The sequence below is a fragment of the Equus asinus genome, chromosome 14, assembly GCF_041296235.1.
Source record: "Equus asinus isolate D_3611 breed Donkey chromosome 14, EquAss-T2T_v2, whole genome shotgun sequence".
NCBI lineage: Eukaryota > Metazoa > Chordata > Mammalia > Perissodactyla > Equidae > Equus > Equus asinus.
This window is the reverse complement of record NC_091803.1, coordinates 7,329,416-7,400,787: the sequence shown is the minus strand read 5'-3', so window position 1 is coordinate 7,400,787 and position 71,372 is coordinate 7,329,416. Positions and strand designations below refer to the sequence as shown.

The 71,372-nt window shown below is 55.9% G+C and overlaps 1 pseudogene; it reads right to left on the bottom strand.

Annotated features, from left to right (window-relative positions):
* Window positions 1–11,918: 11,918 nt before the first annotated feature.
* On the bottom strand, window positions 11,919–65,352 carry LOC106827812 (potassium voltage-gated channel subfamily KQT member 1-like; annotated as a pseudogene).
* Between the last annotated feature and the right edge of the window lie 6,020 nt (window positions 65,353–71,372).

The following is a 71,372-nucleotide window of genomic DNA, read 5'->3' as shown; positions in this document are numbered from 1 at the left end:
TACATTCAATTTAGAGATCCACATCGAGTCTTGTGATGCGCCATGGGCCCCTCTCCGTTTATTTAGACCTTCTCTGATTTCTCTCAGCAATGTTTTGTAGTTTCAGGGTACAACCCACATCTTTTGTCAGATTAATCTCTAAGTATTTCATATTTTTAACGCTACCGTAAGTGGTATTTTTTAAATGCCAATTTCAGATTATTTGCTGCTAGAACATAGAAATAGAATTTACTTTTGCATATTGATCTTGTATCTGCCAATTATATTATCAATAATCATTTAAATCCTTTAAATATATATTATAGGATCCGATATGAAGTGTTTCTGCTATTATTTTTCTAAATATTCTGTAATTTGAGATTTTATTTCCTCTTTGACAGAGGAAGAGTTACGAACCAGGAACATCAACCAAAACAGTAAAGTGCTGACTCCAGTTCCGACAAAACCAGAAACTGTAGTTCCAAAATAGTCCACAGGTCCTTCCTAATGCAGCAAGTCAAGAACACGAAGCCACTGGCATTAATATTTGACTAGACACAACAAAAATCAATTTAAAAAGAATTTCAAATGCTATGTGGTAACAATCACGTAACAAGTGAAAAAGCAGGAATAGTACTGAACGATTGGGGTGGAACCAACCCGGGTGTGTATGTTCATTAAAACTAAGGGGGGGGGACATATGTCAAAACCCTAACAGGTGCTCCCTCTGGGCGGTAAGACAACAGGCAACTGTTCTTTCTTCATTATTCTCTTCTGGATGTTTCATGTGCTCTATGAGAAACATATACAACTTCCCTAATCAGAGAAAAAGTGTCTTTCCAAATTTGAGAGTGGAGAAATTGAAGAGGTGAGCAGTGGTGGAAAGTCCTCTGGGCAAAGGTGACCAGGTGGAAAAGCCACCTGTGGGTGGGGACAGGGCCTGGTTAGTAGGGCAGAGGTGTGAGCTCGAAATGTGAGGCAGGACCAGGTGTCACGAGACTCAGAGAGACTTCCGGACAGTGGCCTGGAGGGGATGGGGAATTCCGGAGGGTCTGAGCAGCGCCACAGCCTGCCTGGACCTCTGTGTGAGGTAGACACGTTTGTTAAGCTGTTCACTGGCCGCACAGAGCAGAATAGGGGGAGGCAGTGAGGAGGGTACAGTGATATCCTCCTGAGTGGAGGCCCGAAGGCTGGAAGAGAACCAAAGCCATGGGGGTGGAAAGGAAGGGACAGGAGTGAGCAGTTGGGGGCGGGGGGCAGCATCGAGAAGGTTCTGATCCAGGAGCTCAGGAAACACCCGAGGAGCCTGGTCCAGCCTGTCCTCCTGCTCCGCCACATCCCTGCACCCACGCAAGGAATCCCAGGCCCTCAGCCTGCAAGACCTTGTGGGGGCCGCTTCCCCAGGACCCTGAGATTGGCATGACTGATGTTTGGCACCCAGGATGGTCACCAGACGTTATAATCAGAAGTCGTCTCCAGAGCCTGGGCCAACCTCACACCCTGAGACCAGAGCAGGGGTAGAGATGCCAGGAGGGCGCCTGGGACCCTGCTCTTGTCCCGAACAAGGAAACTTTGACCCGGGTGAGACTGAGGAAGTCACAGAAGCCCTGCTCTGGCTTCCCTGCGACCCGGTGCTGGACCCCACCCTCTAGGTCCCCAGTGCCAATCCAAGGGCCACCCTGCTTCAGGGTAACCTGGGGGGCTCGTTACAGACGCACATTCATGGGCCTCCCCAAAAGCACTGTGGCTCAAAATCTCGGGTAGGCTTCTGAGTCTGTGTTAAAAGTAAAATTCTCCAGGTGATTCGGGGGACCCCCAGGAAAGTTCCAACCTGCAACACCGCTGCCTGGCCATCTGCCAATGGGGAGCTCGTGGCTGCCCTTGTTTTCCTGCCACTAAGCTGAGGACTTTTGTTTCTGGCAGCAAGTGGACCTGATGCCATGAAAAGCCTCTCCCTACAAGTTCCCTGAGAGGCTTGCTGAGACGAAAGAAACGTCCCTCCATGGCACCAATGCGCTGGTCTGGCAGGGAGGGGTCCCCGCGGGCCAGGGAGGAAGCAACTGCAGCAAACAGACTGTGCTGGTCTTGACACGCAGGCGGTCCTGGGAGTTTGCCCCCCTGAGGAGACGCAGTGTGGACTTTATTGGCCCCCAAGAAGAAGAGGCAGGGCCTGGAACCAGCACGAGGCAAGAATCAGTAACTGAGGCTCCCTTTATAAACCTGGGCCCCTAGAAAGGCTGAGCCAACAGTAGCCCCAAATCAAACAAGGCAAACCCATGCATTGGCTACGGAGGAAAAAAGGAAATTCACTAGTCTTGGCCTATTTTTTTGGAGATAAGTCAAAAGTCTCCTCTTCATATGTGTAGCTTAGGCTCATTCTTACAAGAGGTTGGGTTTGTATTTATGCTAGACAGTTGTCTAGAAAATCCAAAGCTATAAACCAACACCACAGAGGTTCTGGATTGGTTCACTGGGTCACCCTGTACAAGCAAAGGGACAACTTCTCCAGAGAACCTGGTCCCCTCCATCAGGGCACACAGGAACCCCACAGATAACAACCGCCACCACAACCTAAGCTTACAAACCCACAAGAAAACAAGCCACCACGAGCAAGAGTCAGGAGAAGCCACGGTGAGCAGAGTTAGACTCTGAGAACCACAGATGGTGAAGCTATAAGACAGAGGCGATGAAATAAGCATGTTCAAAGGACCTAAAAATTCAAAGTTGTAATGTAAATTATGAGGAAGACACAAGATGCTAAGATTAAGCAGATTAACCCCACATACAAGTACAAACAGAAATGAAAAAAATAGGTGGTAATTGAAATTAAAATCTCAATGGATGGGGCTGGCCCCGTGGCTGAGTGGTTAAGTTCGCGTGCTCTGCTGCAGGCGGCCCAGTGTTTCCTTGGTTCGAATCCTGGGTGCGGACATGGCACTGCTCATCAGACCACGCTGAGGCAGCGTCCCACATGCCACAGCTAGAAGAACCCACAACAAAGAATACACAACTATGTGCTAGGGGGCTTTGGGGAGAAAAAGAAAAAAAAAAAACTCAATGGATGGAGTAACCATTGGATTAGATACATCTGAAGTTAATAAACCAGAAAGAAGCCACCGAGGGTGCAGCACAGGGAGACGGAGATGGAAAATACTGGAGACAGCCAAAGAGGGCAGAACGAGATGGCTAAGTCGAAGCTTCTAGGAGAGACTAGAGCGATTAGGGGAGGCAATATTTTTAACATTCCATGACATGATGGGGTTGATCTTCCACAGGATGAAAGATATAAACCCTCAGATTCAGAAATCACAACAAATTGCAGGCAGAATAAATAAAAATAATTCACCTTGATTCACTGTAGAGAAATGACAGAATATCAAAGTCAAAGAGAAGGTATTCAGAGTCGCCAGAGGGGCGAGGATGCCCTACTTGTCAGTGATCTCCACAGTGCACAGAAGCCAGGAGACCATGCAATATCTCCCGAGTGTTCAGAGAAAATACATATCTCAATCTATAACCTTCTCCCCAACTAAACCATCATCTGAGAGCACAGGCAGAATCCAAACATTCTAGACAAACAAATACTGAGCTGCCTATCGACGAACCTTCACTGAAGAAAGCAAAGGCTTCAGGAAGAAGGAGCTTAAATCCAAACTGTGAGACGGAAAATTGGCAAATCTGTTGGTAAGTATAAGCAAGTCTCAACTGTATACAACAACAAGTGACTAATTCAGAGGATTGCTGGGAAAGGTGAAACCCAAACACAGGACAGCAATGGCCCATGAAATGGGAGAGGCAAGATGCCATGGGGTTTAGAGCACGCCGGGCCCCAGTGAGTTTCAGGGGCCATGGATCAACTGCAGATGGCAGTCAGCGGAGCATTCAGGAGAGAATCCTGTGGGACCCACCAAAAATGCAGAATCAGCACGCACAGCCTTGAAAGGGGGAAGAGGCGAAAGGCAAGGCCGGGTGGGGTGGGCAGCACAGAGAGTGAGCTGCAGGTGGCCGCTGCAGAGCACCCCGTGAGTGGGCTCACAAGAGCTCACCGACGTGAGTGGTGAGTGGGAGCAACAGACCCCCAGTGCAGGCTGGGGCCTTTGTGCATTGGATGCGTGTTGCCCCAGCACTTGGGCTTTTGGCACGTCATTCTCTGAACTTCATTGTTTCCCTGAAATGTTTTGTGATGACAGTAAATGGCCTCTCTCTTTCCCCAGTAGCCTATCTTAAACTCCGCTTTGCCCTCCGTTGTTGCACCCGGGGTCTCCGAGTCCCCAGATTCCACCTCCCGCTGGTTTCTAGCTCCTCTTCCTCCCCAGGGTCCCAATGTGACAATATCACTTCAGGTCCTGGACTGGCCTGCCACCATGTCCTGCCCATGGTCCCTGACCTCCCCCATCTCTGCTCCCCCAGGGGAGCAGTGTAGCTCACCCACAGCCACTCCTGCTCCGTGGACTTCTGAGATCTGGCCCATTCAACGCCTGTGGGCTCCTGGTCACTCCACACACCCGAGACCTCGAGTCAGGAGCCAGGATGACCCAGACAGCACGGAGTGTGCCAGGAGCCCACATGGGCCTCTCCGTGAGGCAGCAAGGTCAGCACCCACTTTACAGATGAGGTTGCCTGGCCACCGTGTGGAGATGCGTAGAGAGCAGCTGGCCCCCTCCGCGCCTCTGTCCAAGCTGCTCTGCTGCTCATGCCCTTCCTTTCCCTCCCCAGCACTGGTACTCAGCCCTAATGTCACCTCCTCCAAGAAGCCTTCCTAGGCCTGACGAGGCCAAGCCAGGTGCCCATCCCTCAGAGGCCCACACTCCCTGCCACACTGCTGCTTCGCCCATCTTCCTCCTGGGATGGCAAGGACACCCTGCCACCCCACAGGACCTCACTCAGGCCCTGCACAGAGCAGGCCCTCATGAACAGTCACTGGTGAGCCAAGACAGGGTGAGCAATTGAAGGACTAGGACTTGCAAGAGGATAGAAACTGTGAAGGGGGCGCTCCTGCTGCCTATGCCATCCATCCCCGTGAGCAAGTCCTCCAGCTGCCAGTTACATTTTCCTGGAACATGGGGATCCATCCAGGAATTACAGTGGCTCAGACAGGCTCTGGAACCCGTCAGGAATGAGAGTGGGCAGCTCTGCCTCAGACACTGGGCCTGAGGGTCACAAGACAGAAGCCCAGAGACACCGTGAGCTTGAGACACAGAGAGAAACCACCAAGGTTGGCGAGAGGCGGGCAGCGGGCGTTGTGCATAGGATGCGTTGCTGTGGGCACTGTGGACAAGCACTGTGCTGGGATGGGGATGACTCCTGCCTAACAGGCCCCTTCACGCACCCAGAAAGTGCACCCTGGCGAGGTTCAGCTTCGAGGCCTGGGTCTGGCCTGATGGTGGAATTCAGCATGGCTGTCGTGCCCCACCACATGGGAACTGGGGCTGCAGGCCTTTCCCAGTGATGGCATCTGCCCTGGGATTAGCACCCTGTCTCCCCACACCAGGGCTCTCAAGGGCCTCTGGGCGAGGAGGACTCAGGAGTATCAGGTAACCCACGGGGCGGGGGCCACTCTGAATCCCCGGGGGCCAGGGCGACAGCTCAGGCTCCAGAAAGCCAGTGGCTCTGGGCTGGGCTGACTTATCGAGTTGGCAGGAAAGGAAAAACTCCTCCATGTGGGAGCATTCCACAAAAGGCGCCTGACTCTCCCTGCACTTGCGCCTCATTAACATTCCGCAGACGTCACTAAGGACTCAACACCAACAGGCTGAATGGACAGCATCATTTAGGGCTGCTCCGTATTCAGCAAACAGCAAATGATGCTTCTCCCCACGCCCGACCTGCCCATTAGCATTTGCAGAAAGCCCCCATTTGCATCGCGACAATGGTCTGCCCCTGAATCTGGAGTTGTGGGGGCACTGGGCATTTGTTGGCACAATTGTCCTTTGTGCCCACTCTAGTGGCCAGGCGGGGAGCACGTCCCAGGGGCTCACCAGTGATGTGGCCGGGCCAGAGCCAAATCTCAATGGCATGTGATGAGGCCACGGGTAGCCCAGCACCCAGTGGGGTGGGTGCTCAGGCTCGATCTTGCCCAGCCAACTCCCAAGGAGGATGTCCACCAGTAGCCCCAAGAAGCAGGGAGTGGCTGCAACCCCTCTCCAGAATGCTTTCTGCCCTTCTGCCAGGGCACAGTGACCAGACGCAGGACCCATCATGGGTCAGCCGCCTGCAAACCAAGAGCTTGGCGGGCCAGGCGCCAGCTGCCCATAAGCACAAAGGGTCAGGAACAACATGAACTTGTCATCCTCTGCTGTGCTTGAGACAGTGACATTATCCTCACAACTACGAATAAGCTGGAATGTTCTGGTGGGTGCTGGAACATTCTGCTGGGTGCTGGGAAGAGGTCCAAGAGAGGAGGGATGGACACAGAAATGACAGAAGAGCAAATGCACAGAGCACTGAGGAAGGGGACAGCTGCGGGCACACACAGTGCTGGTTCTGGACCCCTGGTCCCCACTCCACCAGGAATGGGGGGTCAGCATGTATGTGCTGCTTCCTCTCTGCCAGACTTGGGGCACCAGACACAGAGTATGACCAAGGCAGGGCCTGGCTCTCAGCAGCCCAGAGTCTGGAACAGAACAGGAAGAGGGGTCCCTCCAGGGTGGGGGCAGGCCTCCTGGAGGGACATGCCATGGGTGGAAGGAGCCCTAGGACTTTGACAGGCAGATGCTGGGCCAGCAGGAGCCAATGCAAGGCTTGGAACACCTGACGTCCATGGGACCATAGCAAGTGGTCTGGGAGAGCAGTGGGCATCCTTGAAACCCCAGTGGCCCTGGCCAGCCCTGGTGGGTTGGAGCTGAGGGTCCAGGCCCTGTCCCCACTCCTCATCCTATATGAAGGCTTCTTACCAGAATTGTCACAGCTCTCCACCAAGAAATGGTCTGGCCTCCGCTCCTCCGAGACGAGGTCACACGTGATGTGAGGGACCGTGAGAGTCCTCTCTCCGGGACTCACTCCATTGTCCTTGTCCAGTTTGAACTTTTTTTTCTTTACCTAAAAAAAAGACAATGAATTGGCGGTTCCTGGGCATCCTGTGCCAGGCCCTCCGCCGGCCCCAGAACACCCACCCAGGGGCAGCACCAGCTGGGCCCCTGCTCCAGCACCCTCACACACAGACGAGGTGGGCAGTGGCTTATGGTGCTGCCAGGGTTCCTGTGGGGCTCAGCCCAGTTGCTGCCCTGGGAGTTCATGGCCAACATGGGCAGGTGGCAGGAAACTGGCAAACATAAATATATAAGAACACACCAGGGCAGGTGGTGACAAAGGCTGTGGCCAGCAGGGGGTCAGAGCCTGTGATGAGAGGATCAATGGGGGCCAGCAAAGACTTCTTCGAGGAGAAGACTTGAAGGAGGTGAGGGAGCAGGCCATGTGGGAATCTGGGAGAATGTTCGAGCATAGGGAACAGTGGGTTCAAAGCCTACAGAGGCAGCCAGAAACGGGCAGAAGCTGCCAGCCGACCTCATCCTTCATTCACTACTCCAGTCAAATCCAGAGACTCTCGCCTCAAGCCTGCTGGAACTCCCCTGCACTGTGACCTCAACACCCTCTTCCTCGAGCTGGGATGCCACCTCCGTCCCCTGCCGCCCGCCATACCCAGCACGGAAAGCCCAACATCAAGGCCCTCTCAAGAGCCTTCTCTCCAGCAGCTGGCCAGAATCCAGCCTGTCCCATTCCTGGGGGCTTCCTCTGGACCTCCCAAAGCCCTGGCCTTGGAGGAGCCAGTCCCACATGCTCCAGAGCCTGGGGACACTGGCATGGCGGGGGCCCAGCACAGGGTGTACACCCTCAGTGACTGGAATGGTGCTGACGTCCACTGTGGGCTACACTGAGCTGAAACACCAGGGTCAAGTCCTAGCCAGGAGCTGTGGCTCCCACGGCCTCCCCACCCACTAGTGAGTGCCCCCGTTCTGGTGGCAGGTGGGGGCTGCTTACCATGGCAGACTTCTTGGGCTTGGGGCTGGGGGAGAGCAGAGCGTGGCTCCGGGAGGGCTTCCGCACGTAGATCTTCCAGGTGGAGGAGTCGGGATTCTCAGCTGCGTAGCACCTCCACGCCGTCTGAAACCAGCAGAAGGGAGAGGCTGTCCCCTGCTGAGCACCGGACGGGGCCTCAGGCAGAGAAGCTGCAGCCCACCCCGAATCCTGCCTGTGCATCCCTCCTGGCAGGACAGCCAGGCATCCTGTGTGCCTCTCCCCAGGCTCAGGGCATGCCCCTCACCTCCCAGAGCCTATTCATGCCCTAGACAGCCTGGCTTGGCCCCTTCCTATGTCAGGCAGCTCATGGCCTGACACACTGACTGTTACTTGCAGCTCAGACACCACAGAGGCCTTCCCCTGTGAACCGCAGTCCATCTGCCACCACCTCCACCCACCAGGCCCTCCTGCAGTCAGGCCCCGCATCAGGCCCTGGAGATGCCTAGCTGTCTGCCTCCTCTCCAGGCATGCACGGCAAGTGCACAGGCAGGCGCAGAACTGGACAGCGGGGGTCCATCCAGTGAGGACGGGCTGCAGCAAAGAGGTTGGGGGGGCGCGACCAGGCGGAGTGTGAGGAGCAGGGCCCCTGGGGCTGCTGGGAGGAGAGACTGAATGGCCAGGAAGCAAGGTCCCTCTCAGAGACACAAGGCAGGGCCCACGGGTCCCAGCACCATCCTGCAGTTGGGAGGAGCCTCCGGATGGCACATGGGTCCATTCTAGAGGCGACTACCATGCAGGGGATGACCCAGAGGAGGAGATGCCATAGGCAGGGGACCTGAGGGGAGGCCGTGCCACATCTAGGTGGGCAGAGATGGGACAGTAGGGGGTGCCAGGAGCTTCGTATGAGGATACATCCTGGGGGTCTTGTCACTGCTGGCGGCCATGGGAGTCTGAGAAGGACGAGGTAGAGACTGTGCTGGCACGCTGGCAGGGTTCCTGGGGTCAGTCATCTCACCCTTGTGATGGGACCCCAGGCAGACATGGCAGCCAGTGGGGGGCATGTGTAGCCCTCACATGCACCCAGGACAATCAGGAAAGGGCCACAGGCCCACTGCCACATCCATGCCAAGCTGCCTCCACATCCCACAGTCCCAAACAGCCTGTGCATGTCCTGCCCGCAAACACGACATCGCCTGGCTGCCTCGTGCTTCCTGCCTTGGTTCACACCATGTGCGCTGCCCTAGGCCCCAGCTCCAGTCTTTCTGCCGTGGGTGCATCTGCACCCCCTGAACTCACCGGTAAACCTGCCTTCTAAGAGATGCTCATTCCCGAGGTGTGCGATTCCTGGGAGCAGCCCAGGGCTCCTCAGGACAGCCACCCGTGTTCCCGTCCTGCAGGCGGTCTGCCCACGGCAGGCTGGGCCGGTTTTACGGGCCTGATTTATGGTCTCCCCGAAAGGAGAAACTGTGGGGTCATAAAACTGGGCCTGAGAGGGGCCCGGCCCCTCAGCTTTATAGCCACTTTTATTTCCTTCCCGTCCAGGTATAATGTCCAGGCCCCAGACGGTGGGTTCCGGATGGGCTTCAGAGGAGCGAGCAGAGACCCGGGCTGAGCCACAGCTCTTAGGTTGAACAACGGACAGCTGCCCACCCCTCAATGGGGCCCTGCCGGAGGCCCCCGGGGGGCATTCAGCTCTGGGTGCGCGGGGCGGGGGCCACATGTGCGCTGCTGCTGCCCCGCTAGGCAGAGGGCCCCACATCCACGGCCAGATACATGACGACGCCCATGCTCCAGAAGCCCCTGCCCGGCTGCTCCTCAGGCAGGCCCTGGGCCCACTTAGCCCCTGCAGGGGCCAGTGACTAAGACTCTCAGAGACAAGATTTTCAAATGGGTCTTGTGCGTTAGTCTTCGTTTGCATTAAAAGGGCTGCCCAGTTCTCTGGTGAGTTTTAGGAGCCTGGGGTCACAGACCAGAGCTGAGTGTCTGGGGGCTCAGGGCCACCTGCCTCCTCGCCCATCTCCAGAACCTTCCTTTCCCCACTGCTCTCAGGCTTTGCCTCCTCAGGTCCCCCAGCCCGGGAGCCTCTGGGAAGGTCTCCTTACAGCAACCTTGGGGTGAGGGGAGTGAGAAGCTGACTTGCCTGGCTCCTCACCAGGCAATGAGAGGCTTCAGGGTAAATGGAGCCCCTTGCCCACCACCAAAGGCCTGGCACACTGAGCCACGGGCCCTGTGGGGGCAGCTGCTGGGTCTTCTGCAAGCTAAGCGGGCACTGTGAATGCAGAGTGCGGCCCGTGCTGTCAGATCGCTGGTCCTCACCTCCCGTCACCCAAGAGCATTGAGCCCCGTGGGTGCTGGGAGGGGCCCAGAAGGCACTGAGGCTGCACAGGCAGGGCCCTGACCCCTGTGGGGGAGGGCCACAGGGGGACCCATTACTCCTCCCTTCCAGACTTGCCCCCATGCAGAGCAGGGGCGGCCATAGAAAGAGGAAGAAGATAAGGGAGAGAAATGACACCAAGGCTGGCCTCTGCAGCCAGGAGGTGAGGGGCCCAAAGAACCAGCCACACCAAATCCAGGACCGGCCAGGCCACCTCCTTGTCCCCCAGCCCAGCCTGCAGAATGTGACCCTCAGTGGGAGCTGCAGTGGATGGCGGCGGACTCCCCCGACTTCTGGGCCCACCCTACCAGCATTGCTGGATGGTTCCCGGCAGCAGAAGTTACGACAGGTGAGCACGTCTGTGCTGCGAATGTGGCTCTTCCATGTTCTGGAGAGATCTGAGCACACGGTCTCGGGAGCTTCATGGGTCGGTCACTTCAGGGCGGAGAGGGGTTCCTGACTGCCAGAATGGACGTTGGCTTGTATTTGCCCAGACGGACACAAGGCAACACGATGGCGATGAGGGAGGACAACAACAAGGCCGCCGCGGTGGGTCACCTGAATGAGCGAGGCTGCCGCCGGAATCTGCCAGTGGAAGTGTTTCTGCCTCTGCTTCTGCTGCACCTTCAGGGCAAAGCCCGAGCCGAGGATCCCCCAGGAAGGGACAGAAACCAGGGCTCGGGTCACACAGGTGACCACTGGTCGGGCCTGGCCTGTAGAACGCAGGAGCTGGGGAGACAGGGTGGACACTGGGTCACTGGCTTGGGGAGGCCCGTCCCGCTTGGCACCGCAGGCCCCACAAACGAGGCTGGCACCTCTGGCTCAGTCAGTCTGCCTGGGCAGAAGGCAGCCCCATCCAAGGGGGCTGCTGCTGCCACCTCAGGATTGCCCCTGCGATAAAGAGGACTAGCTCACTGGGGAGGGAGCTCCCCACCTGCAGAGGAGATCAAGTCATATACCTACGCTTGCACATGCGTGTGCATATACACAAACATACCATCCTACGTGATGCATTTCCACATGCACATACACTACACACATACACTGGACAGCACACACATGCCTAGACACACACAACACACACACACACATACGCCATGCATGTACCGCACAGACAGCACATATACACATCCATGATCTACAGACACACATACATATGCAAATACACGCCCCATGTATACCTATGTGACACATGCACACACACATGCACACACACACTATGTGGTCTATAACACGCATGCACATGCCACACATATACACGCATAACACACATGCCGACATACATACATAGTGAACTAGAAGATTCTAACGCTCACAGTCTATGATTTCTGGAAAGGACATGGATCGAAGCCCCTCCCAGGCAACAGCACAGGACCGCTCCCTCCCTCACCAGGCACACGGACCCCACCTCTGCGGTCATGTTGAAGCCACATTGGCACCTCCTCCCTACCCTCAGGGACCAAATAAGCTAGGCTGCACCCCACCATCTGCCACGAAAGGCCCAGCGATCACCATCAAACCATGCTAGGCTGCCTCCTATACTTGCTACAAAGGACCCCACTGGGGGTTGGGAACAGGAGGGCAGGTGGCTTCCACAGGCCCTGTGGCAGGTGAGCTGGGTTCTGAATGTGCCGCGCCATGAGTGAGTCTGCTCACTGGGGGACCCCCAGCCAGCCCCAGAGTGTAGAGGAAAGCCAGAGAGCGGTGGAGACGCCACGCAACATGGAGCACCTACCGCCGGGAGTGTGAAGAAGGAGATAGCGAAGACGGAGAAGCAGGAGGCAATGGTCTTCCCGACCCACGTCTGGGGCACTTTGTCTCCATAGCCAATGGTGGTGACAGTGACCTGCAAGGAAGAGGGGCAGCAGTCAGCAGTCAAGGCCCCAGAAACTCAGCATGAGCATCTGTCCAGCCCGAACCCACCTCCACTCAAGACCTGCCACCTTGTGAACGGAGGCCAGGGAGACATCTCATCACCAGATGGCCAAGTGGCTTTGCCAGAGGACCAGTGCCAGAGCAGCAGACAGTTGTGTCTCCCAAACCTAACACTGCAAAGGAAGCACGTCCACCGGGCTGTGCACAGGAGCTCAGCACCAATGGAGGACCAGGGCCCGCCAGCCGGACAAGCAGGCCAGGAGGCCCATCCCATGGGAAGGCCAGGCGTGGCCTCCCTGCTCCACCCGCCTGCCCCATCCCCGAGGAGGTCCACCACCCAGGCCACCGACGTCGCTCTGCACCAGCCCTCAGAAGGCCGGAAGCTCCCACTGAGGCTGGTCCTCAACAAAATGCCAGGATGGGGATGACATGCCACTTCCTGGAGCCACCCCGGGCACCAGATGTTTCGTTTGTCCTTTTTTTTCTGAGAGAACCAGACGCAGTTCGATCCTTCTTCTCGGTGGGGGAGGTGTCCATCCAGGGTGTGGTGGGACAATGGGAGTGAGGGGCTGCTCCCACCCCGCCCCCACGCCCACCCCAGGCTCGCTTCCTACTGGCATCTGAGGTTTGCTCTCTGGGGCCTCTGCCGGCTGCAAATGCCCCAGAGTCTGGGCTGTGGGGCTGCCTGCAGGGTGTTCAAGGTGCCAGCTCCGAGCCTGGCAAGGGGACCTGGGGTGGCCCAGAGTCACAGCTTATCCTGTCACACACTCACATCCACACACCAAGGCAGCAGTCACAGTGGTCCTGTGAGCAGGCAGCCTGGCTGGCACCCGCCTGCCCCATGGGCTTGCCAGCCTGGCTTCTCCTCTCCAGGGCCTCCAGTCCTGGCTAAGAACTGCCTCTGGCAGGCCCAGGAAGGTCTGTACGGTGCCCCCATTCCATCCCCTGCCCCATGAGGCTGGCACAGGGCGTGGGGAGGCCATTTGACAGACTCTGACGGAAGACAAGTCCCAGAGAGGAAACAGCGAGTTCTACAGTGGTGACCACCCGCTCACCCCAGCCCCCCAGAGCCCTGGGTCCTCGGGCCTCCCTGAGCTCTCCACCAGCCACTGAAGGCGGAGGGAGGGAGCAGAGAAGCCCAGTGGCCACAGCTGGGCAGGGACACACACATGTGCACATGGACAGAGACAGACAGGCACACACGAATCAGAATCACTTGAGCCACCCAGGAAAGGCCCGCGGGAAATGGGAGCCACGGAGGAGCCGGGCAGCAGGAAGGGGCGTGGCGCAGAAGACTGATTTACACCAAGGGCAAGTCACTTCCTGGGGAGGTACGGCCACGTGGTGAGCTCCCATGAGCGGGGATATTACAGGCTGGCCGCTGCTGAGCCCCCCAGCCCGACCGTGCATCTGTTTATGGTCCCCCTGCTTCTGAGAGCCATCTCCCACAAGTGCCCCCATGGAGCATTTCCCTGCCATGTCAGTGTCCCTCAAACACACATCCCACAGACAGACGCTGAGGGCACCGGGCCTCCTACTACTGGGCCCTTTAAAGGGATCCCCGAGCCTGTGCACGTGGGTGCACACTCACAAATGTGCTTCACACACGTGCCCTAAGACATGCAACAGCCTGATGTGCTCAGGCAGCAGCGTGGCACACACAATCACATGCATCTCAAACACACACAGCACAACAAGGTCACATGAAGGGGGGCTGGCACACTTGTCAAGCCCAACTCTCTGGGCACGCTTAGGCCCAACAGCTTACACGCACACACAGGCATGCACCCCGGACCATGGCCTAGGCACCTGCAGGGTGCAGCAGGGGCCACGGGCAAGGCCACTGGCAGGCTGGCAGACAAAGGGGCCTGGGGAGCCCAGAGCCCCCAGAGGGCCTGCACCCCACACGTGAGGCCCGGGAGCATGGAACCAAGGCAGAGGGAGCTGCCAGCTGGGAGGGGCATCCGAGACACCACACCCAGCCTGCTCGTGGAAAGCACAGTCGTCTTTCATAAAATTATTTTATTTACATAATCATATGATGGGTTTCCTATTATTTTAATGAATGAATATAGAAACCTTTTTAAAATTTCTCAGTTTTATTTTCTAATGTGGTATCAATAGTTATAACCCACATAAACAAAAGCTCTCTGGGGTCTTCAATAATTGTTAAGAGTGCAAAGGGGTCCCGAGACCCACAAGTTCAAGGATGGCGCCACGCGGGGAGTGAGAGGCAGGGTGGCCTCCGAGACGTGCAACCAGGGAGGCGCAGGAGGCGCTCCCACGGGGGGAGAGTTTAAGGGGCGCCTGAAACTCAGGCCTCAAGACAAATAACATGTAGCGTAACATTTTAAATTACCAAAATTAATGCAAAAAAACCCCCACGATGACTGGGAACCGGATGTAGGTGGGGGAGGGAAGGGGCTCGCATGGAAGGCCCCAAGGGCAGAATGGAGCCTGCACCCATCTCCCCCAGCAGACTAGAGCCCTGGGGGGGGGACCCCCATCCGCATCCCCTGGCCCCCATGCCTGGTCCCAAGCTGCCCAGGAGGTGCTGGCACTCCCTGCTGGCGGGGCGGTGGGCAGAAGTGGGAGAGCCCCGGGCCAGGTGTCCCCCACCCCCTCGGTGGAGGGCTAAAGCCCAGAGCTGGGGACCTCAGCCTCCCCTCTCAGACCTTGTCACAGACCCTCTTTGTCAAGTTAATGACATCCTTTCAGCTCTTTGAGGAAACGGCCCATCCCCGCAGAGCTGTTTGTTTTTCCTGAATTCACAGACACAAGCAGCTCAGGAATGGGCCGTTTTATAGCTGCTGTGCTCGGAACTTGCCCTCGATGGCGGGCCATCCAGAATGCAGATCTGCACATCCGTCCCCCAGGCCCACAAACTCGGGGAGACACAACCCAGCTGCTGCAGCACACACTCCCCATGCCCGGTGCCGCCCGGGCCATGGCGCACACCGGCTGGCTCACATGAACCCATGGATGGCATCCTGACCATGACAGGACCATGGAGGCAGGCGGGGGGGTGGGGGCAGCCAGGCCATCCTTGTCCTCCCAGGAGTGGGAGCTGGAGTATGTCCTGCACCGTTTGTGTCTCTCCTTTGTGTCTTCACTCACATTTTGAGGACAGGAGGCAGGAGAGAACCTTCCAGTTCCCCCACACACACGTTCTGTCCTGAAAAGCTGGCACTGGCACCATTTTATTCTCTCGTTTGTAAACAGCCTTCCCTTCAAGGGAGATGAGGGCCTGCCCGGAAACCCCACCTCCACTGTGGAGGCCATCAGCCTGCGGCCACCCCAGACCAGGCCCACCTGGAGATGTCATGGTTGTCCATCCAGAGGGAAAGGGCAAGAGGACGATGCCAACGCAGACACTTAGGGGCTCACATCACAGGTGGCACCTCTGATGGGCAAACTTGAGATGATGCTATGCGTTAGGCACCATCTTACAGAGGGGAAAACTGAGGTGGGGGTCAGTCATTGTGCCTGAGATCTCCCCACTGGTAAGTGACCGAGCTGGCACTGAACCAAGGCCCTCATGACCCCACAGGCCATGCCATGCCATGACGTCAGGAGGCCTGCAGAAGAAGCCTGAGGCTGGAGGCTGCTGCCCTGTCACAGGCCCAGGCCTTGCGCAGCCTCCGGCCACCGACCTGCCCGGACGAGGCTGCAAAGACAGAGCCAGGGAGAGGGCAGCCTTGGGGAGGAGAAGCGTGGACAGAGGGGCAGGCTGGTGAGAGGCAGGGCTGTCTCAGGGCAGCGAAGGAGGAGCAGCGGTCCTGGGCTCTTGTGCCCAGGGGACACCCAGCCCCGGCTTGTCGTGGGGCTGCCCCAGGAGACCCCAGCCCAGCTGGTGGAAATTGGCCGTGAAGGGGGCAGACACCGGTCCGCAGGGGCCGAGGGAGCAGCCCAGGCCAGCTTGCAAACTACGAGCAAAAACAAAAGCCACCCCAGACCCCAAAATAAACCCACTTCCTTTCAGCAGGAAAAAGGAAATAGATGAACACAGATCCGCGCTGGCCTGGGGCTTATCGTCCCTTGAGTTTATCTTCTCCCTCACAGCAACCTTGGATCCTGGGCCCGGTTGAGTACCGTGGCCCTGCTCAGCGTGGCTCACAGGCCCCAGCACCCCTACACGGGGATACGGACTACAAGGACTGATGAGAAGGGCCGTGCCCAGGGTCGTCCTGCAGAACCACTGGGTGGGGTCAGGACCTCCCTCACTCCTCCTCCTGAGCGGGAGCTCCAGACAGAGGCTGACATGACACCGCGGACACCCTGGGTGCCGGCCAGGCCACGTCTACCCCGCAGAATGGCCAGGCTCAAGGTCCCACATGTTGGATGCCCAGGCGACTCTGCCTTGAGAGCTCAGTTCAGATATCACCTCCTCAGGAGGCCCTCCTGGATTCCCAGAGCGGGCAGAGGAGGTCCTCCACGGACCCAGCAAATCTCTGTATGCAGACCCCGTCTGTGACTCCGAGAGCACAAGACCAGGACTGCCCAACCCCTGCTGTACCCTAGTGCCATGCAGAGCAGCCTGCAGCGACATGCCTGACATCACATCCAAAAGTAAAGAAATGTGCCCTCGTACCAAGAGCCAGCCTCGCCAAGAGGCCCGCGGCGTCCAAGGAACGTCTTCACGGCAACAGAAACAGCCGCTGCCTTCCCGGGATCACGGCCCACTCAGTGAGCCCCACAGTGGCCCTAGGAGGTTGACCTGTTGTCTCTCCCATTGTACAGATGGGGAAACTGAGGCACAGAGCAGTCATACGCTCTGCCCTGGCCCCAGAGCCAGTGTGGTGGTGCAGCTGTCTTTGCACCCCAGGAAGCTGACTCCGTGGTCTGCCCTCCCCATCTCTGCCTCACTGACCTGCTCTGTCATTCATTCATGAGCCCCTGCCCTGCTGCCAGCCTTGCCCAGGCCCTGGGAAAGGGAATCAGACACACAAGGTCCCTGGGACGCTGGAGGGGCCGCTCTGTGAGGATAGTGCTGCAGGTAGGTGGGGGTGGGGAGGCAGGGGCAGAACAGGACCCTCAAGACTAGCAGGCCTAACGAGTGTGATTGGATCATGGCAGCCATAAACACTTGAGTGTGAATTAGCTTGCTGTAGGGTCATCACCTGGTGTCTAGCTTTGGGGAGCACCAAGAGAACCACGGCTGGTAGCGGCCCTCTAAAATTTACTACAGCCTTTACTTTGTCCTCGTCCTCTCTGGGTGCCTGGCACCCAAGGCTTTCTGTGTTCTCACGGACAACTCTCTAACAATCATGGAAGTAGGTACTCACACCCATTTTACAGATGAGCCCAGAGATGTTGGGTAACCTGCCCAGGGCCACATAGCTAGCTGGTCGGTGGTGAAGCTGGGATGCAGTACCACGTCTGACTCCAACCCCCAGTTCCTGACCACTACATTACCCCACTGCCTCCTGTTTCACTGTTTCCTGATGCTGACCATGTTTCTTCCCCTCAGGATGAAGCTGGAAAGTTCTTACCCTTGCTGACATGAGCTGAACCCCACCCCAGAGGAAACCAATTCTGTACACCACCCTCACAGGGCCTGCCTTGGCCATGTAAGAAATCCCCCCAGGTGTCGGTCAGTGGGCAGTAAGTACAGAGAGATGGACCTGCTTTGTGGACTCCTACTCATCCTGCAAAACCCAGCTGTAAAGGCCTTTCTCTGGCTGGGCTCCCAGAGCCTGCATTTCTCACGCCATACACTATAGTCTACAGAGGAAGGATCATACTGGGGTGGGCAGTGGCCTGGGGACAAGCAGACCCTCTGTTCTCTGCTGCCCAGCACTCCCAGGCCTTGTACGGAGCTCCCGGCAGAGAAAGAGCCCTGGAACGGGTAGGGTCTGGGTGCTGGGGGGCTGGCCCACCATGCCCAGGCCCACACAGCCTCAGTTTCCCCAGCTTCAGACGAGGTCCTGACACTGGCCCTACCCACTTGGTGGTGCTACCAGGGCTTACATAGGAATGCCTGGGAGGCCCTGTCCTCACCCAGGCCCCACTCAGCCCCTAGACCCCTCTGGCCTCCTCCAGCCTGGGAAGCCAGGACCCTCTGGAGTCGACGGCTAGGGAGAGAGGGGACAGGAGTCAGACTCTATTTTAGATGGTGGCTGAGACGCAGAGCTGGCTCCCAGCCTTTCACTCTCAATTCTAAATTTAGATGCAGGGGTAAACAGAGCCGGGCAGGCTTCTGATTGGAGAGACCCCCGGGCGCTAAACAGAGGAGCCCGTGTGTGCAAAACTGCCTTTCCCTCCACTCCGACTTTCATACAAACAAACGCAGTTTGTTCCAAGGGCAAAGAAAAAAGTCTTAAATCCTCCCCGAACACCTCAGCAGCCAGGTGTGGGGCGCCATATGTAGGGGAGCAGGGAGCCCTCACACCCGAATCAGGCGTCCCCACCCAGGGTGGGGGGACATCAGCCGCTGACCTGGCACCTTTGCTGGACAGAGTGGAAACTGAGGCTGTGAGAGGAGGGACCTTCTCATGAAGTCCACCTGGGCCCCCCACCGTCCTGGGCTGAATGGCATCCCCCCGAAATTCTTGTCCACCTGGACCCTCAGAATACAAGCTTGTTTGGAAATAGGGCCTCTGTGGAGGTGATTAAGTTAAGGAACTCGAGTTGAGATCATCCGGGGTTACCCAGCTGGGCCCTAAATCCAACGAGAAATGCCCTTATAAGAGACAGAAGATGTGGCCACAAGCCCAGGAACGCCTGGAGCCCCCAGAAGCCGGAAGAGGCAGGAAGTATGATCCCCTGGAGCCTCCAGAGGGAGTGTGGGCCTGCGACACCTCGATTTCAGGCTGTCCTCCAGAACTGGCAGAGAATACGTTTCTGTTGTTTAAAGCCCCCTAGTCTGTGAGACTTCATTGCATCAGCCCCAGGAGACCGCAATACCCACTGTCCCGGGTGCCATGGACAGAACCGTTCTACGCACATCAACTCACTCATTCATTCACACAACAGACACCCACTGGCTGAGCCCAGATGCTGAGGACACCTGGGGCCACCCCTATGGCACCCACAGCCCAAGGGGCTTGAGAGCGTCTCCACATGGTGGCTCCCCAGCAGGATTCGCCACCGCTCTCCAAAGGAAACGCAGTGGACGGCACTTCCCACACCCCAGCCGCCCAGATGCTCTATTTTAGGGTCCATCCCACGCATCTCTGAGAAGCTGGGCTGGCTCCTGGCCGGCCCCTAGCCCAGGCCTGGGGAGGCGTGCAGACCCAGCAGAGATCAGATATGGCCCAGCTTCCAGCCCTCGCTCCCGTTAGGTGCCCTCTGGCAGCACCCCCCATTGAGCAGACCTCCTCCTCGGCCTGCCGAGGCCGGGGAGCCGTGGACAGTGTCGGGTAGGGGGGTGGTGTCACTCCCCTTTGGGGTGAAGGAAGCCAGGACAGAGGAGACAGAACAACTGCCGGGGCGCAGTTGCAATTGGCAAACTGGCCCGAAGCCCTGATCGGGGCCGCCCCGGCTTGCGTTTCTTGGGCTCTGTTTGTCCGAGACGCGCCAGGAATACAGCCCATAACTCAAGGCTCGGGCTGCTCCCGCCCGGACAGCTGCAGGGGCAGCCGCTGCTACGAATGGGAGCCGTTTGCCCCGGAGCCCCGGCAGCGGGGGCCCAGGCGGCCCAGGGGCGCAGGGCCTGGCAGAACAATGGCCAGGCCAGGGCCGGTGGTGGCCTAGGCTGGGGCTGCAGCTGACGGCGCGGGCCGGGGCACCCGTGTCAAGCTGGGCAGAAAGGGGCCGTTTTCCCGGCTGCGGGCGGATGTTTGCACAGGTGTGGGAGTGGGAGCGCCCCACCCGCAGCCGGGGGTGGGGAGCAGCCCGCGCCCGCAGCCCCAGGCGCCCGAGGCAGGGAGGGCAGCGCCGGCCGAGCCTGCTTATCAGCGCCGTGGCGGGCAGTGCCCCACGCGCCTCCTGCGGCGCGGCGGGACCCTGGGAACCCTCCGGACTCTGGGTAGCCTGTTCCTACATGGGCCCTGCCTGTCGCTAGGACGGGACCCCTCCGCCAACCACGGGCAAGCTCCCTGCTGGGGACTGAGCCCGCCCACCCAAACCTGCTGGGGCCTGCCACGCCTGGGCTGCGGGGCACAAGCCTGCAGGAGGGCAGGCGGGCAGACAGAGCTGGAACCTGGGCCTTCCCCAACCCAGGAGCTTAGTCTTTGCCTTCCCTGAGCAGCCTGGCATGTTGGAAGCTTCCAGAAAACACGCTGACTCAGCCAACATCAAGAACCCCCCTGCGTGCCTGGCCTCACAGGGGTGGGGATGCAGAAACGGCAGGGGCATGTGCCTGCCCAGGGAGCCACAGAGTGGCATCCCGCCCCGCCGAAAAAGGTGGGGATGGGCCTCCCTCCTGGAGGAGGGTGGGGAGCCCCAGGAGAGAGCCTGGCCTGCCCCTTCTGGAAGGGAACGCATTGGGGACAGATACAGCTAGGGCCTGGCACAGCCGTTGTCCCCCACCCAGTGCCCCTTCCACCCTGTGCTGCCCCCAAGGCCTCGGTGCTACCTCATGCAGGCTGCAACCCTCTCCTGCCCCAGCCGGAGTGAGCCTAGACATCAGCCAGCCTGCCCCCAGCTCAAAGGGACTCCCCCTCGGCCTTGCGCAGCTTGTAACCAGGGCCAGCGTCCCCCTGTTGTCACCCACGCCACCACTCCAGGCTCAGTTCTAGAGCGTCCTGGGGCACTAGCTCCTTGCACCCCGAGAGGATGTTGAAGGAGGTAGTGTTGTGTGTGCCCCACGGGACAGCCGGGGAGTTCCGGGGCCTGGCTGTACCCCAGAGACAGCCCACACCCCTGCCTTCCCCTACAGCGAGCAGCCGTCCCAGGCTGCCTCAGGGCCCTGCACTTGCTGTTCCCCATCCCTGTGGGTGGTAAGCTGCCGGCCACCCTGCAGATAATTCCCAGGATCTGCCTCCTCTCCGTGAGGTCGGAGATGTGAGTGGCGGGTTTGGTGCCCTGAAAACTTGCTCCGCGGGCCCACAGTCCAGTGACGCCGGGTTCCCACCAGCAGCGGCACCCACGTAGCACGCAGTCAGACGTCCTGCAGCTGGCTGAGGCCCCCGGACCATCCACGGCAAACCCGAGTGGTGTTCACCTTCTGCGGGATCATCTGCTTCTGCTTTCCATCCACCTCTCCTGCACAGTGGCAGCTCAGGGGAGCTAAGAGCCACCCAGCCTGGGTCCCAGCCACTTCCAAGCAAAAGCTGGGTGCTTGGTGGAGGGGGAGGGAGCACACCAGCCAGGCTCTGCCCTCAGCTCGCCCAAGGAGTCCCATCTTCGCAGCCAGGGGAGCCCCTGTGCCCTGGGGCAGAACCCACACTTTTCTGGACTACTTTGCCTCTCAGGGCACAGCCTGCTCTGGCATTACTGCTGCCCAGGGCCAGCTACCAAATTCACAGGCCTGGTGCATGTCACCACGTGGGAGACCTCCTCCGTTGGAGGTCCTCCCACCTGTCCTGGGTGCCTTGTTTGAGACATAATGTCAAGCTCCTCGACACAGGGGCAGCTGTGGGGCCAGCACAGGCCCTCAGAGATGCAGGGCACACATCTGACCCCACCGCCCCACACCTGCACCCAGGGCGAAGGGCGGCCGGGGCCTCAGGGCCGGAGTGCAGGCGAGGGGACAGGTAGCGGAGGACTCGGGCCCCGGTGGGGCAGGCAGAGCTGGGACCCAGCGTGAGCTGAGGCTCCAAGTGCCCCGCACCCACTCCAGCACCTCTGACTTCCCTCACAAACACAGGTTCAAAGACAAAAAGGTTAGGACGTCAAGTGCGCAGCCACCGAGGGTGCGGCCTTCTGAGTGCTGCCACTGTGCTTAGCCGCTGGCCCACCACACCTGGCCACAGCCAGCTTCAACCTCAAGCCTGCAGGAGGGGTTTTGAGCATTCGGGCAAGGAGTGCCCCTGTTGAGGCACAAAATCTTCGGAACCCAGAGCCCCCCAGCCCATGGGCAACAGCCTGCCCTCTGCTGTCTGTGGCCCTGCAGCCCCTACACTGGACAGCCCTGCCCTAAGTCCCAACTTACTACCCCCCACCAAAGGGCATCTGCATAGCTGCCAAACTCGACACGGCCCGACCTGTTCACGGCATCCTTCTCGGCCAGGTACACGAAGTAAGAGGAGAAGATGAGGCCCAGGAAGCCGATGTACAAGGTGGTTATCAGCTCCTGGAAACAGAGCGAGCAGAGAAGGCGCCCGTCATCTGGGCTCCCGGGCATCCAGGGGCCTCTGCGAAAATGCCTGGCCAACATCACAGGCAGCAGGGGCCTGCCCAGCAGCAAGTTCCAACATTTACCAGAAAGTTCTACATAAATTCCAGCATGTTTTACATGCAGACATCAGACTTCAAAATAACCTATTTCTCACAACTCTTGTAAAAGGCCAGTGCTGGGTCCTGCCCCCCAGGAGTGAGGCGGGCCCCCAGCCCTGGCCTGGACAGACGGTCTGGGCTTCACAGGCTCTGCTGCTGTGGCTCTCTGTCCTGCAAAGCCGTGGTGGGAGGAACGGCTAGGCCCTCTTGGAGGGGAGCAGGTGGGCCACCTCCACCCCCCCGGGGCTATTCTTGATCTGCCCAGTTCTAGATTTCTGAGCCTCCTGGACCTTTTTCCACCTTGCATTTCTGTCTTTTCATTTGCCCCATAGTCTCTTGTCCCCAGCTTGAAGGAACATCATTAGCCTGGCAGGCCAGGGATGCTGGCACCATTGGTACAGGCAGAACGGCCCGCCTGGCTTGGACTAGGCTCGGCTGAGCCCCTGCACTGCACCTGTCTGTCCCTATTCCAGGCCCCTGCACCTCCCCCGGACCACCCACCTGATGGTGGATGAAGAGCACGGAGCCCAGCAGCCTCCAGGTGCCTCCCTGGCGGTCGACATGCAGCATTCTCAGGATCTGAAGGAATCGGATGCCCCTGCGAAAGAGAAGTCTCCATGCCCCGTCCAGACCACTCCACCCAGGCACCTCAAAGCCTGGCTCCGAACCTACCCACTCACCATTGTGCAACCCCCAACGCCCCTCACCCCCTTCCTCAAGCACAGGCTGAGGGCTAGGGGCAGACTGCTTCTGGGGGAGGCCCCGGGATCACCCCAGTTTACAGAAGAGCAGACTGAATCCTGGAAATGAACTAGTGCTCGTGCTGGGTCTGGAAGCCAGGCAGCCTAACTCAGCAGGGGCCCCAAGCCGGCCGCCCACCCCAGCACACCAGCCCGAAGCTCTCTCCCCTCCCAGCCAGGAGAGCTGCAGCCCAGCTGTACCTGATGACTGAGGTGGCAAACACCTGCCCTTTGGAGCCCACGTAGAGGACAACCATGGAGGCCACAACCACAATGAGGTCTACGGGGGACAGTGTGACACCACCATCACCAGCCAGGCAGCTGGCTCAGGGTAAGGAGCCTGGCAGTTGGGCGGGACAGGGCCTGACAAAGGGGAGACAGAGATACCTCGGATGGGGAGACTCAGCCCTCTGTCTCGGGCACATGCAGAGCCCACTTGGCCCCAACCCCCTGGCCCCGGCTCACAGGCCACTGAGGGCAGCAGACACCAACGCCGTACTAAAGCACAGTCAAGACCCCCGCCCGTGATCAGCATCTGAGGACAGGGGACCCTGGTGTGGAGGCTGGCTCCCATGCTGGGACTTGGGATGTCACCTTGCTGGCCTTGGGGTCCTGCCCCATTATAGGCAGGGTAGCCTGGGGGTCTCTCCCTCCTCACGGGTACCCTGCTTGCTGGTGCTCATGATAGGCGCCCGCCCCACAGAGCCCCCTTCCTGGGGATGGGGCCAGCCCTTGCCTGGGAATCTCGGGGTGAAGTTTCTGTGGGGGCAGGCATGACTCACCAATGATGGAAATGCGCTTCCAGGCAAAGCGCAGCCGCCCCCAGATGCCCATGTACTTGCTGCGGCAGCCTGCTGACCAGAGGCGGACGGCGTACTCTGTCCCAAAGAACAACACCAGGACGATCTCCTGCAGGGCAAAGGGGCACGAGCTCACCACGCGGCCAGCCATGACACCTGTTCAGGCGGGGCTACTCCAATGGGCAGGCCCCCAATGTGGGAGCCTCTGCTGAGAGACGTCGCAAGAGCAGCCGGTCAGGGTCCTGGTCTGCATCGCCCCTCCGGAGAGGCCAGCGACCCAAGCCCAGGTCCCCTGCTGGTGGACACCAGTGAGGCCTGCTTCTCTTCAGACCAGGGCTTGACCATGCCCAAGGGGACATCCATGCCAGAGCTCAGGAGCAGCTCTGGGTCTTGTGCTCTCGTCTGGCCCCAAGAAATACGACATCTGAAGCCCACGTTCTCCAGCCAGCACTCATTTAAACCACTGAGTCCCCAGAGTGCAGGCCATACATCCCAATTAGGGGGTTGGAGAACATCTGTCCTCATGGACAATCCCTCTGTCACCTCACATGGCCACCATGCCACCAGGGACACAGTGTCCACCACTTGGCAGCCTTCACTGGGGTGCAGGTGCAAGAGCTCCCTGGGGCAGGGGAGCTGGGTCACAGGAGAAAGCAGGGTCTCAGAGGGCATCACAGTCCTAAAGGGAAGGGCAGGTACAATGTCACCTATGAAGTAATGCCCCCTAGAGGGACTTCCCATGGCCCAGGCCTCCAGCAGAGACTGTTCCACAGATGAGCCTATAGTCACGGCGCTCTGGGGAGGTGAGGGGAAGCCAGAGAGCAAGGACCAACACCTGGCTTACGATGGACAGGCAGGTGGGTGGAAGGAGAGATGGAGGGATGGAGGAAGAAAGGGATGGGTAGATGGGTCAATGAGGATGGATAGCGTAAGAATTAATTCAAAAGGAAAGTGCTGTACACCAACCAATTGGATACCCGAGACGAAATGGACAAAATCTTAGAAACACAAAACCTACCAAGACTAAATCATAAAGGAATAGACAATCTGGGGGCTGGCCCCATGGCACAGTGGTTAGGCAGCCCGAGTACGTGGGTTCAGATCCCAGGTGTGGACCTACACTACTCGTCAGCTATGCTGTGGCAGCATCCCACATATGAAGTGGAGGAAATTGGCACAGATGTTAGCTCAGGCTAATCCTCCTCAAGCAAAAAAAACAAAAAAACAATCTGAATGGACCCATAACTAATAAAGAGAATGAATCAGTAATCAAAAATCTCCCAGCAAAGAAAAGCCCAGGACCTAATGGCCTCACCGGTGAATTCTATCAAACATTTAAAGAAGAACCAATACCAATCATTCTTAAACCTTTCCCAAAAAATTGAAAAGGAGGGAACATTTCCTAACTCGTTCTATGGGGCCAGCATGACCCTGATACCAAAGCCAGACAAAGACATTACAAGAAAAGAAAACTACAGACCAATATCCATTATGAATATTGATGCAAAAATCCTTGGAGCCGGCCCCATGGCCGAGTGGTTGCGTTCGCACGCTTCACTTCGGTGGCCCAGGGTTTCGCTGGTTCGGATCCTAGGCGCGGACATGGCACCACTCATCAGGCCACGCTGAGACAGTGTCCCACATGCCACGACTACTAGTACCCACAACTAAAAAAATATACAACTATGTACTGGGGGGATTTGGGGAGAAAAAGCAGAAAAAAAAAAAAGATTGGCAACAGTTGTGAGCTTAGGTGCCAATCTTTAAAAAATAAAAAAGTCCTCAACAAGATACTAGCAAACTCAATTCAGGACCATTTTAAAAGGAGTATACACCATGACCAAGTGAGATTTATTCCCAGAACGCAAAGAGGGTTCAACATACGAAAATCAATCAGTATAATATACCACATTAACAGAATGAAGGAAAAAAACCACATGATCTCAATTGATGCAGAAAAAGCATTTGACATAATTCAATACCCTTTCATGATAAAAAAAAAAAGACCAGTAAACAAATTAGGAATAGAAAGAAATTACCTCCACATAATAAAAGCCATATATGAAAAACCCACAGTGAACATCATATCAATGGTGAAAGGCTGAAAGCTTCTCCTCTGAGGAACAAGGCTCTCACCACTTCTATCTGACATAGGACTGGAGGTTCTAGCCAGAGCAATTAGGCGAGAAAGAGAAATAAAGGCACCCAAATCGCAAAGGAAGACGTAAAATGATCTCTGTTTACAGATGATATGACCTTATGTGTAGAAAACCCTAAAGATGCCACAAAAAACCGTTCAATCTAACAAATGAATTCAGCAAAGCAGGATACAATGCCAATGCACAAAAATAAGTTGCATTTCTATATCAGTCACATTGTTTCTACAAACAATAAACAATCTGAAAAAGAAATCACAAAAACCGGGCGGCCCCATGGTGCAGCAATTAAGTTCTCACGTTCCGCTTCTGCGGCCCAGGGTCCGCTGGTTCAGATCCCGGGTGCGGACATGGCACTGCTCATCAAGCCATGCTGTGGCAGGCGTCCCACATATAAAGTAGAGGAAGATGGGCACAGATGTTGGCTCAGGGCCAGTCTTCCTCGGGGGGGGGGGAGAAATTACAAAAACAATTCTGTTTACACTAGCAACAAAAAGAATAAAATATTTATAAATTAACTAAGAAGGTGAAAGACTTGTACAATGAAAACTGAAAAATGTTGCTTAAAGACATGAAAGAAGACAAATCAGTGGAAACATATCCCATATTCATGGATTGGAAGACAGCGTTGTTCGGATGTCAACACTACCCAAAGTGATCTCAGACTCAAAGCAATTCCTCTTAAACTCAGGATGACGTGTTTTGCAGAAAAAGGAAAAAAGCCATCTTAAATTCATATGGAATTTAAGGGACTTTGAATAGCCAAAACAGAATGTGGTCCATCCACTCAGCGGCATATTACAGAGTCTTGTAAAGGAAGGTGATTCTGCCACAAGCTATGCTGTGGACGAACCTCGAGGACGTTACACTGAGTGAAATAAGCCAATCAGGCCTGCTTCCAGCTCCCTGCCCTGTCCTCCCCCCGGGAGCCTGGCCCTGGCAGGGGACTTCTGCTTCCACTGGGTGACAGTGGCAGGCCCTGCTCCCACACCTGAACTCTGCCCTCCAGAGAGCCCACCATGAAGGGGTGGCCAGACACTGCTCGCTGGCTCCCAAGTGTCCTTAATTAGGATGAAATACTACTTATATCATCCAGCTTGTGTTTGGGGCAAGCTCAGCGGATAATGGGAGAAAATGTGGGAGAGTTCACCTCTTTCCTTTGCAAAAAAGCTCTCAGTTCATAATACTGAATCCATGCGGGGGGTGTGCACGGTTGGGGACACATGGGAGACGGCAGGAGAGCAAGGGAGTGTGGACACCTCAGGCTCTGTGGCCTCATGGGGAGGGGGAGCACAGGGTCCTGATCCTACCTCTGTCCTCAGCTCCGAGGGCAGCGGCCTTGGCTGGGGGCTGGCTGAGCCCACCAGAGCAGAGGCCACATTCATCTGCCGAGACCCCTCGCCCTGGGCCCAGAACTGTGCCTGCCCTGGTTGGTACTCGATATGGATCTACCGAATGAATGAAGGAATGAATGAACAGATCACCAAGCAGGCTGAGAGCTCCCTGGTAACAAAGACTTTGTCCTGTTCATTTGTTTTCCCGAGAATTGGGCCCTGACACGTCTCAGCAGGTGTGACGAGCAGATGAGCGCGGAGGTCCCAGCAGTGACAGGATGAGGATGGGGAGGGGCTGGCTTCCAGGGTTTGGCAATCATGAGAAGGGCCACAGAGCCACCAACCTCCGGGTCCCCGAAGCTGAGACATGGGCGCTGGTGTCCTTACGGAGGAGGGGTCATCTGACCACTAGTGGCCCCGAAGGGGACGAATAGCAGCCCCCGCAGAGCGGTCCCTGGAGCCTCCATCCCAGCTCTGGAGACCCAGGCGCCATGGGGCTGACAGATCACTGAGCAGCTGTTTTCTGCCTTCGGTGCCTTTGTTTATCACTTAAATACCTTCTTCAACTGCGTCCTAAGCAGGTTTGAAGCTACTTCTAACAGACCTTAGAAGAAATAATAACTCGTAGGGACCGCTGTTGACGGCTGCATGTCCCCCCAAATTATCCTGGCCTCGCACTTCAGGAGAACCAGGCTGGGAGCTGAGAGCAACCCCTGCCCTCCCGGGTCCGGCACTTTGAGACCGCGGACGCCCCTTCTGGACAGCTGAAGTGTAGGAAGAATTTAAAACAACGCAAATCCCCAAATATTGTTTGGGTCTGGAAAGCAGCTCGAGGCCCCGCCGGCCACGCGGGTGCTCCCGCATCTGAGCCCTGGGCCCAGGCCGGGCTGTGTTCATTGGGGTGGCACTGCGGGCACACTGGGAAGGGCAAGAAAACGCCCTGTTAGCATCTCGAGGCCTGAGATGGGCAAATGAATGTTTGCTCGGAGACAAGATGATCTCTTCACCGTCAGCCTGGAGCACTAGGCGGGATGGCAGTTGAGTCAAGGCCACAGCGAGGACTTTGGGACTGGGCCCCGCTCGTTGGGACCCTATAGCCCAGGCACTGCGAGGGGGCAGATGTCCCAGGCAGCCTGGCCTGTCTCCATCTCTTGGAGCCATCTGTCCACTGACCTGGGCCCCGGGAGGGCTGGCAGACTGGCCTGAGGCTCTGAATCGGCAGAATTCGTTCACAAGAGGGGCCTTGGCCACCCCAGGCTGAGGGCTGCCGCGGGGGCATTGACTGGGCTTGACCATCCGTTTGTGGAGGCTGGGAGAGGAGCCGGGATAGGGCCTCAGCCAGCCTGTGGCGCCACCCCCGATTCAGGAGACAACATCCACAGTCCAAAGTGGGCTCGTGGAACGGCAGGGCCAGCCTCCAGCCTCAGTGGTCCAGACCCAGGAAGAGGGACCCCCGGCCGCCCTCCACGCCCTGGGCTTTCTCTGCCCCGCAGGGACAGGTCTGAGGCTCACCTGCCTTTGCAAACCAGGCCCTGAGCAAGCCCTGAAATGAACTAAAGGGGCATCACAGCCCCCCAGAGACTGCCAACCACCGCCACCTCCCCCACGCTCCTGCTCAAGCCACCCCATGGCTCCCCACTGTCCACACAGTAGGGTCACGGTCTGAGGCCCTTTCCCATGGACTCAACCCAGCCCACCCTGAGAGTTTCCTACTGGCCCAAGGCACCAGCCCCCGATGCTCCTTCCCTGCCGCCCCCCAGTGTTCTGTGTCTGGGATATTCTTCTTCCGGTCCCTCCCCTCTACTTGCCCCCTCGAGGGCCTCACGCCCTTCTCAGCCCAGTTCAGGCACCCCCACCCTGTCTGCGGAACCACCACCCACCACACCTGTGGAGGCCAAGGACCTTCCTTGGCTCCCCCACTGATAACGGAGACAGCCCAGAGGCCCCTCTCGGTGAGCAGCACGTGGTGCCTGCACCGCAGCTGGTATGTGCATGGGTCAAGGATGCAGGCCGGGAGGCTGGAACATGGACGGCGCATGGCCCTGAGTCTGCCCCGCAGAGGCAAGAAGAGGGGCCGTCAGGGATCTCTGCTGAGACCACAGTCAACCAGATGGACAAAGGGACCCCTCCCGCCCTGGCCACTGTCCCTCAGACAAAGCAACGCCGCCTCCTGGCTGCAGCCAGCTTCACGGATGAGGGACTTCTGAGCCGGGCTGGGCACTGAGACTGGGGTACAAACTCAAGCATTTACCGCCTGCCAGACGCTGGTCAGACACACAGAGACAGGGACATCCAGGGTCCAAGCAGCCAACTAGCCCTCCACCCAAAGGCCTGAGTCCTTCCATGAGCTTTAGTCCAGGCTGATGCTGGGCTCCTCCTGTGTGTCCTACAACTTGTAGGCGCTCGGGTGGCTCTCAGCAGTGTTTTTGCATGATTTAGAATTATTTTTAAAGACAGAGTTCCTAACAAACAACCCATTAAAAAATGGGTAAAGAACTTGAACAGGTGTTTTTCCAGAGAAGACATACAAAGGGTCAACAAGCCCATGAAAAGATGCCCAACATCCTCAATGTCATGAGGAAAACGCAGATCAGCCCCAGAGAAACACTGCCTCACACCCATCAGGGCGGCTCCTATCAAAAGACAAAGTAAGTGTTGGCGAGGCTGGGAGAAACTGCACCGTTGGCGGGAACGTCAAATGGTGCAGCTGCTGTGGAAAACAGTATGGAAGTTCCTCGACAAAGTAAACGTGGAACTGCCAGCTGATGCAGCAGTCCCACCTCTGGGTCTGTCCTCAAAGGAACTGAAAGATGCGTGCCCACCCATGTTCACAACAGCTCGATTCACAACAGCCACAAGGTGGAAGCAACTCAAGTGTCCATCAACAGACGGATGTGGTCCATCCACACAGCAGAATATTACACAGCCTTAAAAAGGAAGGAAATCCTGACACCTGCTACAGCACAGATGCCCCTCGAGGACACCATGCTCAGTGAAAGAAGCCAGACAGACACAAAAGAATAAATACTGTAGGATTCCATTTCTATCAGGACCCAGAGGAGTCAAATTCATAGAGACAGAAAGGAGCGTGGTGGTTTCCCAGGGCTGGGGGAGGAGAGGGGGTTTAGTTAATGGGGACAGAGTTTCAGTTTGGGAAGATGGAAAGTTCTGAAAATGGATGGTGGTGATGGTTGCACAATAATGTGAACGTGTTTAATGCCACCAAACTGTACACCTAAAAATGGTTAAGATGGTAAGTTTTACGTTCTGTGTATTTTACCACAATTTTAACAAAAAGAAAGCAGATTAGTGGTTGCCAGGGGCTGTGGGCGGGAGGAATGGGGAGTGACTGCTGACGGGTATGGTACTTCCTTTTCGGGTGATGACAAAGTTCTGGAAGGAGATAGAGGTGACGGCTGCACCACAATGTGAATTACTAATTGTCACTGAATTGTCCACCTGAAAATGGTGAATTTTATGTTACGTGTCTTTTACCACGATACAAACAAGTGCCGTGGGGCACGTGGCAGAAGCGCCAGGGCGCTCTCCGCCCGGGCCTCTGTCCTGGACCTTCAGGGCCAGCCCCGCCCCGCCTGTGGTGGGAGAGTCACCCCCAGCTGTCCTTGAGCATCTCCTTCCTAACCCTCCCCCACCAGTGTTAGCTCAGCATTGAGCGACCTAACTAAGCACAGGTAGTGGCCGCAAAGGCCACGTGGGCCCCAGCCAGCTCTCCTGAAGGGACGGCGTGGGGTGGAGTGCACGGGGATGGGGGGAAGGCAAGGGCCAGGCTCTGAATTCCCTGTCGCCTGGGTCCACGGCCAGCCTGACAGAGTGCACGTAGCGCTGCACAGAGCTCGGTGGCCCCTCCACGGAAGGCTCTGGATGCTGACGCAGAGACACTGTGGCACCATCACGCCCCATGCTCAAATCCTGCTGTTCGGCAGACACACACTAGGACCCTCCTCGAACTCGACCCAGAGAAAGCTCAGGGCCACAAACAAGGGGCACCAGTCCCACAGGCACGGCGTCCTGCGCCTGCACTCGGTGTTCTGGGGTAACGGTGGGGCAAGAGCAGATCTGCAAACCCCAAGAGTCAAGGCAAAGGTTTGCAAAAGCGGGGGCTTATCTGGGGAGCTTTCTACCCTGAGCGCACAGGGGGAAAGGTTGGCGATTACTCAAACATTTCGTAACTCTCTGTGGAAAGATCGCTCACAGGGATGGGTGAAGGTCGACAAGGCTGTCTTATCTGCGGTTGTGTTTTTATCAGCCAGCGAATCCTCATCCTGGGAAGACCGTCTAAAGCCCAATGTGTTTGGAGGGCCAGCGCTGGCGGCATCGCATGATTTAGAAGCGCTAGGCACGGCCCTGCCGTGAATTGCTCCCATGTGACAGATAGCAAGATGGCCTGAAGGCTAACGTGCTGTGCTCAGCCTGACGTTGGGTGGAAGAAATTTTTTCTGTTTTTTTTCCTAAACAACAAATAAGTCTCTTAGATCCTTATCGTTATTATTCCAGTGGTCTCTGATGTTACTGCTCCACTATCTTTATGATAAAAAATTAATTCTAAAGAGGGTGGAAGATTAACTGCAGAGGAGTAAGCACTGAGGTTTGCGGGGTGGCGGGGCTGACTGAAAGCAGGAATCAGGGTCAAGGAAAAAAGGCATGGCAGCCTCCCTGGTGGCCCTGTGGATGCCAGACATGGCAGACTTGGGACACAGCCTGGGGGACCCTTTTTAGGAGCTCCTGGTGGCCTCGAAGGCCTCCTGGGCAAGAAGGTGCCCCTGCCTTCCCCGGTGAATGGAACTTCACCAGGCGAGAGGGGGGCCCGGAGACCTGGAGGGGTGGACGTGGGGGCCACACCAGGTTACCCATCAGGGCCAGGGGTTCGGGTGACCAGGGGCAGGGGTTTGCCCTCCTGCCATAAGCCTGGCAACCCTGTGGGCCCACCATGCTCTGGGCCAGGAGGCGTCCCCAAGGGGGCTGTGGCCTCACAGCACAGAACTTGGCTGGGGGCTCCAGAGCCAGCTGTCCCCCTCCACGTGGGACCCGAGAAGCCGCAGAAGGAGCGGGTCTGGGCATTCCCGGGAGGGTCAGCTGGCCAGAGAGCATGAAGCAGGCACGGGCCCCTCAAAGCACCCTTTGTTCAGGGGCCTGCCTGGGGCCAGCTGCTCCCAGCCGTGCACCCGTGGTGAGGGCTCATGGGCCTCCTGGTGACATGTGCTGGGCACAGCTGGGGCCCTCAGTGCAGGCTTGCTGCCTGGCCTACACAACACCAGCCCCCACCCCAGCAGAGCTGCCCCAGCCCGGGGGAGGCGCCACAGTGTTGCGCTGCGGAGGGGCGGGAGGAGGACAGAGGCTAGGAGGAGGCAGAGAGGCCTGAGCAGGGGCGGGTCCTGTCTGCTGGGGACCCGCTGGGGAGCTGATCCCCACCTGCCTTCCCTTAGCCGTGGGGAGCCCTCCTGCTCAGCTGCTCCCCCTTGGCCCCGAGCCCTGCTGAATGTGCAGCCCATGACACTGAAAGGGCCTGCCCCCTGCTCCCTGTGGCCCGTGGGCCAGGCCCTGCATCAGGCACCAGGAGAACAGGGAGGGGTGGCCCTACTGCCCGGGGAAGCCCCACTCCCCAACAGGACAGCGAGATACAAGATCACCAAGCCCCCAGGGTGGTGACCAGGGTCGGCCGTGCAACCCTCCAGGCCTCAGTGTCTTTGTGTGTAAAATGGGGGTGCTGGCAGCACCCACCTCCTAGGGCAGTGAGAAGGATGGAATGAGTAGAGCTCCCTCAGGCCTGTGGAAACGCCAGTGGAAGGGTCTAAAGGACAGGGTGGTATGGGATGGCCCTAAGAGAGAAGTGGGAAGGTGGGAAGGTGGGAAGGTGGGCAGGCCTGGAGGAAGGCGCCAGGCAGAGGGGTGGGGAATACCAACCCTGTTGGGGCCTGCATGCCACCCTCCCACCCCTGCAGGGGCCTAGGTCCTGCCCTGCCCAGACCTGTCTCAGGAACCCCACGCTGCCCTCCTGACCCCATATGATACACCCTAAGCCCTTCACCCCGCCATGCTTGACCCAAGCTGTGTCTTCCTGGCCTCCCCTCCCTCCTGCAGAGGCGGTGGGACTCATCCGAGCCCAGGGGACCTGCCCCCCACCCTTGGCTGTCTCCCTGAGGCCAGGGTCTGCCTATCCCACCTCAGAAGCCCAGCCCAGTGCTGAGGCCCAGCATGGCACCCGCCTGGCACTCAAAGTGCCACAGGGGAAACTCCAGGTGGACGAGACTCTAGCTCCTTCCACAGCTGCTGGAGGGGTACTAAGTTCCAGGGGGCTGAAGGGGCCCAGGAAGACCCACAGTGCCCCTAGGCTGGAGACTTCTTCCTGTATGGGTCTGGGGTCACCTGCCTGAAGTCACTGGGGCTTTGGGGTCCCCACTCCAAAGCCTCTCCCAACAGGCCAGCACCCTGAACTCCCATGAGGCCCCGTGAGTCGTAAGACCCCGAGGGACGCAGAAGCCCCCAGCCCCGAGACGAGAGCCGGGAAGGGCCAGCAGCTCAGCGTGCCAGCCCCACCTATCAAAGGCAGTCACGGGTTTCAGGGTGACCCTGGAGGCACTGGGTCCCTTGTACCCGAGAACCAGTCCCACTGGCCAGCTGTCTGGGCAGCCATTCTGCAGACCGAGCAGGAGAGGCCGGGAGGCTTGCTCCCTTGCCCTCAGGCAGCTCGAGGCCTGGCTGTAGGGCTGCCCGCTTCCCCCACCCTGGGTTTCACACTCAAGCGGCTGCCTGGGGGTGCCAGGGACGTGGGGGGGGGTGCGCTTCAGGGGCTCCTTTTTCCTTGATGGGCCGGTGCCACCTCCTGGCTGGGGTGGGGTCCCCTGTGCCACCCCTAGCCTCACAGGAGCCACGTTCAAACGTTTTGTTACAACTCTACAGGCTTAGTGGCCAACAAGGCAGGGCCATGGGCCACCCAACTAGCAGAGAAGGCACCTTCTCCATGCACGGCTTCCCAGGGCACTCCTCCGGAGGTGCGGATGGCCTTTCAGGGAGCAAGAAAAACGCAAAGACGCCCCTTGAGCAAACCCTCCCTGCAGCTGAAACTCAGGCCACCCCGCTCCCTGGAGCCTCTGGAGCTCCCCTCAGGCCTCCCGCCCCCCCCAACACCCCCAGGCCCCTCCATCCGCAGTTCTGCAAGTAACTGCAAACTCCTAACACCTGTCACCCGCCTGTCCCCCCCAGCACTGCAAAAGGGCCTGAGCCCCATGGGAATGTGTTTTGTGGGGAGACAGGGAGGGGATAAGCCAAGACAAGAGACTCGGACCACACGGCAGCTCGAGCACATTCTCCAGCCCCTTATCATCAAGGCCAAATCCTTCCCAGGATCGCAGGCTTCTGGCCCCAGCCTCGGCATAAAGGCTGCCCACCCACGGTGGGGAGGAGAGCTGGGCCCCTCGGTAATTTTAATTTCATATGGACTGCCGGTGCTGTACCAAGGCCGACTAGAGTTACATGAGATGCGGGGTTTAATGAGGTGCCTCCAGCCCTGGGACCCAGCTTGCTGCAGCAGACGGCGAGCCAACGCCTTGGGGGTGCAAGCGCTACCCACTTCCTCCCCACCTGGGGGTTCCCAAGGTCAGGAGGTGGACACGGGCTTGGCAGCCACCGACACCTGGCCGGGGAGGAGGAGGCAGATGCGGCCAGGGAGAGGGCCCACGGGCCGACAGCTCCCTCCCAGGCCGGGGCTTATCAGCAGATGCTGACGAGGCAAAGACTACATGGGCCCCAGATACCGCCAGAGCACCTGGCAAAGGGCTGGCGTCCAGGAGGCATTTGACAGATATATGCCTGTGTGTGTTTATGCAACAGATAATGTATATATTTTATCTCACTATTCGCTTTTAACAAGCAAATTTCAGCCTATGTGGGAGACAACACGTGCAAACACAAGGAAGTTGCTAGCAAGCAACAAGGTCAAAAAGCAGCAGGGAAATTACAAGTGTCCAGGCGGGGTGGGGGCGGGGACAGGTCCCAAGACCACTTTCCCACCACGCAGAGGGGTCCACTTTCCATAACTCTCTGTGTAGCCTGCACACTCCGTGGTCATCTCCTCTTCCTGAGGGCGATTTACAAGAGCATTGTTTAATTTCCGAATAGTTATTAAGCCTTTTTTGTAACCTCATAATTATTTATTTCTGATTGTATTAGGTTTTGATCATGGCCAGCTACATCTCAATTTTTCGAAGTGTGCTGGGTTTTTTTACAGCCACATAAAACAATTGGTTTTATAAACGTTCCATGGGCATAGGAGATAAAACATCTTTGTTATCACAATCCTTAGTTACAGTGCTGGTTTTAAAATGTGGTCCTGAGATTCCTTACCACTCCCCACACTGCATCTCGGCTCCAGGAATGCTAGACCAAAAGACAACGGCAAAATGACGCTGCCCAGTCTCCAGGCCTGTCCACTGCCTGTCTCCTGAAACCAGATGTGAGGAGGCCATGTGGCCCTGGAGAGACCTTAGGGAAGAGTACTTTGCCACTAGGTGGGTCCGCCATCCTGGAAGTGGAGCCTGCAGCCCCAGCTGACACTAGGCAGAGCAGAGATGAACGGTCCGTCAAGAGCCTGCCCACAGTGCCGGTCAGTGAGCCCCTTGTGATGGTGTCTGAAGGTGCCAGATTAGAGAATGCTTATTATGAGGCTTTAGATAATAGAGACAGTTCAGATTACTGTTAGGATCTGGAATTGCTCACAATTACAATATGTAACTATCCGTGTCCTCATTCAGATTGTGTCTGCTACAATTGTCCTAATCTGAGGGAGGTGCATTCACATCTCCAGAGATGATTACATTTAACCCATTTTTTCTTGAATTTCCAATAACTTTCACTTTACATTTTTTGTTATGTTGTTTGATGCATAAAAGTTTACAATTACGTCTCCTCTAGAAATGGGATTGTCTCAGTGCCAACAAGAACACTGTCCATCCCACTTTTGTTTTTCCTTTTGTCTGCACTTGCTTCACAATTCTTTGGCTAACCTTTTATTTTTCAGCTGTCCAGTATCAGTCTGATTGACCAAATTCCTCTGATCAATGTATTTGTTAAAAATAAAAATCCTCCTAACTGTCTTCTGCCTTTTAATAGAGGAATTCAGGCCATTCACATTTAGTGTAAAATTGGATAAGTCTGATTTGATTATTTTCATCTTCCTTGGTATTTGCTATTTTACTTGGTTGTTTCTTTCATTTTCCTTATAGTTGCAAAGTTGATTGACGTATTATCCATTCCCTTCTTATTCATAAATTTGGAAGTTTCACTGAATTCTTCCATGCCACCACTGTGATCCTTCAGATCTTTAAACTTCAGTTCCTTCAAACCTGCTCTGATCTAAAAATGGTTTTCACTGCAGAGTTTCCCCTACAGTTTTCTCCCCAGTATGACAGGAATTTGTGTACGACTTCATTTGCTCCCTCTCCCTTCACCCGCATCAATGGCTCTGTGGGTGAATAAAGCAATCTCCAACATCGCCTTTACAGACTTCATGAAACACTGCACCTTTTGCAAGAATGCTAAGGTCACTTTGCAATCAACCAGCATCCCATGGTGAGACACAGCCGGAGGGGATGGAGCAGGGAGCAGGGAGCAGCAGGCCAGGTCTTTGGGACAAGACCGATGATAGGAGATGACGTCATTAGGGGATGTTTGCACGCCCTGATGGTTCTGCTGTCCCTGCTGCCTGTAACCACAGGCATGTGACAATCACGAGAGCTGGATGGATCTGCCAGGCTTCAGAATCTCAAAAACTCTGGAAACTCAAGGTCAAGTTATTTGATTTTGCTTCCACATTTCAAGAGATGAAACTCTTCACTCACCTGCACTTAGGCGTGTGGAAACATCTTTCTTCCAAACAAATAAAAACAAGGAAAAATACCCATCCTTTCTTCCTTCATTTATTCATCCTGTACCCTGCATGGTGACCCCTCGTCCCCCAAAACTTCTGGGCCAGCTTCCAATGCTGGGAACACCAGAGCCCAATCATTTGTCCATCTAGCCGCACCTACCAGGTGCCAGGCCTCCTGCATGCCAGGCCCTCCTGTGTGGGGTGCATACTTAATGCTAACTCCAGGGCCTGTGACAGACAGCATCCCGGACCCAGGCCCACGGCCACTTCTGCGAGCCAGGGGTAAGAGTGCCCTACTCAGCACAGCCCTGCCAGGAACCTGGACCTCCAGCCACTCCCAAGGCCACCTTCCTCCTGAGGACCCTGCATCGCAGGTCCTGCCCTCAGGGAAAGAGCAGACGAGGCCGTAGCAGCAACTCTGTCCACATAGCCTCCTTTCTGTCCCCCACTGACCACCCCTTTCCTGCCTCGGGCCTTCATTTTTGCAGTTCTCTCTGCCCCTCAGACCCCTTCTCTCCCCTCGGGGCCAGCTCCACCACCACCTCACAGGGTCTGCTGGTCCATCCCCAGCCACCAGCATTCTCTACCACCGAGTTCCCTTATTTTCTTTGTGGTGCTCATCAGTATTGGAAGCTACCTCGTTTTCCAGCTCACAGGACCACCATCCCCACATCCAATGTAATGCAAGTCCTGAGCCCAGGGACTTCTCCTGTCTTGCTCCAGCTGAGTCCCTGGCTCCGAGCACAGCGCCAAACCCGGGGCCTTGGGCCATTAGTACAATAGGTAACAAGAGTCACCAAGGGCCACTCACCTCTCACTATAGAACAGGGCAGATCAGAATGATCCCCATATCGCTTGCTCCACAAGCCTGCCCCCCTCCCCACACCTCGGGCACCGTTCAGGGTCCATGTGTGTCGTCCGCCCGCCAAATTCATATCTTCAAGTCCTGACCCCCAGCACCTCAGAATGTGGCCTTATTTGGAAATAGGGTCACTGCAGATGGCATTAGTTAAGATGCGGTCACTAGAGTGGGCCCCTAATCCACTATGACTGCTGTCCTTATAAACAGGGGACATTTGAATAGACACAAACCCAGGGAGAATGCCATGTTTGGATGGAGCACTGGGGTGATGATGCCACAAGCCAAGGCATGCCACTGATCAGCAGAGAACCCCAGAAGCTGGGGAAGACGCCTGGGCCAAATGTTCCCCCATGGCCCCCAGAGGGGCCAGACCTACCTACACCTTGACCTCAGACTTCTGGCCTGAAGGGTTGCACTGGTGCTCGGGGGCTCCAGGTTGTCACCAAGCTGAAGCCAAGGGCTGGACAAGGGTACCTGGGGATGTCCAGACCACAGGCCCCAAAGGTTTCTCCTGGGAAGGCGTCCCACAAGCCTTGGAGAGACAGGGCCCTCCTTTTTCCTTGCAGGGGAACATCGGCCTGCCCCTTCCCCACTCCATGGAAAAATCTGGACTCTGAAGATAGAACTCAAAATGCTGGAGGCAGCATTCCAGGCTGATGGCCAATAGAAGCCAAGGCCCAGGGACAGAAGGTGGGTGTCGGGGGAGGGGCATCCAGGGCTCTGAACCCGTTGAAAAGGCAGGTGGGGGCTTTCCAGAAAGCAGGTCCTGACACCCCCGAGCCACACTGTGTGGCCTCAGAGCCTCACGCACACAGGAGTGGCCCGGACTGGCCACCCTGCAATTAGTGGTGGAGGAGCGGGAGGCCCAGAGAGCACCCGTGCCCGCTGCAGACACCAGGAGCCGCCCAGCAGCCAGCTTTACACGTATTTAAAGCAAATCCTCCGTCTTCCCCAGGCAGGGCTATTTCCATCTATAGGCTGGTAAATGGGGTTTATTTTCAGCGCAGGAACCCCACTGCTGAGGGCTGTTAACCTCAAGGAAGTGCCAGCCCTATGATCGCCACCCCACGGCCAGGATGGGGAAAGGAGGGCGGAAGGGAGACGGTATTTTTATCTGCCGAGAGCCCAAGCTTCCAAAAATGACTTATTTAAGAATTTACCCAGAACTAGAAGTTAACCAAACCAAAAGAGACTTGGGGATGAAAACCCCTTCTAAGGACCTGGCTGACACGCCGAGAGGGCTCTGCCCACCGGTGGCTGGAGCGGCATTGGCTGTGGCAGGGGCTCGAGGGCGGGAGGCGGCCGCGTGCGCGGGGCGCGTGTGTGCGGGGCGTGCGGCCCGCTCTTGCGTGCTCACTGCCAGCCACCTCGCTCCTGCTCTACACAGCTAGAGATCTTCATGACAGGTGGTGAATTTAAACAGCTTTTTTTCTTTTCTTTCAGGAATGTTTTAAGGGATTGAGAGGACATTGTGCACAGATTTTGCTGTTTTAAGAGCTAATATGTGAACAGCTTCAGAAGGATGTATGTTGTTTTAGGGCTGAAGTTTACAGAGGAAAAGTGTGGGACAAAAGCAGACCTGCCGTGGGCCAGAGGGCCACCTACTTGAATTTCATCCCTTGGAGAGGGGCTGCCTTCCCGGGGGGCGAAGCTGGAAGGAAACAACGATAGCCTGATCTTTGGCCCCCCAGGCCCCCCGACGGTGTCTTGTCACCAGAGTGCTGTGGAGGGGATGTCAGCTGCACAGTGAGCAGCAGAGGGGCCTGGGAAGGGCCTGAGCAGTTCTGGGGCCAAAGGCTGCCAGCCCGTGTCCCCTGTGAGGAGGGTTCCCTGCATTTGGAGGGCTGGGTGCAGATGCTGCAAACCCCACAGTCCCCAAACTGTCCGGGAACGACGTCCCAGCACAAGACGGTCTTGTTTCCACCTCAGGGCTGGGGCCGTGCCTCCTCGGGAACAAACACCTTCCAAGACACAGACACGCGGAAGTGATCTGAGAAGGAAGATAACCCGACTAATGAGAGAAATTGAATTTCCAATGAAAAACTTTCCCACAGAGAAAACTCCAAGCTTGATAGCTTCACATCCTATCAAACACTGAAGGAAGAAATCGGCAATTCCACACTGACTCGTCCTGAACCAGGAAGAAGGGACGCTCCCCCACACAGTCTACCTAATGCCTAAAGAAAAGATGCCGTGAGCAGACAAACCACAGACAATGTCCCCTGTGAACACAGATGCAAAAATTCTATACTAAATTTTAGCAAATCAAATCCAACAATATGTATTTTTTTAAATGCATCATGACCGAGTGGGCTTTATATTAAGAATGTAGGGTTCGTTTACTATTTGAAAGTCAATGAGTGTAGTTCACCATATTAACAAAGTAAGAAAGGAAAACACACATAATTATCTCAATAGATGCAGCACAAGCGACAGAGTCCCACAGCCTTGCTCGATACACACTCTATTCCCAGCAAACTAGGAAGAGAACTTCCTCAGGAGATAAAGGGTGCTCCTAAAACATCACACATTGATGAGACCCCAAATGTCTCCCCTAAGATCAGAAATGAGAGGAGCACGAACGCTCACTCCTCGCTGCTAACTGTCAGCGTGGACGTCCCAGCCAGCGAGGCGGGCAAGAACCGGAGATCAAAAGCACAGAGATTGAGAAGGAAAAGATAAAACTGGCTGTGTTTGGGACAACATAATCATCTCCACAGAAAATCCCAAAGAATCTCCTCAACATCCAGAACGAATGTTAGCAAAGCCACAGGATACAAGGTCGACATACCAGCAACAAATAATCCAAAAGCAAAAATAAGGAAACTATACCATTTCCACAGCGTCAAACCCACGAAATATTTAGTAACGACTCTCACAAATTACGTGCTCTGAGAACCACAAAACACTGCTGAGTGAGATTTTAAAATATCTGAATAAGCACAGAGATATACGGTGTCCCTGGACCAGAAAACTCTATTAGTACGACGTGTGTGATGTCTAAATTCACCTACCCTTTCACCACAGTGCTAGTCAAAATTCCAGCAGGATTTTTTGGTAGAAATTAACAAATTGATTCTAAGATTTACATGGAAATGCAAAGGACCTAGGATTGCCAACATACTTTTGAAAATGAGCAAAATTGAGGGATTAACACAGCCTGATTTCAAGGCTTACTATAAAAGCCACATTAATCAAGACAGTGTGGAATTGGCAGAACAGATTACAAAGCCTAGAAATAGAGCCACGCACATGGTCAACTGATTTTCATCAAAGGTGTCAAACTAATTCAATGGAAAAAAGGTGCTGGAACAATTGGATAACCACATGCAAAAAAGATTTAACCTCGATCCATACCTGTCACCATATATAAAATTAAACCTGAAATGGATCACAGATCTAAACACAAAATGTAAAATGATGAAATTTCTACAGAAAACATAGAAGGAAAATCTTTGCAACCTCGGATTAGGCAAATATTTCTTAGACAGAACACAAAAAGCATGAACCTTAAAGAAAAAAAAACTCCGAAAAACTGGACTTCATCAAAGTTAAAAACTTCTGCTCTCTTGAAAGATACTGTTAAGAAAAAGCAAAGAGAAGCCACGGCTTGGGAAAAAAATATTTGCAAAACATAAATCTGATCATCGAAATCTATTATCTAGACATATCTAGAATACATAAACTACTCTCACAACTCAGTAATAAGACAAACGACAATTACTAAGATGGGCAAAAAGTGAACAGACGCTTCGTCAAAGATGTACAAATGGCAAACAAGCACAGGAAAAGATGCGCAACGTCATTAGTCACTAGGGAAACGCAATTAAAACCACAGAGAGACGCGGCCACACGCCTCTGGACTGGCTAAAATGTACAAGTCAGGCAAGATTAAGTGGTGGTGAGAATGTGGAACAACCAAAACCATCCTCCAGAGATGGGAGGAATGGACGGAACCGTGGAAAACAGTTTGCAGGTTCTTAGAAAGGTCAACACGCATCGACCACATCATCCAGCTGTCCCACTCCTGGGGACTTACCCAAGAGAAATGAAGACACATGACTACTCAAAAACCTGTATGCAATAATCAGAGCAGCTTTAATCATAACAGCTGAACACTGAAAACAGCTCAAATGTCCATCAGCCTGTGACTAGATAAACAAACTGTGGTACATTTTATCCTTTCCAATTAAAAAGAAACAAAGTACTGAACGCAAGCCACAACATGGATGAAGCTCAAATGCATTCTGCTAAGTGAAAGAAGCCAGACACAGAGGCTACATAGTGCAGGATGCCTTTCCTATGATGTTCTGGAAAAGGCAAAACTACGGGGACAGGAAACATCCGTGATTACCAGGTGCTGGGGACGCGGGGGCTGGGGGAGCTGCCAAGGGGCACTGAGGCATTTCTGGGGGTGACGGGAGTGCTCCAGGTCTTGATCGCAGTGGTGGCTATACAACTGCAAACATTCGCCGGGACTCACGGAACGGCACACCTAAAGAGGGGCGATTCCCCTGGGCGAGATTCAGACTGCCGTAAAACCAGATCGAAAATAAGAAGTCAGAAAAACCATGAAACCAACCTAAGAGATGGATGAGCATATGGATCATTTTTTTTTTTAAAGTTAACATATGAAAAGGAAAGATAAGCTAAATCAAAGAGCTGGTTTGGGGAGATTTTATATAAAAAATCCCTGAGTCAGAAATCAGCCCCTGTCTGCCCAGAGTGGACGCCTGGCCCTCCCAGACCCCGAGCTCTGCACGGCCTGCCTCTCCCTGCTGACTGCAGTCCTGGGCCTCCAGGTGTCAAACGCTCCCTGTCATTGGGGACGTACGCTGCTGCACCCTGCTCATCCCCCAAGAGGTCTCCCCCACCAGCTGTTGTCTTCAGTGTTCCCCCTCCGGGAATGAGGGCAGCATGCTGTCCCTCGAGTCTTCTTGGCCACCTCGCTGTCCAGTCCCCCTCTCACATCGTGGCGCACACGGGAGATGCTCAGGAAATTGGTGCTGACGAAGCCTGAAGTCTGGCTAAAGTCTGAATCTCACGCCTGGGACCCCAACTCTATTTGCAGCCTGGTTCTGGGCTGAGTCCAGGGATGCCCGCCACCCACCCTGCAGCCAAGGGAGCCCGTCAAGGCCAGCTCCCCCTTTAAGGCTCCTTCCAGAAGCCCTGACCACCCCTACCCAGAAAGCTGTCTCCATCAGCCTCAGACTCGCTGCCCAAGCTCCATCTGCCCTGGGGGGACCTGGGCTCATGTGTTGGTTTGGGTCCCCTGGCACTCTGACCTGGGGAAGTGTATCCCAGGCCCCTGTGCACCAGGCACCCAGCTCACATCAGGGTCCTTCCAGCGCCTCTGCCCCCACGCATGCTGCGAGCTGCTCAGTGGGGAATGTGCAGAGCGCTGGGCCTCCTGTGGCCTTCAGAGTATGTAGGCTTCTTCCGCCTTCTGCCCACACCACTTAATCCCCAGAGCAACCTAATGAGGGGCAGGGGGTGACAGTGAGGGTACCCCAGATAGAAGAAGTCCAACTGTGGCATCATGAGCTCTTCCCCTGTGAAGACCCCCAACACCATGACCGAAAAGGTCCCCTCTGGGTGGGCCCCAACTGCCTGAAAGTTAGCAAGGGCAACAGGCCGAGGGGGAAGAGTGGGCCTCCCGGGATGGGAGAGGCCAGCTGTAGCCAGAGGGAAAAGGAGGAACGCGAGGTGAAGGCCAGATCGCAGGGAGGCCACATCTGGGAGGCGGGACTGGTGGAGCCGAGCAGGGACCCTGCCTCGAGAGCCTTTGTGGGTCACAGGGAGGGGTACGGGGGTCCTTCACAGCCGTGGGAAGCTTCCAGGGGGTTCTAAACAAGGCAGGGACCGAATCTGATTCGTCTTTTGAAGAGGCCTGTCCTGGTCGCCACGTCATGGGTGTTGGTGCAGCTGGGCCAAAGGAGGGAACAAGGTGGGCGGCCAGCATGCTCTGGACAAGGGGGAGCAGAGCCCAGAGCAGGGACAGAGTGAAGCGCAGGTCAGAGGGTCTGATCTCTGACCCCTACACAGCCAAGCCCAGACCTGTTCCCAGGAGGACTCAGGGGACACCCTCATCATAGGGATGCTCAGTGCAAGCACAGCCCAGTTCACAGTCAAGGAGCGTGAGCACTCACGGGAAAGAGCAAGAAAAGTCACAGCTTCGGGCCACATAACCACAGACAGGTAGGGCCCAATCTGCCTCTGAGACGGGGACCTGGGCCCAGGGCCCCCAGCTTTTAGATGGCTCCCGGGGACATCAGCTGGCAGCCCAGGCCTTTGGCCCAGGGAATCCCCACAGGCCAGGCCTGAGCCTGCAGTGAGGGCCATGTGATGGGACAGCATGGCGCCCCTCAAGCTGTGCGCGGGGACCCCAGGGAGGAGCACTTGGCTCCTGGCTCCTCCCCACGCTAAGGTCTGAGCCAGGAGCCTCATTTCGCCAAGGCTGAAGCCAGCAGCTGTCTGCTTTTGCTGATTCTAGAGATAGTAAAAAGAGCAGTGTGGGGCCGACCCAGTGGCATAGTGGTTAAGCTCGTGCACTCCACTTCGGCAGCCTGGAGTTCACAGTTTCAGATCCCGGGCGTGGACCTACACACCACTTGTCAGCCCATGCTGGGGCAGGCGTCCCATATAAAACAGAGGAAGATCGGCACAGATGTTAGCTCAGGGCCAATCTTCCTCACTGAAAAAAAAGAGCGGTGGTGGTTGGGGCTCAGAGAGGGAGGGATGAGTAGAGAATATTGAGGAGGGGCACAGAGGATCCTCAGGGCGTTGAAACTGCTTTGTGTGATCCTGTACACACCATTCCATATTTGTCAAAACCCACCGAGTATATAATCCCACTAGTGACCCCCAAGGCGAGCCTTGGACTTGAGTTCTTAGCACTGCCTCAGGTTAGTTCGTCAACTGTAACAGACGCCAGCACTAACGCAAGAGGTTAATAACGGGGGACCCTGAGCAGATTGGGGAGCTATATGAGAACTCTGTGTACTTTCTACTCAATTTTCCTGCAAACCTAAAAATGCTATAAAAAGTAATCTATTCATTTAAAAATTTTGACTTAAAAATGGAGTTCTATTGGCACAGACCACGCCCACTTGCGTCCACACAGTGTCTGGCCCTCTCGCTCTACACCAGTGGAGCTGGGAGCCGTGTGTGGCCTGAGAGCCTGAGACAGTGACCTTGGGCCCCCAACAGAGATGCTTGCCGACCCCAGTCTGTGCCACCGCTGGGACGCACGGCGAGTGACACCACGCTCACATTCCGGTTCCAGTCTGTCCCTCCCCAGGCCTGAGGGAAGTCAGCCCCCTGCATCCTAACCAGAAAGTGGCACCAGGTTCCCCCCCTGACACCCCATAGAGTGGAGACAGAGGCACATGTGGGTGGCACAGCAGGCAGCGGGCCAAGGCCCCTCGATTCCATCGCACAGAAGGCACAGCCAGGCCCGCAGAGGGGCCTTGCTACCGCCTAGAGCTGGCCATCTGCTGTCACTCATGTCTGTTGCCTGCCAGGTGTCCCAGACCAGCCTGTGGGAGCCTGGCCACCACACAGATCACCTCTTGTTCTCATCCTGGGCACTCAGGGGGCAAGAGAGCCCACTCTTGGGGCCATGTGGACAGACGACAGGCCCCCAGGAGCAGTTCCTGGAAAAGCAGACAGCCCAGAGCCCTCCAGAAATGGGACCCACTGTGGCCAGGTCAGTGGGCACCACTTGGTCTCCATCAGGGTCCACCACACCCAGCCCAGCATCACGGATGGGGGACAGGGTGGTGCCTGCCCACCCTGAAGCCTCTCACAGCCTCTTGGGAACCAGCTGCCCCATCCTGGAACTGGCAACTGAGATGTCCCCTCGCCCAGGGTACAAGGGGTCAGGACATGGGTCGGACCCTGGGAGCCTCACACCAGCATCTGAGCAAACTGGTGAGCGGTGATAGAAGAGGGCACCCACGGAAGAGAGCAAGGTGTGGGTGGGGAGGGGGCAGAAAGATGGGGTGAGGGTGAGAGAACCAGCAGCTTCCGGCCAGTTCAGGCTTCACCTGCACCCAGGGCTGTTGCGACCCGGCCAAAGGGCAGAGGAGGGGCAGAGGGTCCTTGTGCCTGCCATTTCAGGGACTGGCCACCACACACACACATATCGCTGAACATACAGACAAATGTGTGTGTGTGCACACAGACAAGCTCTCACGTACATGCCGGCACGGGCCAAGCTGCCTGTGATGCAGCTGGATGACCTCACCTTGAAGTGGGTCATCGTGCTCCTCCTCCCCACACAGCTGCAAACCCTTCTTTAGAAATGTTGTCCCCAAGGGATTTGTAAACTCCAGAAACGTCTTCGCAGAATTCAGCCATTTGCAGACACGTACCCGTGACCCCCCAGGACGTCAGGGTGCCCCACTGCACCCACAAGGCTGAGAAAGGGCATGTGAACTGCCACTGAAAATTCTCAGCTATACAGAGATTTTCCTTTGTTTGTTCAATATGAAGTCTTTTAAAGAGACCTAAGAATACAGCAAATGACACGACAAAAAAAATGTGTGTTCCAACCCCACCCCTGCTTTATTTTTCTCCATTTCGCTACACTCGGTGCAGACATTTTTGGAGAAATAAAATGCATCAGAATCAGTAAGAGCCTTCTCTGACCCATCTCCCCAGAAGGAGCCATTATTTGGGGGTGTAAATGCTTTCTACCCATGTTTCTACGCTTGCAAGATGTGCCATCAAATAAAAACACGTGTCCACGGGACATCCAGGGCCGAGCCACCGTCCTCCATCACCAGTCGACAGCACAGCTGCCTCCCCGCTGCTGCCCACCCCTCCTCGGCCTGTCCCCCACCCATCAGAGGAGAGGCACTGCCTGAGCCCCCGCATCATCACAGAGTCAAAGCCGTGTCCATAGCAGCCCCGAGGCCCCGCGCACCAGGCCCTGCCCTCACCCTCCCACCCTGCTCTGGGCCCCTCTTGACCCCTTCCACACACGCCATGCACACACTTGCTCAGGGTCTTGATGCGTGCTATCCCCTCTGCGCCGAAGTATCTGCAAGACTCGGTCCTTCACCTTCACACTGACACCACAGTCACCTGCTCAGCGAGGCCAACTACGACCCCTAGCCTGAGGACGCCCCTCCACCACCCACATCACTTAGCACTTGTCACCCTCTGAGTACTCAGCTGTGCATCCTGGGTTTGTGCCGCCTGAAACTCATAGAAGAGGAAAGTGGAATAAGCTCGTTGTTTGCAGCACAGGACAAGGTGGGACTTGGGGCATATTGATACAAACCAATAAGCCAGGCAGTGAAGGGTTAAGTGAGAAGATAGGCATTACAGGAATCTTAAAAGGTGTAAGTACAAAGTAACTATTAGAACAAAAGGACAAGACTTCCTCAATATCAACACATTTTTAAAGAGCAAAGAATACATATCCTGTAGCGAAAACTCCCACAGCAAGGATGACAAATTACACAATTATAAAAGACCATGACAGAGGCGAGACCAAGAACACTGGTCAGGTTAATAAACGCAAAGGAGCTTAACTTATCTTTTAAGAGAAAAATATTTTAATTTGACTCACAAAATAAGACAACGATATGCTCCACAGAGAAACAAAGTTTAAATAGAAAGACACAAATAAGTTAAAAGTAAAATGAATGAAAAAGATATACCATACTAACACTAAGGAAAGGAATTTGAAGTGGCTATATTAACATCAGACAAAGCAGATTTCAGAGCAAAGAATATTACCGGAGATAAAGAAGGCCATTTCATAATGATAACTGGGTCAATTCATCCAGAAGACATTAACAATCCTAAATATTAATGCACCGAATAACAAAGCTTCAAAATACATCGAGCAAAGACTACAAGAACTGGAAGAACAAAAAGACAGATCCACAATTACGACTGGAGATTTTGATGCTCCTCTCTCAATAATCGACAGAACAAGTAGAAAACCAGCAAGGGGACAAGAGCCTGGACGACACCATCAACCACAGTGACCTAACTGGCATTTACAGAACAGTCCTACCAACAACAACAGACTACACACTCTTTTCAACTGGAAAATGGAATATTTACAAAGAGAAACCATATGCTGGGCCATAAAACAAGTGTCAATAAATTTTAAAAGATGCAAATCATATTAAGCATTATCTCTGACCACCTGGGAATTAAGGTAGAAATCAATAACAGGAAGGTATCTTGAAGATCTCCAAATGTTTAGAAAGTAATACACAACTAAATAACTCCTGCATCAAAGGAGAAATCAAAAAGGAAATTAGAAAACATTTTGAATGGAATGAAAATCTCATGAAACACTAAAATCTGTGGGATGTGACTAACGTGGTCTTTAGAAACAAAGGTATGCCACCAAACACCGAGAGCAGAAGAGAAGAGGGCTTGCCAATCAATGACCTCAGCTTCCACCTTAAATAAACTAGAAATGAGAGCACAAACTAAGTAAGCAGAAGAAAAGAAATAATAAAAATCAGAGCAGAAATCAACGAAATAAAAAAAGAAAGAAAAATTTCAGCAAAATCCCAAATCAAAAGGTGATTTTTTGAGATCAGTTAAGTCGCTAAAACTCCAGCCACATTGATCATATATATGTACATATATATATATTAAAAAAGAAGCACAAATTACCAATATGAGGAACAAGAGAAGAGACATTACATATTCCACAAATGTTAAAAGAATAATAATGGAATATTATGAACAACTTTATCCCAATAAATTTAACAACTTAAGTGACGTGAACAAATTTCATCAAACACACAAAATACCAAAGCTCACTCAAGAAGAAATAGATAACCTGACTATATCTCCTAAATATGTTCAAAATCTAGTTAACAACTTCTCATGAAGAGAAGTCCAGGCCGAGACAACTTTACTGGTAAATTCCACCATACACATAGGGAAGAAAGCAGACTGGTTCTACACAAACTCTCTTCCTGAGGGGAGAGAGAGGACCCCCCAGCTCAGTCATGCCAGCCTTACTTTCACACCAGGAGCAAAAACATAAGAACACTGTGGACAATATCTCTCATGAACTTAGATGCTAACGTTCTTAGCAAAATTTTAGCTATCTTTAGTCCAATTTAGTCCAAAATTTAGTCCAATAATATATATATATATATATATATATATATATATATATATATATATATAAAAGGTGAAACAACAGACCATGTAGGGTTTATCCAGGAGAATGCAAGTTTAGTTTAACATTTGAAAATCAATCAATAGAATTCACCATAGGAAGAGAGTAAAGAAGAAAATAAGTATAATCATCTCAAGAGATATAGAAAAAGCATTTGACAAAATTCAACATCCATTCATGTTAAAAAAAAAACACTCTCAGCATTAGTTTTGGAAGGGAATTTCCTCAACCTGATAAAAGATATTTACAGAAACCTACTAACATCACACTTGATGGTGAAAGACTAAATGAGTTTCCTTCCAAGACTGGGAACAAGGCAAGGATGTTCACTTGTTCCACCGCTATTAAACAACGTACTGGAGAGGCTGGCTGGCGCAATAAGGTAAGAAGAACAGTAGGCATCCAGATTGGAGAGAAAGAGGTAAGACTGCCTTTATTTGCAGACACGATCACCAATGTAAAAAAAAATCAATGGAATCCACAGAAAAAGCTACTAGAGCTAAGAAGCGACTTAGAAAAGTCTCAAGATGTAAGAAAAATATATCAAAATTAATCACAGTTTAAATGCTAGCAATGAAGAATCAAAATGAACAAAGAAATTTTTAAAAAATGAAATACTTAGGTTTCTGACCACTGATGTGCAAGACGTCTACACTGAAAACTACAAAACGTCTCTGACCAAAACTAAAGATCTAAATAAATGGAAAGATATACAATGTTCATAGTTCAGAAGATTCAATATTGTAAGAGATCAACTCTCTCCCAGTTGATCTCTGGGTTCGATGCTGTCCCAAACAGAATCCCACCACGCTTCTTTACAAAAATTGTCAAGCAGCTTCTGAAGTTTATACAGAAATGGGAAGGATCTGGAATAATGAAAACAACTTGAAAGAGAAGAATAAAGTTGGAGGATTTACCTTATTTTGAGACTTCTAAAGGTACAGTGATCAAGGCAATGTGGTATTGACATAAAGACAGATTTTGGCATAAAGAGATCAATGTATCAGAATAGAGCATCCAAAAATACATCCACATTTTTATGACAGAGTTTTTAAAAAGCCGTCAAGGTGATTCAATGGGTAAAAGATATTCTTTTCAACATACAGTCCTAGAATAATTGGACATTCATATAAGAAATTATAAACCTCAACCCAAAATTCACACAGTATACAAAAATTAACTTATGGACCTAAATGTAAACACTAAAATGAAACTACCAGAAGAAAGTCTTACTAATCATGTGTTTGGTAAAGATTTCTTAAAGATACCACAAAAAGCATGAGCAGCACAAAAAAGGAAAAAGCAGTAAATTTGACTTCATTAAAATTGAGAACTTCTAGTCTTTAAAAGACATTATTAAATAAATGAGAAGGAAAGCAACAGACTGTGGGAAAATATTTGTAAAACATGGATCCATGTACCTAGACTATACAAAGAACATTCGCAACTCAGTAATAAGACGACAACCAGCTCAATTTTTAAACAGGCAAAAGATTTGAAAAGATACTTCACCAAAGAAGTTACACGGAAGCCGCTTAAATTGCACATGAAAAGATCCTCAACCTCATTAGTCATTAGGAAATGAAAATTAAAACACAACGAGATACCGCTACCCACTTTTTAGAGGGGTGGGGAAATGAAAAAGACCGGCCATACCAAGTGTCAGTGAGGATGCTACGCAAGATGGTGCAGCCACTTCGGAAAACAGTTCGTCAGTTTCTTAACTAGTTAAATAAACACCTACCATATTCTCCAGCCACCGTATTCCTAGGCATTTACCCAAGAAAAAAGGAAACACAAGTCCACCCAAAGACTTGGACACAAACATATTTATAAATAGCTCAGAACTGGAAACGGCCCAAATGCCCATCAACGTATGAATGAATAAACCCACAGTGACTCATCATACCGTGGAATACAACTCAGGAATTAAAAAGCATGGACTCTAACACACGCAGCAACCTAGACGAACCTCAGAATAATGATGCTGAGGGACGGGAGCCAGACAGAAAGAGTATCAGCGGATGAGTCCACTTGAAGAAAACTCTAGAAAATGCAAAGCAATCTATCCTGACAGAAAGAGACCAGTGGTTACCTCCTGAATGGGGAGGGCAGGAGGAAGGATCTCAAGGGCACAAGGACACTGTGGGGGTGATGGGTGTGTTTGCCATCCTGATGGCGGTGACGGTCTCACGGTGTTGACACCTGTCAAGGTTTATCAGGTTGTGTGCATTAAATATGGCGGTCTATCACGCGTCAATGATACTCCAGAGAACTGGCTTTGGTTTAAGTGAGCAGAGCAAATAAGCCGGAGGCCACAGCGTCTTGTGTAGATCCAGGCACACGTGCTGCCACTGCAGACAAGCGTCTGTTTGTCCGTCTCTCCCCGTTGGATTTCCACTCAGGTGCTTCAAATAAACCTCTCGTTGAGGTCACTGGCTCCCAACCCGGCACCTTGCTGTGTATGGACGGCCCTCCCACCCACCTCCCCAGCACCCCCACCCTGCCACTCCACCCTGCCAGGAAGAGGATGCCACTGTCCCCCACTGTCCCTTTGGCCCTCGAGGCTGTCAGCTCTGGGCTGAGAACCTCCACCACACCGTACATGCCCACTCCCACAGCCCGGAGAGGGGTGGGAACGTGTGCGGGCCAGCCAGGCAGTCTTGGGGTCTGGACCCCACCACCTCCCAGGAGTCTCCCTCTTGCACACAGCCCGGCTCTGGGCCTCGGAGAGCCAGACCCAGCACAGTGCACCTCTCAGGTCCCAAAGCAGGAACGGTGGAGCCCTGGGGGCCCCAGGCCTGCTGCCCCACTGCCACCCTTTCTCAAGTGGGGTACAGAGGCCTCCAGGGGCCCCCCGAGCCCCCTTGGCTGCCCGTTTTCATGGGGACCAGTGACGGAACCTTATGACGGGCACTGTGAACACTGGGGAGAGATGGGAAATTCTTACATACTCCCCAGATGAGAGGGCGTTGTCCCAATGTCCCAGGGCCACTACTGGTCTGACAGATATCATCATAACAAAGAAAACGACCTCGAGCCTGAGAGGAAGACAGAGACCCCGAGCATAAGGAGGGTGTGTGGGGAAAGTTCAGAGGATCTGGACAGCAGGGACCCTGAAAACAGTGAGGTCACCAGGGCGGGCGGTTGTGGTCAAGGCCAGACTTCCTCAGCAATCGCCAGGTCTGGGGACCTCAGGGCGTCAGCAACACTGAGAAATGAGGAGCCAATGGATCCCAGCCCAGTCCCCACCCTCCCTAGCCAGGCTCCGAGAACGGTCAGGGAGAAGCCACACAGGCCCAACTCGAGGAATTGAAAATGAAATAAAGGTGCGCGCCCTCCCCCAGGTCCCCCCGCGAACCCTGCTCTGAATGCACCAATTCTTCTCAGCTCATCGTGCTCGGAAACTGACCAGATCATCGCCCGCCAGGAAGGGGGCAGGCTGCGCCTCTCAGCACACACTTGACATTTTGTTCTCGTCCAGGCTTCCCGTGCTGACAGTTTCTGGATTAAATGTGCAAATGGAACGTGGCCCCGAGGGGGTCTCCCTCCTGCTGGCACGAAGCTGCGGGCTGAGCGTGCTCGTGTGCACGTGTGCATGCAGACACGTGTAGGTGCCTGAACGTGGATGCCACGCGAGTGTGTCCACACGTGTGCCTCCGTGTGCGCCTGTCCCCGTGTATGTGTGTGTGTACCTCTGCTGCGTCTGTGTGACTGTGTGTGCTGAGTCTGTATGTGCCTCTGTGTGCATGTCTGCGTAGGCGTGTGCCTCAGCATGCTTGCCTCTCAATTAGGCATCCAGGCTGCACCAGGCACGTTTTCCCCAACCTGCTACTTCAGCTCCCTTGACCTTGACCAAGCTGGGAAAACAGCTCGCAGCCACCCCAGCATGGTTTTCAGCACAGGGAGCTTCTCTTAGCCCCGTGGTGGTTGGATCCACTTTAAAATGCAAATGTGGAGCCGGTCACCATGAGCCTCAGGCTGAGGGTCTCTGCCTGCAGCCACTACCCAAGGGGTGGTGACGCTATGAAGGCCGAGGCCCAGAGCCTGCCTTCCTTCCCAGGCACCAGGAGATCCGCAGGATCCAGGACCACCACCTGCAGTAGAGGCCCATGCATTCGGGGTGGGGACCATCGCCCCCAACTCCCACCACCCTAAAGATGCTAGAAGGGCTTCTGGGCCTCTTCTGCATTTACAGGTGTCACCAAGTCCTCTTGAGCCCCGCTGGGGCCAGCCCAGGGGCCAGAAGGAGCTGACGGGCAGTGGTCCGGGCACACTGGGCTGGCGTAGGTCTAGGGCATCTCCCTGGGGGTCACCCACGGCTCCCTTTGCCCCGCTCGCCCACGCGGTACACCCAGCCATCACGCCAAAATACAGTGGAGGAGTCTTAGCGCCCTGCCCCGAGGGCAGCTTAGTGAGGCAGGGGCTGGGGGCCTGGGTGCACGGGAGGGCAGCCCTCATCCCCACAGGGCTGCACTGAGCCCCCTTCTTTCCACCCTGAAGTCACACAATGACACACTTCAATGGCTGCACAGCCGGGGCCTCTGGTTTCCATTCTGCGTGACCTGGGGAGGCAGAGAACGTGATTATAACCCATCTGAATGCAGTATCCTGGGGCGATTATTCTGGCACCTGCACAGCCTCCAGCCCCCGCTCAGCGTCCAGCCACTCGGTCAGCCCACTCATCTGGCTGCGACAGCTGGCGGACCCCACTGCGCCATGCCCCACGGCCACGAGGCCCTGCGGGCTCATCCTATTATCCCTGACGACTTCCCCAGGGCAGCCCTCCGGGAGCCCCCACGCAGAGTGCGGTGCCAGGCCCCCACCCGCACCCAGCGACACGGCTGCCTGCTCAGCCCAAGCCCCGTTATGTTATGTCAGCTGTTACCCCGTGCTTAAAACAAGGCACTCCAGCTGGCCGGGGTCAGATGTAAAAACGAAGCCCCAACAAAACCCAGCCCTCCAGCCAGCCTGCGCCGGAGACCCCACTGAATGTGGCACTTAATGACGAGCTTCTCTCCAGCCCTCAGGCATAAAGGAAACACCTGTCCCCTGACGGCACACTCTAATCCTGCTCCATCCCGAATGCAGGAGCCTGTGGGGCCCACAGCAGCGCCCCGCCCCCACAGCGTCTGACTTTTGTCCTGGGCCTCAGGGAGACATTGACAATGAACGCGCCCAGTTTTGGCGGGCGGGGCAGCAAGAAAACCCGGGAGCTGGGCCTGGGAGCGCCCGCCGGGAAGCCATGGCCTCCTTCATGGCACACACCTTCCAGTCAGACCCACAGCGCAGAGAGACAAGCGTCATGAGGGGCCCCTCCTCTGGGGGCAGCTGCTGGGCAGCCACAAAGCCCATGACGTCTCGAACTTCTTATGTAACACTCCCCGTGGTTTCTTTGACTTCATGTTTAACACTCAACCTGGCAGCCTGGGTGCATGGGAAGAGCCCCCCCTCCTTGGATAGTCGTCACCTTCTTGAAGGGCAAGAGGTCCTCCTGCGTCTGGCCCTGAAGGGGCCTTCCTGCCAACACCAGAGGCTGAGCTGAGCACCCGATGGACTAGAGCCGGCGGTGCCCCTCTACCCCACCACGCCAGCACCCTGACCGGGGCGGCTCCACCTTTGGTTACCAACCTGGAGCCCACTCGTCATGATTATGAAAAGAGGAAAGCAAAGAAAAGAGGGGGCACAGTGGCAGAGGTGGCAAATATGAGACCAGCCAGACACTTGGGAGTCTCAGGGAGACAAGCCTGGAAACCGCGCACCCCAGGTGCCAGGAGAGGCCGTGGGGCCCGCTGAGCCGGTACCTGGGTGATCCCACCCCGTGCTCCTCCTGCCCAATGGGACATGAGGCCACCCCGCAGCTCTGCCAGGCGCCCCCGGGGCCTGTGCACCAAGACAAACAGGCTGCAGCAGGGAGGGTGAGGGAACACGGCCATGGCCGACAGAGCCATAGGGCGCGGGCCGGGGGCTCCCCCCAGGGCTCCTGGCAAAGCCCCCCACACCCACAGGTGGTCTGAGATGCCGCATTCACCTTGTGTCCCTTGGTTTTACAGCTTGAAAACAGGAAACACCAGCGAAACAAACAGCCAGGGCCAGCCACAGGCGGCTCACAGAGCCGGGAGCCCTGCCGGCTCAGCCCTGGCTGGTCTCAGGGCCTCCTCTTGGCCATCGTGGAATCTCCCCGGGACCCGAGAGGACCCTCCTCCAGGCACAAGCCAGGGCCACCTCCCCCTTTCCCTCGGGAGGTGAGGCTGGAACTGACAGCCCCAGCGGCACCGGTGGGGGATGTGGGAGAGGCGTCTGGTGGGGGAGGGGGAACAGACGCCCCCTTCCCAGGTGACCTGGGGCTGCAGGTGGACGTGCCCCTGCCCCCCAGGACTGGGAGCACTGCGGGCCGAGCACACCCGCAAGCTCCTCCATCCCAGGGGGCCTGTGTTCCTCCCTCTGCACGGGCCCCAGCGGACAGACACCGCCCCACCGGCCGGGAGCGCGGCCCTCAGACTACTGGCTCGGGATCTGGTTACGTGTTTATTAGGGAAGTTTCCAACATTTTCCGCAGTTTCCTCTCCCTCTTGCGCAAGTCCCCCATGCCCTGTTCGAACAGACTTGATGGATAGGACAATTCTGGCCCGCAGCAGATAACGTGAGTCCCAGTGGGGGCTTCACAGAGGGAGTCTTTGTTACAGAAACGAGTCAGCGTAGGACCCCTCCACACACAGGGCCCGGTGTACTCATGGAAGGTTCCGGTTACAGCTGAGGATTCCCGTTTTCACGGCTCTGGGCTGAGGGCAGACCCCGCATGAAGGAATGTCAGCTGTCCCCCTCAGGAGCAGCTGCCTCCAGGCCAGGAACGCGGCCAGCCCAAACCCTGCAACCCCCACCGAGGACGGGGGACCTGCGGGGGGGGGTGTAAATTACGTCCCCCGTGGTGGGGACAGCCTGAGCCACCGCCCTGGGCCCCACAAGCCTCAAGCCCTCGGCCTTCTCCTGCTCAGACATCCTCAGGGCCCTGGGGACTGTCCCCTTCATAAAGTGGGACAATGGCATTTGCCCGAAGCCCAGGAGGGAACCCACGAAGGGAGGAGCAAAGTCGCTCTTGGTCAAGGAGGCCAAAAACCAGTGACAACCACACACGACGACAAAAAGCCACTCCAAACACAGGGATTCACCATGAAGCACGCCCACTGACCTGGGGTGGACAGCAGAGAGCTCAGGGGTCCGAGGGAGCAAGGGGCTGCAGTGCGTGGGCAGGCGGCGCCAGGCGGCCCAGTGTGGGGGCTCTGGACATGGCGCAGGCTGCTGGCCACAGACTCACCAAGGAGGGGCAGGGCTTTTGTTCTCAGGGGCCCCAGCCTGCACGGGGGCTCTGGCAAGTTGGCTGAGTTTCCTTGGGGGCAGTGTTTTCAAATTCTGCTTGGTAGCCCCTAAGACTCTGTTCACAAACTCACTCAGGGACCCAGACCTGGGGGGAGCTGCAGCGGCTGCCTGGGTCTCCCTACCCCTGACATGGCTTGCGGGAGTGGCCCCACACAGGCTCGCCCCCACCAGACACACACTGTCTACGCCAGTCCCTTCCTCATGGTCTGAGGAGCAGCCATGGACCCCCATATCCACCCCAGACCCTTCCTCCTGGAGGCCAGGGTCCCTCCATGCTGTCTCCCTGGGGTCGGCATCAGGGGGGCCGTGGGGCAGATGAGCAAGAGATTCCTTCTTGCAGCCTCACACGGGGCCACCCTAAGTCCTGCTGAGCAGAGCTGCAGGCCACTCTGCACCATCGGGCTGTGCAGCCAGAACCCCACACCCACTGGTTCCAGGCAGCACCACTTGTCCCTCTACCTGCTGGAGCCACCTGGAAAGAAATCCTGCCCTTCTCATTTACCAGCACAGAAACATCTGGAATACGGTCTTCGGTTTAGGGCACTTCTTAGCTCTTAGTGTTTCTCCCTGAAACCAGCGAGGCTTGGCTTGCACAGAAAGTCAGCTCCCCAGGGGGGCAGCTGAGACCGCCACCCTGCAGAGGGACAACTAGACACCTGAGCCAGCAACAGCCCGACTGTGGCCTAGTGGAACATGTATGTGCAAATGCAGGTGTGCAATCAGGAGGGTGCGTGTGCCACTGCCTTCCAACGCCGGGGGTGGGGGGTCAGTCCCTCCCCCATCTTGGGCACTGGCCCCCTCTTACACAGGGCCCTGCAGTAAGGGTCCTGGGGGTGCAGACAAGAAGCCCAGGTCCTGCCCCCGAGAGCCCAACCTATTTGCACACAGACCTGGCACGTGGTGCTTAATAAATATTTGCTGGCTGAACAAATGTAGGAGACAGCACCCCAAGCAAGAGTCCACCGGGGTGGGGGGGCTACATTCCGGGGCAGAACATCAGAGAAGGCCGGGGTGGGGGGAACCAATTCTCGGCACGCAGCTCTCATGTGCCGGGGACAAAGAGGCAAAGGAATTCAAGCCTCCAAAGCAGGGAGATGAGGTCTTCCCGGAGGACGCTGAGGTCCAGGGGAGGGAGCAGGCAACACCGCAGGGGGGGGAGGGGAGCAGGAAGGTGTCCCACAAGCACCTCTGCAGGAGCGGGGCTCTGTTGCAAATGTAGGAGTTCACCAAGTACAGAGGCAAAGCCTGGGTGAGTGGAGCAGTGCCAGCAGGAGTCGGCCACAGAGAAAATAAGACCTTGGGGTTTGTTAATGGAAAACCTGGGCCACCCGCCGGTGCCCTGACCTTGGGCAGAAGTGACTTAAGTCACTCAGCCCCTCGTGAGTCGCAGCCCCTCGTGCGAGAAGGACATTGCAGAGGGCGTGCACAGGCGAGCTCTGGGTGATAGCAGCGGCCAGCCCTGACATTAACACAATCGTCTCCACCGGCATTTGAAGGATGTGGAGAGCAGACACTGGAACCGTGTGGTCTGCAGGGGCCCATGCAAATGTGAGCTGGGCTGGGGGACCGGGGACAAAGCCTGCATCTTGTTCCACAGAAATGGGGGACCCACCAAGGGTTTCTTGGGGGGGGCCCACAGAGTCTCTGTGGGGCCTCATTTTGCAGCTGAGAAACTGAGGCCCAGAGAACCGGATGGTCGGGCTCTGCGCTTCGGGGGGGGGGGGGGGGGGCGCGCAATCCAGCTGGCGGGAGGGCTGGGTGCCGGCGGCGGGGCTGAGGGAGCCTCAGCAGCGAGGGAGGAAGCCGCAGCGATGACCTCATCCCCCAGGCCTCCGGGCCGCGGCTCCGGGGTTTTCAACCACAGGCATCCAAGGACAATCCCCGGTCCGCCCTCCACCAGCAGGCACGGAACACCCTGGGTTCGTGTTGTGTTTTGAGTGCCTCTCTCTTTGTGTGGGATTTGAAAAAGAAAAAAAAAAAGGCTTCCATTTGAGAGACACCTGGGCTGGGGTAGGGTCTGTTGCTGCAGGGAGTGGGGGGGGGTTTCTGCCACCGTGGCAGGGCGGGGAGTCACACAGAGGGGCCACCCAGACCCGGAACGCGCTCCCAGGGCGCGCGCGCACACACAGAAACGCAGGCGCAAAGCGCAAAGACGCGGACACGCACTGTCCACGCGCGCACGTGGCAATGTGCACAAGCAGTCAGGCACACAAGCACACGCGCAGACACAGGGCTTCCTCTGGATTCAGGAACCGTGTCGGGAGCCGTCTTGGCAACCCCAGAAGTGGCCCTTCTCCTCAGGCAGCCACAGACAAAAGCTCAGATCTCTCACGTGCCTCTTAACAGTTCCGGGATGGACCCGAAGCAGAGATGAGATTCCTCCCGAAATGGCTTTTTCAGGCCCACCTAATATCCCTGGTTCAGCAGAAAGTTTAATCCCTCCGAGGCCGCCCGGGCCTTCCTTGCACGGAGCTGAGATAACAGCTTTCTGGCACCATAAAAGCCGAGCTAGGGAAAGAAATGAAGAAATATGGGCTCTCTGGGAAAACACAGCGCTGAAGGACTTTTTTCCACCATCTAAACATCACGCTGCTCTCCGAACCCTCGCGCGGAGCCCACCTCGCCCCTCTGGGGCCCCGGCTGCGGTCTGGCTCCCGCGCTCGCTCCGCGCTCTGGGCCCGGGCCAGTGGCGCCCGCATTAGGCAGACGGCAGCGCCACCTGGTGTCCCAGGGCACAGCGCCGGGCGCGCCCCACTCCGGGGGCTGCAAACTCCGCTTCTGAAGCCCACTCCTCATGCCCGCACCGGTCTCCCTCTGCCGGGGGTCAACACCCCCTTCCCGCAGGCCGAAGCCCCCCCAGGAAGCCCCCGATTTCCGCCTGGGCCTCAAGCCCCAGGGCCTGTGTGTCCAGCCCATCCGGGAGGCTCTGAGCTGTGGGCGGGCTCCCTGCCTGTCCTGTCCACCCCCCCGATACCCACTTACTCCTCCTTCTCCTTCCCCTGGGAGGGGGTCCCCTCCTCCGGGAAGCCCTCAGCATCCCCACAGACACATCTCACCCCAAGTCCCTCTTCACCTCACACCTCCTTCCTAGCCCCACCACAAACATAATTCACACCGGCCTCTGGAGGCTGGGCCCCATGGTTGCCTCATTCCTGCTGTTACCCCAATGCCCCCTACCCCCATGGCCATGACTCTCCAGTGGCAGCCAGACACAGCCAGCTCAAACCCACCTCGAAGGATCCGTCTCCACATGGTCAACGAGTTGGAAAGTCCTTGGAAACCCTGGCAAGGCCATGGGAAGGGTAATTCTGAGGTGGTCCTGCCTACCCCCTCCATTTTAAAGGTGGGGAAACTGAGGCCCAGGACCACACAGCAACTGGGAGTGCCCCTTGGGAGCAGCTCTGGGCACATGGGCTCAAAGAAGGGGGTTCCAAACCTGGAGGCACCAAGCTGGGCATGCGGTGTGAGCACGGCCCTGGGCCCCTGCCTTCAGGGAGCGTGGGATGGAGTGAGGAGATGGAACACCTTGAACCCACCCACAGAGCCCCTGTCACACCCAGATTGCTGAGAAATGAGCAGGTTGCGATGGGAGGGAGGGATGGGGACCCCACAAACGGCAGGTCAGGGAGGGTGCGCCAAGGAAGTGACGACCAAGGCGAGGCCTGAAACTGGACAAGAAGCTGGTCCTGTAATATGCCAGAGAAACAGCTGGGCCACTAAGAGAGCACGTGCAAAGGCCCTGAGGCAGCAGGAGCATCCGAGGGTCAGCAAACAGTGTGCTGGAGTGGAGGGAGCGAATGAGGTAGAGGGAGGTGCGGGGGCAGGGTTCCCTGAATGTTGGCACTTTGGGGCCCGAGAAAGAGAGGCTGAGTTGGTTCCAAATGCCACAGGGAGCTTCTGAAATGATCAGATGTTTGTTTTAGAAAGCTCCCCGCCCCCAACCAATGGCCGCTGTGTAAGGAGGGCAGCTGGTGAGACATGAGGGTGGCAGGGAGATGGCTGATGTGAGAGAACCGGGGACAAGGGAGGAGGCACAGGATCTCCGCCCTCACAGGGGTGGAAAGGGAGATGGGACCGGAGCAGCAGTGGGCTCTCTGCTTGGGGTAGGGGAGCTGTTCACTGCACACCCACCCCGGGTCCTTGAGGGAGAGGGAACTGGGCCCAGGACCTGCACCCCTGTGTCCCCCAGCCCATGTTGAGCCCCATCCTCAGCCTGGGAAACGGTGTGCGCAGTTCAGAGAATGGCCACTAGGTGGCAGACAAGCCTTAAAGATGTCAGGCCGGCGGAAGAGGCTGGTGCCAAGGAGGGAGACAGTGGGCAGGCAGGCAGCAGGGATGTGACAGGGGCCCTTGGCCACCTCCCCAGCTCTGGGCCCCACTGTGCCATGAAACCTCGACGGCGAGCTCTGTCTGAACATGAGAAGGGCTTCTGGCCAGTTTGGGAGGAGAGTGCAGGCCGGACCACCAGGTCCCTAGTCCCCAGGTTGTCATGGAGGTAACCCCTCCACTGGTCTGGTTTCCACCCCCCGCGCGGGGCGTGGGATCTCACAGGTACATCAGCGGTGATTCCTGGGAGCACAGGGAAGGTCCGTGGAGGTCCCCGCCTGCTGGGCCGCTGCAAGTTTGATCCCCTCTCCATCCCACCCTCCCAGCTGCACCAGGACGTAGTGAGTCACCACCTGAACTCAGGAGCCTCGGTGCTGACAGTGCCTGGATACAGGGCCCAGGAGGGGGCACCTGGTGCTCTTCACATCAGTCCAGGAACTAGGTGTTGTGGGAGCCACTCAAAACCCGAGGGTGAAGCTCCCAGCAGTGGAAGGACTGACTGAAGACATCCAGGGGTTATATGGGCTGAACGGTGTCCCCCTAAAATTCATGTGTTGGAGCCCAAACCCACAGCACCTCAGAATGTGACTGTTCTCAGAGAGAGGGCCTTTTAAAGGATTAAGGTAGAGAGAGGTCACTAGGATGGGCCCTGATCCAGTGTGACTGGGGTCCTTATAAGAAGAGATCAGGGCACAGACACGCACACAGAGGGACAACCATATGAGGACACAGGGAGGAGACGGCATCTACACACCAAGGAGGGAGGCCTCCGGGGGAACCAGCCCTGCCGACACCTGCATCTGGGACGTCCAGCCTCCAGGACTGGGAGACACTAAATGTCTGTTATTTAAGCTGCCCAGTCTCAGGCACTTTGTTCCGGCGGCCCCAGGACACTCACACAGAGGGAGCAAGGCCAACCAGGCCCCTGGCCCCACCCAGGGCCCCAGCAGGTACACACAGCAGGAGGGCAGGCTTGGAGTCTGGGCCCCACTCGGCAGGGTCCCCCGGGCGCCTTCCAGCCACTGCCTCCTGAAGCCTCGGTCTCCAGCAGACAAGGAGCTCAGCAGCTGCTGTGAGGAGAGGACCCGAGGAACAACTCGCAGAGCAGCCGTGCTTTATGGGGTCCAGGCTGGCGCTCGAAACACTACATAAAATCCCAAAGCACCAGAGACGCCCGCCCCACCCCTGCTGTCCACCATCCAGCGCCTCCTTTGCTGTCTGGCCAGCGGGAAGGGCGGTCCCCACTCCAGGAAGCATGGAAAGGGCTGGCGAGGGCACCTGGGACACCCACGACAGACAAAAGTGTCACTTCTGCCCACCGCTCACCTGCAGGGGAGATGGACCCGCCCGGCCTGCCCCATGGCCCACCCAGAGCAGGGGTTTGGGGACATTTCTCTCTAGGCCAGTGGTGGCCGACACACCACCCAAGTGCAGGATCGGCCGGCCTGCCCCATGGAGCTGCAGCTCCCGGGGCCTCAGCAGGGACCCGTCTGGCACCCTCGGCAGCTTCCGCAGGTTCCCACAACCAGAGGGAGGGGTGACGCAGGCGGTCCCTCTCACTAGGATGGCGGCTAGCCTACTTTTTGCCGTTAAGTCTGTCCCTGCTCTTCCATGAGAACGTATAACCTGATTGGATAGCAGAACAACACACCTGGACCCCAGGGGGTCACCCAGGGGACGTGAGAGGACCAACATCAGGACGTCCTCAGACCTGGCCATCTCCACGGATGCAGCAGAAGCACCGGACAAGAGGCAACACCGTCACGTTAAAATCAGGCCTCACGTCGGACTCAAAGGACGCCTCCCGACCTGAGCAAACACACGTCCCTCCGCCCGCCCGAGGCCGGCACGTTCCTTCCAGAGAAGCAGGAGGAGCCGCCGTGACTGATGGAGGCCGCCGCGCCAAAGCCCCACGCGCTGCAGCACGCACCTGCTGGCCGGCTCCACACCCAGAAAACCCTAAAGGCCCAGAGGAAAGACTACGGACAACGATGGCAGAGTGTAGTGACACCCCAGGCTATGCCAGGGACAGAAACCCATGGTGTTCACGTACACCAAAAACCTCCAGAAAACATAATGGAAGAGAAGATGCCATCTGTGAGGGCCACAAACAATGATTAGTAGCATTAGGAATAAACCTAATGACGACTATCGAAAGCCTGTGTTACGAAACCATAAAACCCTCCAGATGGACAGACCACCATGACCCTGGACAGGAAGACCCCACACCAGAGAGGTGCCCGTCTCCCCCAGAGCCCTTCACCAGATTCCATCCGATTTTTCCCAGGAGCCAGACAAGCTGACTGCAAAGGTCATTGGGAAGAACAATCGAACCAGACGTGCCAGGGAGCCCCTGAACACAGCCGTGCGCAGCGATCACGTCCCGCGATCACACAGACCTAGGACACACATCATCAAAGCAGCGTGGCCCTGGGGATGAGCCCAACAGACAGTGGAACAGACCTGGAGGAGCCCGGGGGAGACCCACGCGCATCTGGACAGCTGGTTGACGATAAACACGGCCCCTCAAGCCGGGGAGGAGAGTCAGACTCTGAAGGAGTGGCACTGGGTGACCGAAGGCCAGGGGCACGGAACAAGACCGGGTCTGTTCCTCATGCCACATGCCGGGACGTTCCCAACTGCCAGCGACAATTTAAAAACACGAGAGTAACCCACACAAGCGCTGGAAGAAATCATGGGCGAGGTCCTCTATCCTCTCGGAGAGGGGAAGCTTTCCTGTAAACCGAAGTCCAGAAGCACGAAGGAAAGACACACTGGGCCCAGAGGAACCCAGCCGAGGAGTGGGTGCAGGCGCTGCTTGCGTAGGTGGTGGGGACGTTGCAGATAAGACACAAAAATGCAGAGACAGAAAGATGCCGCCGTCCCACAGGCCCCATGCCCACAGCCGTCAGCGTTCAGGCCGCCTCCTGGGGACAGGAACAGGCCCCTGTGCCCCACCTTCTCCACAGCTTCACAGCCAGGCCACCTTTGAGGTGTCCCCACTGCACCTGGCCCAGCGTAACGGAGGCGGCGTGAGTCCTTCTCAGTGCTGGCTCCCAGGCCTCACCAGGGCCACACTGACCCGAGGCTGTGGGGACCCCTCCCAGGCCCTGTCGCTCAGCACTCACGGCTGGTTGCAGGGAGAAGAGCCCTCAGACCCCACTCTCAGAGGGAGGGGCTCGGACAGGTGGGCAGGGTCGGGGCGGGGCCGGCACTGGAAACCCCTTCTGTCCTCGCGCCACCTCTGAACACCTATTCTGGGACCAGGGACACAGGCACGAGGGCTGAGAGCCTCGAAGGCCTGTGGAAGGAGCCATCAGGTGGCCAGGGTGGGGACACTCTGGGTGTAGGCTGTGGGCAGGGGCTGGGACATGTGCAGGGTCCGGGTACTAGCCATAATCCAAGTCAGGAGTCACCCAGACTAGAGCCACAGTGCAGGCCCCTGCTAACCCCAGTCCCAGCTCCTCGTGCCTACATCCTCCTGTCCTTCCTTCCCAGCCCAGCTGCCTCCTCCTCTAGGAAGCCCTCCCAAACCACCAGGCCCAGGTGCCTCTCATTCTGAGGCCCTTCCAGCCTGATGGTCACATCCTGGCAAGCGTGGGGGGTCTCCACACCGCCAGTCCCGGGTATCAGAGCAAGCCCACAGCTGCCGGCCAGCAGGGGCGCTCCAGCACAGGGTCATCGTGCAGGCGAGAGAGGCCAGGAGCCCCTCACTCCACCCACAGCCCCCACGCCTGGGACACGAGGAGGTCCAGTGTGGCTGTGACAGCTGGCTGGCCCCTCGTGCTGCTACTTACCATCCAGAAGAGGGTCCCTGTGGCCAGAGTGACATACTGCTCGATGGTAGACAGCACGCTGAAGATGAGGCAGGCCAGGACGATGAGGAAGCTGCGAGACAGGAGGACACAGCGGTCAGCCCCATTGGTCCGCTCCTGTGGCCAGCGTGCCCCCTCTGCCCCTGCCACAGACACAAGCCCAGGTCCAGGGAGTCGAGGGGCTCACCCACCACGCCCAGCCCACCCCACCCAGCAGGACCAAGCCCCGCCCCTCCCCAGATGGAAGAACTCAAAGGGCCACCCAAACCCAAGTGTCCAGCAGCCGGTGAATGGATGCATGAGGCACAGCCCATCCACACAGCAGGTGTTGTCATTGGCAGAAAAGGAGGACGTTCTGACCATGCTGTGGTGGGTGGACCGTCAACATGGCGCCAAGAAGCCGGGCACTGAAGACATGAAATGCCCAGAACGGGAAATCCACAGGGACAGGAATCCGACTGGGGGTCACCGAGGGCCAGAGGGACAGGGAGTGACGGCCAGTGGGTACGGGGTTTCCTTTGGGGGTGATGAAAGTATTCTGAGCTTAGACAGTAGTGATGTATGCACAACCCTGTGAATGCCCCGAGAATCAGTGAGGCACACACTTTATGCAGGGAGCTCTCAGGGTGGGACCACGTCTCCATACGTGACATCTAATAAGATCTGGTATCTGTTCTTACAAGTGCGTCCACAGGGCAGCCAAGGGCCCAGGGGGGACAGGAGCTCCCGGCCCCCACAGGGTGCCTGGTGGTTAGAGCACAGAACCCAGCCTGCCGGGGAGGGCGGGCCGACTCCTGCTAACTGGGTTAACTCCTGCTAACCTGTTAACGGGGTGTCACCAGGGCCCCGGGCTCCCTGAGGGGCTGAAGCCTTGGAGCCTGGGCTGCTCTGACCGCTGTCTGCTCTCTCCTCCCCGGGACCATAGCTGGAGCCCAGGAACTCAGCAAAGGGAAGGTGGTAGGATGGCCCCCAGCCCACCTGCACACCGATACCACAGACGGCAGCTCTGACCGAGCCCCAACCATAAAGACAAAGAGCCCTTGCTTCCTGAAGGCCCCTGACCCTCCAAGGCCCTTCCCCCTCCCTAGATGTCACCGAGCCAAGCTCCCAGCCCTCCTCCTGCCTGGGGGAGAGGGACCTCTAAGGGGACATTCCAGGGTCTGCAAGCACCCTCTCAGCGGGTTCTCAGGGACAGGACAGCAGAGGAGCAACCGTGTGGCCCCAGGGACACAGGTGTGGAGAGACTGCCGGCCCACAACTCGGACCCCCTACCCAGCACCGGGAGCCCAGGCTCTCTCCCCACCCCAAGACCCTGCTTCCAGGTGGTCCAGGATGACCTCCCATATCAAGATCCTTCGCAGAATGACACTTGCAAAGCCCCTTTTGCCATGCAAGGTCACAAACAGGGTTAGGGGTCTGGACATGGGCATCTCTGGGGCCATCTTTCAGCTGACCGACAGTCCCCACTCCAACAAAACCGGCCGCACCTGTCAAGTGCCCCCCGCCCCACACCACTGTCCCCCAGCCTTTATGCCCCACATGTAAAGAAAGTGAGGCCCAGGAGGGAAGGGGGCTCTTTCGGGCCAGGGCCAGGCCCCAGGGCTTCCCAGACCCCACGGCCAGGTTGTGCTCAAAAAGTTCTAAATTCTCTACGTCTTCTGCCTCCCAGAGCAGAGGCAGTAAAGAGAATGGCCTGTGGCCTCTCCTGCCCTCTCCAGGGCATCGTGGTGGCACCTGCCTCACACCAGGCTGTAACGTGGCCATCCTTCGGGAACCAGGAAGGGAGCTCGTCTCAATTCTCCAAGACCAAAGAGTCCAGCGCGTTATTTCTGTATTTTGGATATTAACCCCTTATCCGATGTATGGTTTGCAAGGATCTTCTCCCAGTTGTTAGGTTGTGTTTTGGTCTTGTGGATGGTTTCCTTTGCCGTGCAGAAGATTTTTTTGACTTTGATGTAGTCCCATTTGTTCATTTGGTATTTTGTTTCCCTTGCCCAGTCAGACGTGGTACTTGAAAATAGGCTGCTAAGACTGATGTCAAAGAGCATCCTGCCTCTGTTTGCTTCTAGACGTTGCATGGTTTCGGGTGTGACATTCAAGTAAAACCCCAGGGAGGAGGCTGCAGTTCCCCTAGAGCGAGCGTAGCGGGGACCCTGCGTCCCTGTCAGCGCACCTTGCGGCTCCGCGAAGGTCCGAAGCAGCGTGTGGGCGGGGCCCCAGGAGTTCTCCCAGGAGGGTGTCCCCTGTCCCTGTCCGCAGTCCACCGCCCCAGGGGGGGCGGGGCAGCGGCCGGGCAGCGTCTGGGCGGCGGCGCGCGCGCGCGCGCGGGGAGCGCGCGGCTGCTGGGCCACCGTCCTGGGAGGCGTCGGCGAGCCGCGCCTGCCTGGCCAGAGCCCAGCCCGGCGGAGTCCGGCCGGCCGCGCTCTGCTGCTCTCTCCCGGGCCGGGCTCCTCTGTTCCCCCGGCGTCCGTGGACGCCGCTCCGTGTCCCCGCTGGGCACGGCAGCCCGGGCCCTGCACAGCCACGGCCGCTAGCCTGAGGAGGCCCTCCTTCAGCTCCCGCTCTTCCTGCTCGCCGGACACGGACGACCAGGGCGCCTGCGAAGATGATGCCATCTGGGAGAGGTACCTGGGGGCGTGGGCCTGGGGGCTGGTGGGAGGCGAGCGTGTCCCTGAGGAATAGGCTTGTGCGCCGAGAGGTGCCCGTCAGGTCGCGGGACAGCTGTGCGGCGCGCGGAGCGAGGGGGGGCGGGGGTCTCTTCGTGTGCTTCACGCGTTCATGGAACGAGCGGTGTGTGCCGGGCACGGGGCCAGCCTGGGGATGCGGTGCCCAGGAGTCGGGCGCTGAAGCGGCCCCCGGGGTCTTGGCTTCTTGGAGGGACAGACACGAAGTCGATAAGGGCACTGGTCTCGAGGCGTTCTGAGGAGTGCAGGTCTCCCTCTTTTAGAGGCTACGTTCCGTTGGGGTTTTCGTGAAGCATGTTGTGCCCCTGAAGCTGAGGCCGGTTCAGGGGAAGTGGCCTGTCGAGGGCCACGTAATATTTGTGTGCAGAGCCAGTGCTTTCCAAAGCCCTGGACTGTGCGGAAGTCTAGCTGTTAGGGCTGCAGTGGGGGCTGTCCGGGGAGCGTTGTGAGCACAGGTATGTGTCCCACACTTGAAAGTCTGGCAAAGAAAGCGTGAGGCTCGAGGGTGCTCCGTCCGTTCCCTCCTTCCACAGAAAGTCCGGAGAGTTGACTTTGGGACAAGTCCTTCCTTTCCTCTGGTCGGTGCGTGTTCAGTGGTCTGGACACTTGAGGAGCAGGACTGACAGGGTGTTTGACCTACTGGACCTCACAGCCTAGTTGGAAAGGACAGATAGGCAGCAACTAATTACCTAGGAGATACGTGAAGGCAATTTTGTGTTGAGTGCTGAGAAATACAGCATTTACTGTTAGACTTTGTGACTTAGGCAGTGATGTTCAAGCTGAGAGCAGATGCCTACAAGAAAAGGAGGACTTGTGCTGGAGAGCGTTGGGACAGGGCAAGGGAGGAGTATGGCCTGTCAGAGGAGCTGAGAGAGTGCCCTGGAGACTGGGGCCCGCGTAGGGCGCGTAGGGTGGGGAAAACACAACTTTTCGATTGAGGCTGGCGCTTTCTATAGGTTTTTGGAGACTAAGCGTGGGGATTCAGAACGTGGACTCTGGAGCCAGACTCTGTCAGATGGGTCCTAGCTCTGCCACCCACGGGCTGTGTGAACTTGGGCAAGTTACCGTACCATCCTGTGTGTCAGTTTCCTGATCTGTAAAACGGGGATGATTATCATATACACACTCCATAGCTGAGTGTAAAGGTGAGGGGATATTTCATATCCGTAAAGTACTTAGAGCAGTGTCTGGCCTGTAGTAGGCGTTAGTAGTGGTTGATTAAATAAATGGATAAATGCATACATAAGTATTAAAGGCTCGGAGGCTGTCCCTGGTGAAACGTGTGGACTGGAATGGATTGCACCCAGCTTTGTTTCCTTTCCAGCTTGCAGTTGCTACTGACCGCATCTGTAGCACTGTGGAATTAGAAATAATCTCCCTCGACTTGGCTGCTCTTGGTAAAACAATCTAATGCTGTCAAAATTATCCCAGGGAAATAAAAGCCTTTTCAGTAGCATAGTAGGGTTAGGCTTATTTAATAGGTATTGTTTATATTGGTTTGTTTAGTATTTGTTGGTAACCTTTTTTTTTTTCTTTTCTGCAAAGCTGTTCGGTTAAAAAGAGCAGATTAGCTATGAAATGGTTCAGACACAGAGAAAAGTAGAGAGTCGTGTAAGCAGAGCACGGCTGTCCTTGACTCTCTGTCGAGAGCTTGTGTGATTCCAGCTGCTCTCTGCCTCAGACACGGTGCCCTCTGCGTGTGCAGTCATCCAAACAGTGCAGGGTCTGGAACCGTGGAGAATCTAAGGCAGTACAGTCATGCTTTGCTTAACAGTGGGGATCAGTTCTGAGAAGTGTGTCACAGTCAGGCAATCTCGAGACTGTGCAAACACCACGGAGTTCCTAAACCTAGATGACAGAGCCTCCTACACACCTAGGCCACATGGGACTAATCTTATGGGACCCCCGTTGTTGACTGAAACGTCCTGATGTAGGGCATGACTGAACTGCCCAACTCCAAGGGCACGGAAGTGTAGCCTGTGGGGCTTTTTCAAAGAACAGAGACGCTCAAGGCCTCCTCTGGGCCCACTGACTCAGAATCTACTGGGATAGTTCCCGGCTTTAAAGACCGGACGTAGTCCTCCTCTGCAGACCACTCGTCAACGGTTTTTCACACTGGCTTTTCCCTCATCTGAGAAAACAGGCCAAGAGATTGTGAGGATCCATAATTAGTGTTTTAATACACTTTGCAGGACTCAGTGTTTTTCACGTTCTGTGATACTGGGATCTGCATCTTCACTGTAATGTGTTAAACCTTTAAGTCTTGTCCAAAAGTCATGTCATTACCTAGAGAATCCTTCTGTGAATTCCAGGCAGATTCCCATCATTCTGCTTCCATCTCCTCACCTTTAAAATGGGGAGAGTAGCGGTAACTTGGCTTTGGGATGTGAGGATTAAATGAGATAGTTGGTGCAAAGCAGTTAGCACAGGATCTGGCACAAAGTGAGGCCTTTGATAAATAATTATTATTATAGTAGTTTTGATTTTCCTCCGGTCGGAATATAATTTAGTTGAAGTTAGTGACTGTGTCACAGCTGTGTCTCAGGCCGGTGTCTGCCGCCCTGAGCTAAGCCGTAAAAATCCCTAGAATATCTTTTCAAAAGCCTGTCAGCCTCTTGAGGCTCCTACACTTATTTATTTTATTTTATTTTATTTTATTTTATTGCAGTAACAGTGGATTCTAACATCATATAGCTTTCAGATGTACGTTGTAATATATTTCGAGTTCTGTGTAGATTACATCGTGTTCACCACCCAAAAACTAATTATAGTCCGTCACCTCCCATGTGAGCCTCATCACCCCTTTTGCTCTCTCCCCTCCCCCCCTCCCCCTATGGTAACCAGCAATCCAATCTCCGTTGCTCTGTGTGTGTTTGTGATTGTTTTTATCTTCTGCTCATGAGTGAGATCACAAGGTGTTTGACTTTCTCCCTCTGATTTATTTCACTTCACATAATACCCTCAGGGTCCATCCAGGTTGTCACAAATGGCCGGGTCTCATCATTTCTTATGGCCGAGTAGTATTCCATTGTGTATACGTACCACATCTTCTTTATCCATTCCTCCCTTGATGGGCACCTAGGTTGCTGCCAAGTTTTGGCTGTTGTGAATAATGCCGCAGTGAACCTAGGGGTGCACGTGTCTTTCTGCATTGGTGTCTTCGAGTTCTTTGGATGAATAGCCAGCAGTGGGATAGCTGGATCATAACGGTAGATCTCTTCTTAGTTTTCTGAGGATACTCCCTACTGCTTTCCATAGTGGCTGCACCAGTCTGCGCTCCCACCAGCAGTGCAGGAGAGTTCCCGTCTCTCCACATCCTCTCCGACACTTGTCTCTTGTCTTGCTACTTAGAGCCATTCTGACCAGAGTAAGGTGACGTCTCATGGTAGTTTTCATTTGCAGTTGTCTGATCGCTAACGATGTCGAGCACCTTTCCATATGCCTGTTGGCCATCCGTATATCTTCTTCGGAGAAGTCACTGCTCAGATCTTTTGCCCGTTTTTTTAATTGGGTTGTAGATTTGTTTTGTTGTTGAGGTGTGTGAGTTCTTTCTGTATTTTGGGTATTAACCCCTTATCCGATATACGGTTTGCAAGTGTCTTCTCCCAGGTGTTAGGTTGCGTTTTGGTTTCGTGGATGGTTTCCTTTGCCGTGCAGAAGATTTTTTTACTTTGATGTAGTCCCGTTTGTTCATTTTGTATTTTGTTTCCATTGCCCAGTCAGA